This window comes from Schistosoma haematobium, chromosome 1 (genome assembly GCF_000699445.3).
Source record: "Schistosoma haematobium chromosome 1, whole genome shotgun sequence".
Taxonomy (NCBI): Eukaryota; Metazoa; Platyhelminthes; class Trematoda; order Strigeidida; family Schistosomatidae; genus Schistosoma; species Schistosoma haematobium.
The window spans coordinates 61,917,661-61,989,749 of record NC_067196.1 but is presented as its reverse complement, the minus strand read 5'-3'; the positions used below and the strand labels follow the sequence as shown (position 1 = coordinate 61,989,749).

General features: G+C 34.2%; 2 protein-coding genes across 3 annotated transcripts; both read right to left on the bottom strand.

Annotated features, from left to right (window-relative positions):
- Positions 1-13,837: 13,837 nt before the first annotated feature.
- Positions 13,838-41,626, bottom strand: MS3_00001796 (uncharacterized protein). 2 transcript variants are annotated; one of them, XM_051209288.1, is made up of 21 exons: positions 41,029-41,626; positions 39,764-40,023; positions 37,122-37,336; positions 36,315-36,402; positions 35,245-35,430; positions 34,634-34,754; positions 33,986-34,140; positions 33,218-33,331; positions 32,625-32,759; positions 31,327-31,392; positions 30,116-30,181; positions 29,341-29,513; positions 27,860-27,942; positions 27,371-27,507; positions 24,965-25,020; positions 23,517-23,747; positions 22,544-22,654; positions 20,793-20,966; positions 19,628-19,753; positions 18,473-18,548; positions 13,838-17,534 (listed from the first exon to the last, which is right to left on the bottom strand). In XM_051209288.1, the coding sequence occupies exons 1-21, from the start codon at positions 41,246-41,248 to the stop codon at positions 17,373-17,375; spliced, it is 2,955 nt and encodes a 984-aa protein (XP_051074733.1). In that variant the 5' UTR covers positions 41,249-41,626; the 3' UTR covers positions 13,838-17,372. The 2 variants fall into 2 exon arrangements, with proteins under 2 accessions (XP_051074733.1, XP_051074732.1); XM_051209287.1 differs by having other exon boundaries at positions 23,517-27,507; positions 27,860-35,430; positions 36,315-40,023.
- Positions 41,627-49,866: 8,240 nt separating this feature from the next.
- Positions 49,867-51,898, bottom strand: MS3_00001799 (uncharacterized protein). Its single transcript, XM_051209292.1, has 2 exons — positions 51,373-51,898; positions 49,867-50,497 (listed from the first exon to the last, which is right to left on the bottom strand). Exons 1-2 carry the CDS (start codon positions 51,496-51,498, stop codon positions 50,324-50,326), a joined length of 300 nt encoding a protein of 99 aa, XP_051074731.1. The 5' UTR covers positions 51,499-51,898; the 3' UTR covers positions 49,867-50,323.
- Between the last annotated feature and the right edge of the window lie 20,191 nt (positions 51,899-72,089).

Sequence of the window (72,089 nt, the reverse complement as noted above, 5' to 3'; positions counted from 1 at the left end):
TAGGTGGTGATCTGAAGCTATATCAGCACCTCTCCTGGTTCTCACATCTTCCATTGTCCTTCGGAATCTTTTGTTGATGCAGATATGATCTATTTGGTTCTCTGTAGTGTGGTCCGGTGAGATCCATGTAGCTTTGTGTATACAATTGTGTGGAAATATTGTGCCTCCTATGACCAATTTGTTGAATGAACACAGATTTGCAAATCTTTCTCCATTTTCGTTTCTTCCTCCCAGTCCATGTCGTCCCATAATATCTTCATATCCAGTGGTGTCTATTCCGACTTTGGCATTTAGATCTCCCATCAGAATAGTTAGGTCCTTCCTTTGGCATTTCTCTATGATTGACTGTAGCCGCTCGTAGAACTGATCTTTAATTTCGTCGTTGCTATCATTGATGGGTGCATAACATTGGATAATATTCATTAAGATCCCCTCCTTCTTTGTTTTGAATGATGCTTTTATGATTCTGGATCCGTGAGATTCCCATCCTACAAGTGCATTTCGTGCTACTTTGGACAGCATAAGAGCGACTACCTGAGTGTGTGGAGCATTGTCCTCTTCATGACCGGAGTATAGCAGCATCTCTCCCGTAGCTAGCCTTTTCTGTCCAGCTTGAGTCCAGTGGGTTTCGTTGATTCGCAGTACTGCTAAGTTGTATCTCCTCATTTCCATTGCTATTTGACTGGCCTTCCCGGTTTCCCACATTGTTCGAACGTTCCATGTACCTATAAAAATTGTTGCTCTGGTTGTTAGAAGGGTCATCGGCCTCGTGGCTTCCGAAGGATCTCGGCTTTCACCACGAAGCGTCATAATTCTTCTAAATGAAGACCTTCTAACTCCCAGGGCAGAGTTAAAAAAGTTTGGATTACTTTTTCTGGTAAGCGTTTTTATAGCGAGTTAGTTTTCTACGGGATGGGGACGCTAACCCCATGCCCAACCCTCCTCCTTTACCCTTGCTTGGGACCGCCAGTAACCCTATAAGAGCTACAGGCGGAGTTGCATAGCAATTGACTAGTGAATTAAAAGCCAACCATTTGTATTCATCAATTCGAAAAACAAAGACTTAATAACTACCAAGTATATTAGGTCGACCTGTATGGTAGTAATCAGTTCGGGTGGATGGGATGAAAACACCTCAATCTGTGACTTTGGTTGCTGTTGGTCCAAGATATGAAGCATATATCTTGAATGGGATCTTTGAAATGATAAATCCACCAACTAATAAACCGTCAGAAAATGTGGCTAGAATACTTCTTCCCTGGATTTGTAATATCTTATCACATCGAATAAAGTTTATATGGCTGACAGTGTCCATAATGATAATCAAAACACTACTAAATTATCAACCTTAACGAAATCACATCACTCAGCTCATCCAACTAAGCTGCAAAATTTCCACGTCATAAATATAAATTTATTCCTGTGTAAAGACATCCAAAACACCAATATATTCCGTCTATATATAAATCGGAAAATGTCATCAATCTAGAAATAACATTTGTTAAGATAGAACTATGTGATAGTCTCCAAAAGTGCACTTAAGTCTTAATGTCTAGTGATTAGTACTTAAGCCAATTGTTAATGGTTTATTGGCACCACTGAAACAATGTCAATGTTTTCAATTTCTCAATTAAACAGATTTTTGAAGGTTTATCGATGTTAACTTTCTTTTACTATTTTTTGCAGTGTACGCTATAGTAATGTACCTGCTTAAACTAGTTCAAGATTATACCGGTCTATATGTTCAACTTGGTCATATACAACAGTGATAGCTATTGATTGAGTGTTGTACAGAAAAACAACCTTCACTTCAAAACATCCAATATCATATACTTAGTGACTAAATTTATAAAATTAATAAGGATTTAAGAAAATATTGAACTAACTTCTTCTTGATCCGGTATGTTATTTAGTGTGTAATGACGTTTGGATAGTATTTTAAGGATTACAGTTAGTACACACCTGTAAAGTAAAACAAATAAACATAATTCATATCTTGATACATTTTCCATTGACTGCAGAATCACTTACCTGATGTTCTATCCATTCTGGTAACACTATCATATCCCGTTAATAGTTTAGTTGTATGTATCATAGCTTAAAGTGTTTAATAATTTGGATTTCATTAAAGAATGAACAATTCGAACAGGAGTTGACTAAACTGAATTGCCTATATTAATGGATGTTGTTTTACCAACAAAAACATAAAATGATGATTGAATGCTAGAAATGAATTCTCCTGAATCACAACCTCATACAACCTGGAAAACATTCTTGAACTAACTGGTGGTGAAATGACTAGTATTACTAACACCATAAAACTCTTCATCCGTTCATGTCAAAACTAACTATGCCAATGTATTTTCCATCTACATGGTAAATAGTCAGTTGTTCATAATGAAACTTTCAAACATGTAACTTAACAATTTGTAGTTCAGTAACTGTACACGTTGTTTGATGTAAACTGTGAATGAGGCTGAAGTATATTCATAATCACAAAAAGATAATAATTTAATTAAATATAAACAAGTACGTTTAACTGTATTATTGCTAAACGAAGATGTGGTAGACATCAAAAGAATGAATAGCAATTATGAACAATTGGAAAGGATGGCCAAGGTAAAAGTTGGATGTAGAATCCTGGTGAGTATCCTATGCTCTTCAACGAGGGATAACAAGCGATAGTAAGCAAGTAATTGCTGAATTGAAATCACACATAAACTACTTGAACAATGCAGAGGTGAATAAAATGGTTTGCTCGGGTATATATATATATATATATCATATCCAAACTATGCTTGCTTGTAAAAGCAGATGAACTCCGAAATATATATCAAAGTTATTCCACCTAATATATTTGTATTGTAGGACCAACACTACCTACCAAGATATATGTAATAGTGTGACAGAAAAGCAGTATTTGGATGATGGAAATTCGAGAATATGGCAAACCTTGTTTATTATCTTACTGACAGAATGCAGTCATTACTTAGGTTTCCTTCTGTTCCAAATAGACCATGATCTATGCTAATCATAAATACTTATTATACACCCTATGGATTCAAAACATGTCAGCGAAATGTCAATGCCCATATGCCTTTCAGTTGACATCAGAAAATATGTTATGAATTCCACGATTAAATTCACTAAGCAAAACGTCACTTTCCACTCTTCTATTTTTAACTTTATTAGGTACTTTTAGTTTACTGTGTACAGAAACAGCGATTTGAGTTAACCATGCTGTGTTTGTCTAGACTTGTGTCAGCGTGTTAACTCCATATATGTATGAAAGTAAAAACAGAATGTCGATATGGAGGAACTCCAAATTCGATTATTGCAAATCAATAACTTTTATTGTTAATTTAATGGATATAATGTTAATTACTTGCTTATTACGATTCTAATATAACGAATAATATTTATTGCCAAACTCTCATGTGACCCTCTGTAATCATTAATTTTAATGTGATATTATCTACGAAAGTAAACTGGACAGTCCAAAGATGAAACAAATGTTGATGGAAGGAATAATTTTAAGTGATTTTTGTGCCAACCAATTGTATCGTGGCGCGTACTACTTTTGTCGATGTAAGTAGTATATCACGCGAGTTAAATACGCAATGTCTGGCAGCAGAAGATTGGAGAAGATCAAGAAAGGAAGAGCGACAAATCAATGCAATTTGTAAGGAAACGCATGAAAAATTAAATGTGAGACAATGGATTGACGTTTTCAACAGGAACAGTCCAGGTTGATATGATGCAGTAATATTTTGCAAATTAACGATTTACTATATGGTTTTGCGATTTTACCAAGTAACTCTGTAATTTCGTGCTTCATGCAGTTCGGATGACCTTGCCCGTGTTCTTGGTCACAGCAGTTTCACTTACTCATTATTACGCACAGAGTTTGCTGTTTGATAATACTTGCAAATGTCATTGAGATCATCAGATGAAGCGCTGAATAAGATGAAGTAGAACAAACTAGCCTTAATTTTATTGACTATCTATATTACGTGTAATTAAATTTAAGTTTTTATTCTTTAAACAGTTAGACCCCTCTTAGTGCATTGTCACGAGTGTGTTGGTTTGATGATCAATTGGTGTTGTACAATGAAATCCCCTAAGCTGTAGGAAAGCTCCGTTCCCATACCTACAGTCTCTATGTACCTTGAAAAACAGGATAAAACAGACTCTTTGCTACACTTTAGAAAAATGAGTTGGTTTATTCGTTCACATCCTATTGCAAGTTTTATGTTCCCATAACATTTGTTGAAAGAACAAATCAAACAAAAATCACTATTCATCTAATCATGAATGAAAAGGTATCACCACCGTACATCGAGAAGTATGTTTTCTTATTTTACATTCCATTTTTTTCTCTAATATGTTAGTCATTAAGACATTTATTAAAATAAGCTTCAATGGTTATCAAATGGACAAAACATAAGTCAAACACAAAATAGAAATATTTAGTCACTAACACTTTACACTGCGTAAACAACATTTACTGAAATATGTTACTACTCTTCCATAAATAGTGATGTAAATTTCGATTCCGTTATTGAAATCGGAATGAGGTCAAACTTTAATTTATTTAATAGATTGATGCATACAATTCATTCATCTAAATGTTTCTCTACAAAACACTTTGTCTTCACAAATATAAAATTCAACCTTAATCGATTCGAAAATTGAAAAAATGTCCTCTAGAGAAAATGAAGAAGTTACCGATTGCCAGTTAAAATTTATTGCACATTAGAAAGGCTTCAGTAGAACAAAATGGATTATGAACCAACAACCGCCAAATAAAAATTTCAATTTTGCGAATTCTTATGGTTATTTCAGAAACTAAGAACAACCAACGTCTCCTATCTTCAACATCCGATTACCAACAAATTTATTCAGGAAAATTAGATTGTTATTTATCATAGAACATTAAATTGGTAATCATCCTAAAACCCTAACAACCTTCAGAGTTTAAATGTGATGTAGAGAATTATCAGATTAATGACACGTAGAAAAAGTGGTCAAGTAGGATTATTCAATATGTAATGTGAAATAATGCATGCTTTGGAAATCTGAGCCAAGAATCACGAATGAAAAACTATTGAATATACTACTTAACAATTTGGAAGTAGTCAAGTGAATACAAAGGTAATAACTGAATGAAAATTGTGGACATGCGAAGTATAACGCAATAAGAAAGCATTCTGTAACTGAGGTAAGCAATGAAACTTACGCCTTAGCACTTGGGCGAGTTGCGTTTCTCCCTCTGAAAACAATTGAAAATATTAAAGACATTTTGATTTGTCTTACATTGAAAATTTCTAAATGAGTAAATCTGAAATTTGCCATAATTATTTACTATTTCTGAGATAATAAGGTAGACCAATAATTTTAAGCTAGGTTTACCCATACATTTTCTCTTGAGAAATAACGATGTATTAGCTATAGATTACTTGGACTTTGAAAATATTCGACTAATAGGAATTAGACTTTTCACGGTCCAGACGGTGACTATCAAAATGATGAAGGCATTAAATACTTGCTTCTTGCTTATTTGGGAGTATTCAGAACTACACAGGAACAACTCTGGATAATATCTAACACAAATGTTATAGATCTCTTGGTAAACACGATACTTTCAGACTACTGAGTGTGAAGTTGTGGTCTGCAAATTAATTTCACTTCATTTTCGATATTTGGCTGAAGATCATCCAATTTCATTGGTAATATTTGCTTCACTCGTGATGTGACTGAAATTCACCGAGTACAGCTTCTCAGTAGAACGTTGCGAAACCATATCTGAGTTATTCTCTATGGGACAAATGATCTAAATCTGCAACTACATTTACTTAGTTTTATTTTGTTATAACTTGTCAATTGAATGCTACATGTAATATGTGGTCGTTGCTGACTGTTTTGTTGGAAACGCTTATCACTTATACTCGGGACGAGGGACATCCGCAATTCCCACGACGGAAAACAAAGAACACAAATACTGGTATAAGTGGAGATTTGTTGACCCCAATACACGACGACGACGACCCTAGTCGAAAATACACTCGTTTATTTATTGATTCTATACACAATTTGATCAATAATTAAGATGAAACCACACATGAAAAATTCTCGGAGTTATAACAAATCATAAACCGAACATAGTTCATGTCAATTGAATACAAGAATATTGTATACTATACAGGATAAAATATCATACGAGAAAGTAAAACAAATACTACATTGAGTATTTATTACATTGAATCAAAACGGAAGTAATGTTGAATAAAACTCATAATTAGTAAATCAATCGAAAACTGACTTTCCTTTCCAACATATCGTATATGTAACATGAAATTGTTGTAACAGTGTATAAAATTTTACATTTCATAGTGAATGTTCAATTCGGTAAAAACGTGGATTATCAAAGGCCTTATTCATGAGGACTGATCGTATTTGCACTAGAGACGCGGTTGAGAAAGAAGTAAAGCTTTTAACTGAAGCACTGATCCATGAAAGTTACTAACTTCAATTTATAAAGAGTTGGTAGAGCGAAGATATAATAATAACTACCAGGTGCTCAACATTCAAAAAGCGAGTCTATATTACTACACCATTTAGAAGTAGCTCACATGATCTTATGCAACAGATGAAAGTGCATCCAATAAATGCTGACGATCCTTTTCATTACTTTCTATGACCCATTCCAAATGTCTAAATTACAATAAAATGAAATGCAATAGTCGATTTCAACAAAAGTATTTATTTGTATTCAATTTTGAATTATTCAGATAATAGAAACCAGACAAAGTAGGTAATCGAGTATTTGATGAGTAATTCGATTAGTTAACGCCAGAACTTATGCATAACTTTATTTCATTGCCTCATGTTGAACAAAAATGACAATTCTGTTATAACGTTTCGCCTTGTGTCCTATCATAGTGCAACGAACAAATAGAGAACAGTGATGTATCAACGAGTACGAGCAAGTCCACAAGGAACTCCAATTCCTGAAGCGCTAAAAATCCCAAGCTCAGATGACTTGCTTCCAGTCTTTATAAGATTGTGACGGCTTTCTTGTTAGGGGATCGGCTGGGTTGTTTACAAAGTCTGGCAATTAGAGAGCATTCCAACATCGTGGGATGAGTCGATCGGTGTCCCTATCTTTTATAAAGCTCACATCATTTATTCAACAAACAAAGGAAGATAAGTCTTCTTCTGATAATAAATGAACGGATAAGCCTTTAGGACTGACTTTATCATACAAGAATACGTCTATTTACTTATATATTCAGTTGCATAACTATAAACCGTAAATGTGCTATCGGTGTGGATTTAGCCAAACTAAGTAGTGATTTATGAGGAACAGATAGTTTGGTGGTTTCATTTAAAAAATTCCATTGATTTCACTCTATAGTTCCACCATAGAATAAATAAATAACAAAAATTCCATGTAAATTTATATTTGTGTAGGGCGTTATAAGAACACAGAAATGAAACCAATAAAACATGACGTAAATAATAAAGAAAAGAAAATCTCATTCTTAAAATAAAATGTGTCATAGTTTTACGAAAAAATAGTAAGTGAGGTCTGTTGAGGGCGTTTGATCTCCAGAACTCACTTGGAATGTGTCCTGAGTTTGTAATGTTGTTCAAAAAATTTAAACTTTTTTCGCGCCAAGAGACGCCTAGTTGACCTACAGCTTACATTTCCCACTTGAAATCCTTGTCTGTCGTTGGTTGGCAGATATTTTTATTCCACTAGTTTAACGCTCTTCCAAGGGTGTTTCTATCATTGTATAAATAGGCTTGATTTGTGTACTTGGTGACCTCCTATTTCGTGTATGCTCGTAGAATACATTCTCTACGCCTCATCAAGACTTATTGATGCAGTTAGCGTTGCCAGAGACAACGGATTAGAATAGCCTATCGTGTCACTGTATGTCTGACCTTCGTTCCGTTCATCGAGTAAGGGGAACTCGTACTAGCATTCAAGCACATCAAGAGCCTAGTAATTTCTGTATATGCAATAGTACTGTGATTAAAATAAATTCCAGTAACATGCATCGGTCACTTCACACATACAACTTCATCAAAATCTTCAGATGAGTAGATTGCACAAAGTAAAAATGACTATTATTCAAGGGCTACCAGTAATAATCAAGTAGTAACATCAGATTTCTAGATTACTACAATTTCTATGTGCACAGAATATTCAGTTTTCTTCTGAAATATCTTACTTCATAGTTTATTCTGTGTGATATCTTATATGGATATATTTATAGTTTTGTTTGGTGGAATCTGTTTTGTTTAATTCTGTTAATAAGTCATAAAACTAGACAATGCTTTTTTCATGTTGTTACTCGATGTCATGTATAGAGCCATTTCAACTGAATGATTTGATTTGTCGCATTGGATTCACATAACTGTTGCAAAGCTCTCAAGGTTCAATCTGGTTTTGTTAAAAATGTCGGCAGTTCTGTATGATAGAATTTCTAAATGTAAAATGCAGGTGACACAAAACTAATACACATAATACCAGATTTTTGAAGACAAATTGACCGAAAACGCTTCAAGAATAATGTAATCTAAAATTCTGGATATAGAGAAAAGAATGTTTTCTATTATAACATGAATCCTCAATAACAAAATCTGTCAGTTCATACGAATATTCGTTAATATTAGAAGGAATGTTGTTACGAGAATTGATCACCGAGTATGCAGAAAACATCATACGTGGAAATTTTTGATTATCAATATCTTCATCAGAAGTTTGGATATTGAAATAAAGATCCACTATACGAATGTTGAGGTTTTCTCGCTTGCATTGACATTGGAAGAAGGTTGATAATGGACATTTTACACTGGTTGTATCAATAGTACCATTTTTTATACTTTTAGTGCATTAGTATTAAATATCCGTGGAACACATTTCAGACAATCCAAATAGCACGACACTCTCATGTAGTGCTTCAAGGTTTTCAGCGGTGGTTAAGTTTACATCGACTCAAGAATCCAACCATTCAATTTCAATATTAAGGCGCATGATATTCATCAAACAATTTCGAATAAGGCAGAAAGATTTCACGAAATTATCGATAATTAATCCATAACTTCAAGTTAGTGCTTGATCATTATTTGCAATCAGTTCACTCGTTCACTAAAGACACAAATAACAAGTCACTTGTATCAAGAATATTATCGCCAAAATGTTGAACGTACACCTTTTTAGTTCGCTAGAAAATTTATAATCTAAGGATGGACATTGTATGTATTGATTAGATTGACAGAAAGCATTATATCTACCTGTGAAAGTAAGCCCGTTTTTATTTACAAACAGCTTATTTATATAGTCCACGGTTTATACAATCAAAAATTCAGTTGATCTACAAAATGCTAACATAGGTCAGTGACAAAATGCATATTTGTTAGAATGTCCAAATACATTTTGATTAACTAACTCTAGTGAAAGCAAGATTGTCTATACAATGAAGTAGTTTTGTAGTGAATGAACACTTAAGTGGCGAATTCCAATATATTGTTAAATACAAAAATACACAGTGGGTTAGTGAAATGTGAAATTCATACATCAAAGACATCATTTGCACATCATCTTTGAATTGTCTCTTACAAGCTTCATTGTGCCTTCGTTCCCGTTGTAAACGTAATTGTTTTCAATTTTCTTCTTTCTTCTTTTCATTTCAATCTTCTCAACCTTCTGCTCGTTGACATTCCACTTCCGACTAGTGTAACATACTATTATATCTGTAAATATAAATTAAACGTGAAGTATTTGAGGATAATGTACCATATTTTTAGTTGCATATTAATGTCTCGCTTGGTTGTAATGGCAATGCGTAAAATACATTCTCAAATCAGATTTTTGATTGTAAACCAACTGACGTACACCTGTCACCCCACGTCGAGGAGGGGAATAGGCCATTCACTAGCGTTCTCCATGTAATTCTAGCCTGGGTAATTCCAGTTGTATTCACCTGCCATTCACCTTCTTATTGTCCGCTTGATCGTCTAGACTCCATGTGTACATTGGTCTTCATCGTTTCCGTTTCATTTCATGGTTCCAGTTTACTGCTTGCCTAATGATGCAGTTTGATGATTTCCACTATGTATGTCCTAAACACCGCTGAAAACATTTCCTAATTTCCTCTACATTTGGAAGCTGTTTTGTTGTCTCGTACAGTAGTCTGCTGCTGATGGTATCCGGTTAAAGAACATTAAGTATAATGCGTAGACAATTGTTCATAAACGCTTTCACCTTTTTGATAATGGTTGTATTAGGTCGTCAACTCTCGGCCCCATATTACAGAACTGTCTTCTCGTTCGCATTGCAGATTCTGAATTTGATGTCGGCTTATGGACGGTTTTTTGAATTTAATATGTACTTCAACTGTAAGAATGCGGTGTGTATGTGATAGAAAAGGGAGGTCGTGTCCACTGCCAAAGACGTCATGCCGGATTGAAGCTGCTCATTCTATTCCGTGCATTCCCTATCACAAGAAGGTCTTCATAATCCTGTCAACCAAATATAATACCGATATTAACATTTCTACAATATTGATTGTTTTCAATATCTATAAACACAAAACATTTGTACCACATTTAAATTATCAACTAACGGGTATTGCTACGTATATTACGGCGACTTATTAAAATATCTGTACACGGAATCATTATTAATTATAATCCCACTTCCTTTAGCTCAGATAATCTCCATTAAATGTCAGTTTCGAGCACGTTAATAATTAAACCAAACATTTTTAAATTACTCACATGTATTTTTCGATCGGTTAATGTCACTTTCTCCTTGATTTATCTTTAGCTGAACAATACCTGGAGGATTGTTATTATCTTTGAAAACTTCCGACAGGCGACAATTTCACTCAATTCGGTACCGAACCAACGTCACTTTGATTATAATGCGAGGGTAGTATAGAGGTGCTGAGCCCTAACCACAGAATTCCCACAGCTGAACACGAAACGTCTTGGAAAATAGATATTTAACATTGAACGCGCGGAGAACCCGACAACGGAGAAGGCGTGAATGTTAATTGAATTGATCGGATGGCATAGCTCGGCCTTTCACGAGTTCTCATTCGTACGTAACATCACTTCCATTCATAACAAATATGTTGTTCATCAGCATATGTTGATGACTGCTACAACACGACGATTCAATCTGATGTGACTTCTACGTCAGACCTTATAGATAAATCGGTTACCACATGACAAGTTTGCAGTCTTAGAACTAGGTGTATTATTAGAGCAATACTAACCACAAAGTGGACCATAATTGTAAATAGGTTTATCTATAAGTCTATTTACTACCGTTGATGTTTGGAAATCTTTAGAAAGGTGCCTAATTAAGAAGTAAATTCAGTACATAACCTGTCCGTTAGGTCTATTGAAGCGTCCAAGTCAACCAATTGAGACACGGATAAAACCAAATTTCGCAAAACAACGATTTCGTGCGTCGTCAGTGTCAGTCGTTACAAACGCTTATGGACAACTAGTAAGCAGGAGCTGCTATGTCGAGACGACGTTGAACAACCAATCTGCCTCCATTGCAGCCAAAGTCCATACCTCGCGGACTAATGGGAAGGTGCACTGTCTAATCTGTTCAGATGCCCACGAACTCTCATCCTGTCCGCAGTTACTAGTAGCGAGTCGCAATGAAAGTTATAAATTTCGAAGAAGTTTAGGTTGTGTTTTAATTGCTTGAAGCCTAATCGTCGAACAACGGACTGTCGGCAACCGATGCTGTGTGAGGTTGATGGTTGTAAACGACGACATCATAAAATTCATCATAGCACAGAGGCTGTTATTAAACATGCATACTGCAACTCTAATTATTCCATGGGAACATATTTGTGATTTGTACTAGTTAGATTACTTTATTAATCATATCCACTTTCATCCGAGCGTCATCTCAGAACGGTGAATTGAAATTGAATCTTTATATAAAATCAACCGAAGTAGGATTGCAGGTTCGTACACTATCGATAACCTACCAATTACCAAGACAGAAATCACAATAACCGACTTCCAGGAAAGAGGGAAACATTTGATAGCAATATGGTTGCCCACTATAGCCTGCGATAGAGTGGGTTCATTGAACAGAGTTGATGTTTCAGAAAATTACTGGATATTGGGAGGCCCAAACAACATAAAGCTTCATTAACTATGGTGGGATTTGCATTATTTCGACCAGCAGGTCAAATTAATAAACCCTTCGTCTTCATTAACCGATGAGAAGCAGAGGATTCCATCAAGGACGACATTCTCAAAATGTCTGAACATGAAATTTCCGAAAACCAGCATTCAGACAACATTGCTACGTCACCACGCGATAAGGTCATCGTGGAGGTAATCGACTAACAAATAATATTGTTCAACAGACACTATCGAGTGCCGATACCCTGGAAAATAGATTGGTATTCACCTCCAGGGAATAAACGTGGAATCAAAAAACGACTGATTGAAGGACGAGCATCTCCGCAAACAAACGACGTAGTGGGAGTTCTGCTTAGGTTCAGAAAGCATAAAATTGGATTATCATCAGATATTGAAGAAATGTTCCTTCGGGTACGTCTTCCTGAAAAGGATGCAAAAGCCTTTGGCTTTATATAGTATCCTGATGGTAATATTGACTCTCACCCTGATATCTATGAGTTGAATGTACATCCTTCCAGGGCTAGATGTTTACCGTATACCGCCATCTATGCCTTAAGGCGTACAGCAGTAGATCACTGAGATTTAGTCGATGAAAATACCCAAGCCAACCTGCGATAAAATGTTTACGTGTACGATTGTCTTGTCTCATAAGAGACAACCTCTGAGGCTGCCAAGTTAGCGAAAACCTTGACAAGGCTTATAGCTTTTGGGGGTTTCGGTTTACATAAATGGGTAAGTAATGTTAACGACGCTTTGAATGAGGTCCCCATGGACGATAGGCCAGAAAATCTGGTTGGCACAGTCAATCTGATTTTTTTGCATTCTGTGTGAACTTCCTTGAACATCTGACTACTAAGAGTGGTATACTATCACGTGTGTCATCTTTATATGGTCCGCTTCGATTTCTAGCACTTCTATCACTTACGCCTAAATGAACTCTGCAACAGCTATTTTTACGTAAAAACTACGGATGGGATGAGATGATTGATGAGGAGTTGCAGTCAAGTTGTGGAACTTGGTTAGAAGGAATTTCAGGTGTCAGAGCCCTAAGGACACCACTATGTTTGAATATTGAGTCGTCGGATTCAGTACAGATCTCGTTACATCTGCTTTCAGATGCTTCAGAAAACAGTTATGGAGCCGTGGCTTATATGAGATTGCAATTCACTGCAATTGTAACAATATGGAGCTTCTTCATGAGAAAATCCAGAATAACTCCTCTAAAATTTGCTAGTGTTCCACTCCTTGAGCTGCAAGCCTCAGTAATGTCAGTGAGATCGATGAGGCAAATATTGGAAGAAATAAAACTGAAAGACCTGACTGAAATCTACTTCTGCATTGATTCCACGATAGTAATCAACTACACACTTAACACAACATCACGCTTCAAGACATATGTAGCTGATAGGATTAACTTCATTCACAAATAAACCAGGTCAACACGATGGAAGTGTGTGCCATGAACAATTAACCCTGTTGATTCACCTTCTAGAGGAATGTGTAAGCATGACACTAACTGTACTGAAACTCGTCTTTAAAAACCCGAATTTCTAATAACCAAAAGGAATAAGTGGCCTGAGTATAAACGAAATGACATATTAAGGTTTCCTGTCGATCTAGAGATAAACAACGCTACAGCCTTGACCACCACGACTGTAGTTTTTCTTTTTGATAGATTTATATCGTATTTTTCGTCATGGACCAAACTCAAACAATGCTTGGCTTGGCTCACTAGATTCAAACGTTATCTCCACAAGAAAGCTATGGGTAGCGGACCTCTTTCGCCTAATGTATTAGACAATGCCGAGGACTTATTGAAATTCGTGGAAGTTAGTCACTGGATAAAGCGGCACAAACATTCAGACAGTATCACTTCCAAGAATTATGTTATTATTAAGTTACGACCATTAGTAATTGACAACCTGATTCGTGTAGGAGGACGTTTGAACAGCAGCGACCTCCCGAAGAGCAGAAGCACCCGATTATTCTTCCTAGTAAGCACCCTATAACTGAACTCGTTATCCAACATCATCAATCTGAAGGACACATGGGGGTGTACCACAAATTAGCCACCTTATATAAAAGATAGTGGATTTTAAAGAGCACTGCTGCAATCAAGAGAGTTGTACGTAGATGCGTAGGACGTCGGATTAAATCGGCCAGACCAATGTCACAACTGATGGGAGACTTATCATCCACGAGGAAAACGCCCGATTTCCATTCGCAACAATAGGGTAGATTATTTCCGCCCGACCATGATTAAAGAGGGGCGCGAATTCCGGAAGTGTTATGGTTGTTTGCTTACATGTTTCAACACCCGAACTACTCATGTAGACGTTGTCTGCGCATTATCAACCGATTACTTTCTGATGGCGTTGTCGCAATATTCAAATCACAGAGGGGGGCCGAAGAAGGCATGCAGTGATAGAGGATCTACATTCGTTGGGTTAGAGAAGGAGCTACAACTTTCATCACCAGATATATAAGATAATAGAGCAGCTAAAGAAATGACTCAACAGAACATCGAGCAGCGCAACTACACACCCTAAGCAAGCCGTCGTGGAGGAATATGGGAAAGATTAATAAGAAGCGTACGTAGAACTTTGAGCTCAGTATCTAGTGAACAAACTCTACTTTTGAGACACACCACTCATTCGACTGAAGTAGAACAAATACTTAATGGTATACGGTTGTTACCAGTTTACCGTAACCCAGAACATCTCAAAACATGGTCACCCAAGAACTTACTGTTCTTAAGAATACCTCACCTTCATCACATCGAAATAAACCTACGCGAACGTAATTCTCGACAATGGCGACAAGCAGAACCTTTGGCAACTACATTTCGGCGTCGATGGATAAAGGAAAATTTGTCACTCTTGCAGACGCGAACAAAGTGGACACAAAAAGTGCGAGATTTGTAAGCTGGCGATCTGGTCTTTCATGCAATTGGTTCCCTTTATGAATTTAAATAGAGCAAGAACAAACATTGATGCAGAATAGTATGAATTCATATTATTTCGAGGTTTCTCGTCAGCTGCTTACAAACCAAAATTGTGATAGAATTTTTACATGGAGATAGTGTGAAACAATTGACATAAATGAGTGTAAATAACTTGATTACAATAATAACTATATATATATATGCTAGAAACAGGTCAGAGGTCGAAAGAGGGGGGTTAATCCAGGGTGGGTCTTTATCATTGAAGATACGTACGTACGAAATAACTGACCTAAAGTTCTGGCGGTGTGTGCTGATCCAGGAGAAGATGGTCTCGTCAGACAAGCAAAGACCAGAACACTGAGAGGTAAAATCACTAGTGATATACGTAAAATTTGCTTATTAGAATGAGAAGACTGTTGAGTAGTAGAATGTAGAAAGTGTTAGGTCCCGAGAAACATAATGAATAGTAACTTTGGGATCCTTTTATGGACAAATACTAAACGTATATTTTTATCGTATGATTGTTAAATAACTAGACTATTCATATTCATATTCCTCTTATTATAAACTTTATTTTGACCTATAAACCATTATTTTACGTTTTGCCACTCTTGAATTAAGCCCTATATTAGTCACTGTCTCACACATTCACAGCCACATCTGACCAAATTTTGTACAAATGTCATTTTCTATTATATGCTACGTTGTGGTCTGTTTGATTGGTATATTAATTCAGTATGTTTGAAATATAATGAATTATATCACATAGGCTGAGAGTGGTGTTCTGGAATTAACTGGCTGAGATAGGCGGAAAGCAAGACCAATTGGGACTCTAGACTGCACGCACTTGCTTTACGCGTCATTGGTTCGATCGATAATTTGCTGTTTCTGATTGGCAGCTTTTAGCTATAACAGTAAGACATTGCGGAATGACTGTGGCTAAAGTAAATTGTACCATTGTCATATCTGATTGTCTCCACACTAAATATCTAGTCCGTGAGAGTAAGGGAAAACATGCTGTCTTCGATGGGTGATGTTAAGTTACTTTTACATTGTTCTTACTCGCTTCCCCTTCACTCTTTTTAGTATCGTTTTATACTACTTATTCACATTCAGAAAATAGTTGTATTCCCAGTAAAGTTTGGACTTTCCTTGTAACGCAAGTTGTCGCGTAATATTCTGAAATATTTACATACAATTATAACGCTTATTGTATTAACCAATGTATTTCTCATTACAATGACTTTACCTTAATCACTGTAGCAGTTATCTACAGTTTTGTGCATTTGTTTAAACGCAACAGTTTCCAAATTGTTTTGATCCCGTTTCGGGTTTCAAATGTTGATTAACTTACCAAATTTAGACACACCTATCAGCTGTCTTTTGTACTACCGAAGCCTTTTTATTTTATGCAGAAGGACGCGTTAAACGCCACAGACACCTCACAAGCTGAGGTTTGTAACTAAAGTTTGCGTATTATTCAATAAAGAACCGCTATTGCAGATAAATCTTTGTTTTGCGAACTTCCGTTTTACGCGTATCACAATTGAGTGACCTGGACGCTTCGATAGACCTGACACTGTCAATTCCCTAGAAGTTTGTAATGGTGAAACATTTGATTACTTTCACGGATTTAATACCGATCATTTGTATTTGCCTAAAAATATCTGGATTAATGCTGCAGCGCCATCGACATACGGGTATTAGGAAATTGAAACAACTGGTCAGGAAGCAGATGCGATTTGATATCAGATTGTAAACTTCAACATCATTTTTTAAGAACGTCATTGGATAGTTTAGTTTAGTTTCAACCTATGAATTAGTTATTAGATTTATTTTTTTAAATGGGTTAAGTGTTCATGTTTTTGAAGTGATTTGCTATGGTTGAAATATAACAAGTATTTTTTACACAGCTAGAATCACATTTTATATGCCTTAAGAGAACAATATTTATTTTTATGTGACATTCTGTATATTGAACATTTTGAATCAAAATCCACAACAAAATTATTATAACGTCAGTGTTGTATGAATGAATACAAATATCCAGTAAAAGTTACTACGAGTTACTACAGGCAATCATTCAAAGTGCTGGTGTGAATATGGAGTAACATATAAATGTCCTAAGGCTTGATAGAATAAAAAGATACTAATGCTAACAATGACGGAAGTCGAAAGAATTATCTCGTATCGTTTATGCTTGAACACTCGGTTGATCTTCATCAACGGTACTGATCTATAATGAATGGGTAACAATTGGGATATTTTTTTTCAACCACTGAATAATGGCAGAATATACTTCAGTCCATGTTCGTTTTCCGCTGGATATCTCAAATAAATATTTGAGCTTTTCTCGAAGTTCTGGGTCTATTTGATTATTAGCTTCTGTTAGGAGGATCTGTAAAGAGAAAAATGTCATTTCATGTACAATTCATATGGAGCCAGTTCATAAACTTGACAGTTTAAATTTGAGATGAAAAATAGTGGACGTCAATCAGTTATATAGCAAAATAATGAGTGTTTGGTTTATTATGAAGGATATCGTCAATTACTGAGGAATTTTTCATGTAGATTCTGCACACATTCCTTCATAATTCAGAAACGCTAAAGAGTGTTTACAGATTAAAATTTCCATTGTGATTTGGAAAGGATCCTTTCAGGGGTTTTTGACAGATCGTGGAGAAAGCATTTTAAAACAACATCTGATGTGTTTGCGGAGAACATTTGGTGGCATATTCCATGACTGAGTTTGTTTAAATGCAATGTGTATGAAAAATGAGAGGCTGCATTATTGGTGAGATGGATCTCTTAAGTTATGAAGCGAACACATGAAAATCGCATGATCGATGATCAAGATTCAATGTAGAAATGAATCAGGAAACGAGTACCGTAGAATAAAATTGCTTCATTCTCACTCTAGACTGTACATAGCAGAATTACCACTAACTCATAGCTGAATAATAAGAGGATTCTTCTTATCTATTTCTTAGGATTCATCGAGTTTTACGCAACACACTACAGTGTAGTCACTAGTCTGAGTAGCTCCATACCGTGTTGATTTTCATTTGTGTTAGAGTTTGAATCATTTAGCGATAATATCTCGGACCGCAAATTGCAGAAATGCATAGTTGATGAATTCGACTGTTTTCATTTTATTCAGTTCAACTTCATTGAAACTGTTTACGATTAATTGAGTGTGTACTACCGAACATTATCATATTTATCTAAATGATCACATTCGGAAGATTAAATCACAGAACAATAGTGTGTGTGCATATGGGACGAAACAAAGTAACACGTGTAAAGCGATGGAAAATAAACAGGCTCCCCACTAACCTTTTCATAATTCCTTCCACTAAACAATGAGTAAGGATATTTAGCTAGTGCGTTTAGTATGAATTCCGTAAAGTCTCTGTGAAACAAAATTAGAGAGCAAAATATAAAATTGGTGTTGTTGTTTTCCATCAAGTATATCCATAAATAAATGACTGAGTACTTGATAGTGCTAAAAAGACAATCATCATATTCAAATAATGAAGAGGAAAATGCTCGGCACACTCAAGGATTTTCTCTGATGCTGTCCAAATAAGCACACTTATAGGTAGGCAATTTCATAGACCAAGAAAATCAAAGCATTATTCGAAACAAAGAAGGTGGGAAATACTATGAATTTTATCCTATGTTGTGCACACACCGATGGAAGCAACGACGATAATAAAGATCAGTCCTACAGGAGGCTGCAATCGATCATGACTAAGTGCTCAGGAAAGGACCTGATCGTGCTGACAAGTGATCTAAACACGAAAGTCGGAGTGGATAACAACGGATACGAAGATATAGTGGGAAGACATGGACTAAGACGAACGAACACAAATAATGAGAGATTTGCACGTCCATGTGCATTCAACAAATTGGATATAGCGGCACAATATTCTCACACAAATGCATACACCAAATTAAATGTGCCTGAAAGGAAATGAGAAACAAGCACATGACTCGACGATGGTGACAAGAAAATATACTAAGCCAGAGAGACCAGTCAAGGATAAAGAAGGCAAGACAGTCACTGAGGTTGAAGAACAGAAGAACAGATAGGCAGAACACTTTGAGGAACGCTTGAATAGGCCAGCTCCACTGGACTCACTATATACCGAAGCACCATACACAGACCTTCCTACAGATATCACTCCACCAACTATCGAAGAAATCAGGGTGGTCATCAGATAAAACCAACGTCAAATTCAGGACCTTCGGTATGAACTTGAAGTCTGAGCTGAAACATGGAGAACTAAAACATCCATAATCTAAATGGCACAACTGTGATTGCAGACCGACATTCCAAGATGTTGGTATTCAATCTATGTCCTACATATAATGTATACTTTACGACTTCACAAGCAAAACGTGAACGTCTGAAGTCAACAAGCACCACCAACCTCATGACATTAATATGACATCGGCTCCTCACTGTCAATAGAAATTTAAACTCACTTATGTTTATCAAAATTATGTACATCACTCAGGTGGTCCCATAATAGTTGGTTACCAACTGGAGACTTCGCGAAATAGTCAAGCGTAAACCACAAGTTCTCGTTCTTTCTTACTCGCTTTAAGTACCTAATGAAAAGATGGAAGAAATGTTTAGCTGAGTAGGTGTGGTGTGCTAATTTAATCATATGAACATTTACATCTGTAGAATAAAACGATATGGGGGTCAGGAATAAAGTATGGTCGATGAGATATGTAGCTAAGATGACTGGTCTTGACGACGATTCCTTCTCTTTTCATTGTGAATTCTATCCCTTCGAAGATTTCATATTTTAAACTCGATCTTCTCGATGATGACGAATGTGTCGTGCAAATAACGAATCGATATTCTCAGTGTGATTACTGATAAATGTGAAGCTTTCAGTTATTACATCACCACTTTGTAATAAGTCTTGATATCGGTAGTCCCATTGATGTCGGTTTTGTTTGTCAGTGAACGTTGTTGTTGAATTGAGAAAAATTTGTTCAGTATTAATCGATGGGTTCTAGTTGACTATAAACATTCGTGTACTCAGAGATTTTGTGAGTGCTATATCTTGATGATAATCATGAGGTAATTGTTGATCCACATGTGAAATTCTACTGATCTCAGTATATCCACATGAAGTTAAATTTAAGTCAATTATGATATGAAAGCGAATTAACTGAAGTCAACAATGTAAACCACTAGGATTTGAATCAGTGTTTCAAATTTGTCGTGTTTACTCGATGGTACTTTATAAACCCCTTCCAAAAATGTGAGTGATCAAGTTTTATGTAGTTTCAACCATAAATTAAAAACCCGTCCAATGGCTTATTACATTTGAGAGTGAGTTGGTGTAAGCTCATGTTATAAACTTTCATTAGGCTTGATAGCGTTTGGTTGTTCAATCGTCATTCGAGGAGTAAAAACATAAATCTTTCCAATTATTCAATCGTAGTCATGGTCACACATAATTTCAGAAAATATCATGCAAATTTTGTGAAATCTTTAATTATAACAAACGGATTTAGATTATGCGACCATATTCATTTGTTGATAGTAATGGGGATTCCAAACATCTAGTCGGGTTACTGTTATCATTAACAGATATGACAGTGTAATATTGAAGGTAACAGTTTAACTTACTCTTTCATAATTTCTGTATCACGAGAACACGTTAATGCCAACATCTTGTTTTCAGTATCTTCCTCATTTACAGAATCGTTCAACGTCAGCTGACCTTCTAAAAATTTCCACTCTACATGACCACCATGACGAATAGCTGTACAATAAGTAATGAATCTCAAATCAGGTCGTATGCTGTAAAACAAAAGAAATGTGGACAAGAACATTACTTTCATTCGATTGAAATGAAATTTCTTCTCTATATTTATGTCTATATGGGAAGTGAATTTCAAAATTTCCTAAACACTATTCAAAACAGAAAACGTTTATTTTTCTTTCGTTTACAGAGTTAGTTAACTTTCTTGTTATAAGATCGTAAGATCGATTTCAATACGTATGATTATTGTGTTACGTTCATTCATACATTACGCTTCCAGATACATTTGTAAGCATAATAAGCATAATATATGCTTATCAATATAGCTAGGAAATATTAAAAACTTAAATCTCCAATCATTTCCGGGTGTAAATGTTCTTCCTAAAATCATTTTAATTTATTCTGAACGATCAAATTCGCATGTTTTAATTTGTTTAAAGGTGTACTGTGAAATAAAAACATGGTTTGCACGTTTTTCACCCTAATATGAATCACAGAACCGGAGCTCAAATATTCTGCCTATCATTCCGTACTCTTCGAACTTTTGTCAACTTAGCTCTGACCAATTATTTTCTCTGATTAATCGATCTCGTTAAGGCCATGAAACATCAAAAATCATAACTTCCATTAGATGGAATATCTCAACTTCGAGGTAAACCGACTACGTTTCTTAACGATCGGTCGTGCACATACGACATCGCGATACAATAGATCAATGTAGATTATTTATTTATTTTATTTTAACATATTGATATTGGTACATGGAGGCACCAAATACATATGCGTCACACAAATCTCATTTGATAAGTGTGAGGGCTGTGATACTGCCCAGGTGTTCAAACCAGAGCAACTAGTTAAAATGAATCCGTCATTAGGAAACAACTTTCTTGGTTAAGAAAAAGCGCTCGACATTGAAGATAGAGAAAACAATAAAAACCCTGTTCAACTGTATTGTAACTGGAAGGATTGTCAGCATCAAACGGAATCCAGACTACGGATCACAATTCAATTTCACGCATGGCAGACAGCAAATGAATGAATAGCAAGTGAAAATCGGTGTAATACAAGGCTGAGTACCTATTCTCTTGCTCTTTCTCCCGGCAGTCAACTGAAATGTGAAAACAGCCACATCTCAGGAGAAGTGCGGAATACATTGGACAGCCTTAATTCACTTGGATATTTTAGAGTTAGTAGATGACTCACTCCAAAATATCGTACATAAGTCGGAGTGCGTTGTTCAGAATGGTGTAGAAATGTCGAATCAGGAACGTTTTTGAAGATTTCCCGCAAATAAAAATCTTTTATTCATACAAGAGAGTTATTGTCGACTGACTGACAAATGCAGATAGCACACATCATCCGCCTACTTTATACATCAATTTCACAGCTGTTTCACTACGCCTACTGACTTATTTATTCTTTACACCCAGGAAATCATAACATTGACAAACTATTCATGCATTCGTGTCTGACCATAGCAACAAAAAAACTGATCAAACAATCTATTTTAAGGTCCGTTTTAAGAATTAGTTTAAACAACATTCAACACAAATATAAAGGCCTAGTATACGGTGGTCTGTTTTATCATATAACAATCATTAATTGCATGACTAACGGGTTCGTTTCGGGTTTCGACATCCATTGTCTGAAGAGATCCGAAGTTTTGTTCACACAAAGATGATGTTCAGCTATACAAGCGAGTTTGATCACAGTATAGTCAAAACGTCTAAAATCGAGTAAATGGTGGAAGGATAGTTATGTTATACGTTAGTAAATATGTACATATATAAACGTTATTTGTTTATACTGATCCGTTTATTATTAGTGTGTTATTTAGATAGTTGATAGAGATAAAATATCACGGAGATGCCTGAAGATGTTCATTGAGAACAACGGTTTATCCAATGGATTCGAGATTGCTGCGATTTTGTAGTTGAAACATAATGTCTTCACATCAAAAATGTTCCCAAATGTTGAATTGTCCTGAAACCTGTTTTGTTATCTCGTTACAAAAAATCGAATGTCATTAAACTCATCAGTTTGTACAACATAGACGAGCTGATGATTTCCGTAGTTTTTGATGAAATAAATTTTTCATCTAATTTTAACGGCGAGCGTTCACCGTTTCCATTGTGATGAAAAAGTACAACTTTGAATATCCAATTAGGACCGCTTTTACTATATGGATTTCAGATAACTATATTACAACAATACACCATTTACAGTTAATTAACGAGTTCACTCAGGCAACAACAGTGTGTTTCTAATTACAGGAGCATACAATTTGAAGTGCACACTAACCAATCACTTAACCTTAAATTCGTTTATTCATTACCGTTCCAGTTTATTAGCATGGTTCAGACATTCCAACCCCCGTTGATGAATCTCACCACTCTCAGAAACCGTAAGTTTCATCTTTTTCTCAACTATTGTTTGCTTTGATTAGCATTTCTGATAACAATACTGGCAAATTCATCATATTCTGTTGAATGTCTTACAAACAGAATGTTTCGAACAAAAAGTCTTTTGAGACTATATCAGTGACATGGCAGAGTGGAGACATATGAAATGAAAATATTACTACTCACATCTTTGGAAGATCTTGACCTTTGCCAACAAATGACCAATTCGCTGATCGAATTCGGTTATCGATAAGAGTTCGCAAGTATGCTTGGAAATCTTCATAATTCTCATTCAGAGCAAGCACCTTGTTAATGTAAAGCAGCGCTCGACTGGCTGCTATCCATACAATAAACTCATCTTCGCGGTTTAAATATTTTGTTGCGTTCAAGAAATGAGTATACGGTACGATATGTTGACTGACAAGGAGGCCAAAGCAAAACAAAATAGATAATTATGAGCTAATTGTAAAGTGAAAAATAGGCTCAAAAAGACTTGTTTGAGTAATTTGTTCACAGCCGAGTCTATAGAAGTTCAATATTTCACACTCGAACTCTGTGTACACCAGAGTCATGCTCAATGCTTTATTCTTTCATGATCTCAGCATCCCTTCGAATTTCGCAATTTGCAAGTGCTTATTAATGGCTTTTTCGTCTCCTCCTGGAATAAGTGGACCGGTATGCTTAACATTTATTTTATGGATCATTAGCTCTCATAAATTCAGAATCCATTACATAAGGTGACAACCTTTTCTGTATCACACAAAATCAATTTACTTTTTTCGACTCCCACATGAATAAGTTTGACTATGTTTGACAAATATTTGAAATCCCGCTATTTTACCGTAGAATACTACATTTAAAAATTACCTATAAATACGACTGCACAGCTTCCGAAAATGATACCGTCGGAAGAAAAATTTTCTTCATACTTTTCGTATGACTAGTTTAGATTCGTGATTGTAGAACATGAAGAAAATTTATTGAGAAGAGTATTCTTCGTTTATATGTCTGTGTAATTACTTCGCCCGACATGTTATATTTTTAATCAGTATTAAATGAGTAACCAACCGACGGTGTTGACAGATGTTTTAAACCATATAGTGTATAGTGTACTTTAACTCTTTGGGATTATACTAATCTATCGTTATATTATCGTAAGGTTTATATAAATGTCTGTGAAGCTGAGTGTGAGTACTTGGGCTTCAACTGACATTTTAGTTTATATAAACATCTCGTAAACACCAATCTGAACTTTTCAGTATTCAAAACGTCTGTGTGCACAGAGAATTCACTCCAATTCATTGTAAACATTTCTAATCCAGCTTACTATACGTTACCCCAACTGTTTTGCTTCTTTTACAAACTGTTGTGCTAGTTTGTATTTCTGAAAGAATCGGTTTCATATTATGGGTGGCATTCAATTATAATATCGAAGTTCTAAAACGTATTTCCTTTACAATCAGATGGTATGAAATGTCGAATACTCAATCTTTTTTAAATATTGACTAATTTCCATCAATTTTCCGTGTTTTCAATCGGTATTTGTAATCAAAGTTATTAACTAGCCTGGTATTTTGTAACAGATTATATATCATCCCAAAAAGGAAATTGGTTTCTTTCCACTTCACACTTACTTTGCAAGACTGAATAAATCATTCAATATTTGTGAGCGTGAGAAGACTGGAATAGCCTAGACATGAAAAATATACATAAAAATTGAAATACCTTGTAGAACATTGAATCACAATGTAAAATACAATCAGTAAAATGAATGTGATTCCAAAAAGATTATATCTTAGTTTGCGACACTAAATGTCTGACAACATTTGATCAAATGTAAATATTGCATGAATATAATATTCCCTCTCACTTCGTATTTCTACCACTCAACTTCTACACAGTTGGTAATCTCTCGAGTTAATAAAATGGGTGATATTTTGATTTCATTCTTTCACGTTCTCCACTTTATACATTGTTATTTGCGTTCTTATATTTTCATGAGAGATCTCAGCAACAATCTCCAAGTTTTACAAGATCTACTCCAAGAGAGTGAACTACTCAGGAGCATAACTAGAAGAAGAATAAAGAAGCAGTACATTCAACGGGTCAGTTGCTCAACCACAAAAATCATCAACACAAGTCATAGAACTCTACCTGGCTTTTGTTACAGCACTTTGAACAACACTGTAATAGACCAGTTCCACTAAAACAACTGGAATTCGAAGCTGCAGTGTCAGCCAGCATACCAACTGATACGTTGAATTCAGGCACAGAAATACCTGCGAACGTGCTCTAGGTTCTATTACAATGATTTCAACACAGTGTTGTTGAATCGATCATGAGACTCAGTAGACTACCAAATTCGAGACCGACATTCCGGATTTCATAGGGATCGTTTGTAAGCAAAAGAAATCGCAAAGATTGCAGATAGAAGTTGGACAATCAACTGAATGAAACTCGTCACTATACATTATACGTGATAACAAAGAGAGTGGTTGACATGGCTTCATAATACCACCCAGTTGTGGCTAAGATAAAACTGAAGACGAAGGGAAGATGGACAACTGTATAAACAGCATTGAAATATTCAATGCATTATTTCTAGTAGATGCTGACAACCAGAACGAATTAAAAATGAATCTCAATAATATATTCGAAGGTTTGAAATTCTACTCAGGCACCAGGAAACTATCATAGGGAACAGCTGAAAATGAGGCAGTAACTTTGACACGCCTGGAGTTGCTGGGCTGCAGGATACCCAGTATGGCTGTTTCTCTTCCTTCCAGCAGACAACTGAATTGTGGAAACAACCGCGTCTCAGGAGAAGCATGAAACACATTGGACAGCCTCAATTCACTTGGATATTATGGACTCAGTAGATGACTCAGCTCTTCTATATCACGCACACCAACAATCCAGGTGAAGACAGTCAGTGTAGTAGCGGCTTCTAGAGCAGTAGGCCACAACACTCACAAAAGAATAAGCAAGATCCTCAAATGAGTCATGGAGAAAACCAACCAAATCACACTTGATGGATTAGCTCCGGAAGGGGTGGAAAAATTCACATATCTGGGAAGATCCATCAATTAACTATGAGGATGTGTGGTATATGCAGAGGCAAGGATTGGCAAAGTAACAGCACTACTCCTACAGTGGAAGACATATGAGTCAAATACAGAATCTTCAGCACAAACATCGAGACGGTTATAGTGTACTGAGCTGAAAATTGCAGAACTGCCATAGTCATCATCAAAAGGTTTATGTGTTCATAGACAGTTGTCTGAACAAAACACTCTATATCAGTTAACCAGATACCATCAACAGAAACACACTGTGTCAGAAAGAAGACCAACTTTCATCTGAGTATGAAAGCACGACGAGCCGTTGGAGGTGGGTACGACAAGCGTTGTGTTAACCATCAGGCTGAATCTCGAGACAATCACTCACTTCGAATCCAGAAGGCAAGAGGTACAGAAGAAGACCAAAGAATATGTTGCGTCGAGAATTCGAGGCATATCGAAAAATTGAAAAACGATTTTCGACGATTAGAAAGGAGGCTAGGATAAAATAGTTTGGAGAATCCTAGTTGGCAGCCTAAGCTGTTCCACGTATTGTCAGGCAACAGAAATCCAGTGTGCAATTATATAAGTAAGTAGGTAAGTAAGTAGATAATCAAGTAGGTAAGTAAATATTCATATAACTAATTACGTTAGGGCGTCCTTATGTCAAATGACAAAAAGTTATTTTACATGTGGTTTCATATGTTTAGTTGGTAAATGGTCATGCCGTCTGACTTAAGAGGTGGTGTGTTTCATATGAATTCATTTTAAGACAATGATTAAAGTTGGATATTCACAATGAATGAAGATCCATTCTCACTAGTTTATATTAAAATATCCTGTATCGCTTATCACATTCTACAAACTTTATCATCATAATTATGCTTATTCATCAATTTACATGGTACTAACAAGATTATATTTAAAATATTTGATAGGATAGTTATTTATAACTGAGAGAAACACAAGTTTTGAACAAACCGTGAAATTCCTTTGCAATTGATTGATTAACAAGATCCAGTTATTGTCAGCGTAGTGAACCCGATAAAATCCGCCTTGGTTTACATTCACCAAGTACCAGTCGTCTGAGCTTATGTTCATTGTTTGATTCATTTTTTCTTGTGGAAGCGAGGAATAATCAAATAAGTCATTAATGTTATAATATTATTTATATTATTATTATGATATAATGAGTTAAAGTTGAGTTAGTGCGTGGAATTTAAGTAATTATTTTCACCTCATCAATTTCATATTGAAGGAGTGATGAACGTTTTCTTTTATGAAGGGTTAGAAACATGACTCAGTATTAATTAGTACTACACTTGTTGGATAGGACAACCGTGTTCTCATTGTCGAGGAAAGCTAGTCTAATCGACTGTCTAGCCTCAAAATGTGACGCGAAGTATGTACAGGTATGTGAAGCATAATAATCATTTATACTAATGAAAACGGCAGAATGGTATTTCTTACTGTTCACCATCCACACAATATCGACATTTGTCCAGTTCAGCGTTCTTGCTGACCCATAAGTGATTGGTATTCTCCAGGAGTATCTGAATGAAGCAAAGGGTATAATAATGAACATTTAAAGCTATCAAACTATAAATATAATAATCAAAAACAGGCAGTTTGATCGAGTACCATAACAAAACACATGTTGATAATGCTAGTTGATAGACAGAGGTCAAGTTGGATTTCGAATTCAAGTACATAGGAATATCGGTTAGTTTAATCCACTACCGAGTATCCCTTCTACAATGTACTTTTTATCGAACTCCAAAATCTTTTCTTTGATTTCCTCTTCATTCGAATGATGGTTTGTTGTTTCCCGATGTAAAGTGCTGCTGATTGTATTTGGTCAACGGACAGTGAGCATCTTGTGCAGACTATTGTTCACAAATGCTCGTACATTTTTTATGATGGTTTGGTAGTTCTCCACGTTTCCGCTCAGTACAACAGAACTGTTTCGACGTTTGTATTCAACATTCTGACTATGATGTTTGCTTGCATACAGTTGTTCGAAGTTCCATATGTACTTCAACTATAAGAACGTGGTCCTTGTTTTGCCAACCCTCGCCCACACATCTGCATCGAGTCCTCTTTCGTCATCGATTGTGTTGTCCAGGTACATGAAGGCTTCCACTAATACTGTCACTTTTCCGAAATCCCCATAGATAATGTTAATATCCATGTTACCGAATGCTTGAAAAAACGAGAAGCCAATGCATTTCCCACGACACGAATTACAAATACACGGATTGACGAAATCGATTAACCCGAAAATATTACAACGATCGTAGTCGAAAAGACATTCAGCATACATTGATCGTACGCCCATTTCGTTTGACGATTGGAATAAAATCATATAAATGAAAAACACAGAGAATTTCAACAAATCACATGCTACATTTCATGTTGAGCAGAGGTTATTTTAATTTAATACGAGTATATCGTATCTTGAATGAACACCACGCTGAAATAAATTATTGTTATGACGAATAAAATATTACACTGGAAAATTAAAACAATAATACACCTATTAAGAAACGGAAGATATGTTGGTTGAAAATCGCAATGAGTCAAACTTGATTTTGCCTTTTTATCTCGTCATGTAAGTTGGTAAATGGCAATGATTTAAGATAACCTAATGAAAATGTAGTGAGAGCAATACAGCAACTAGTTCATTCGCAAAACAGCAATCAATTGTCTCAAACTTCATTATTTCTTCATTTCCACACTAATCATTCTCTGTTCACCTTCTCCTCTCTTCGATCTTGGTAACCTTCCGCCCCCAGGCATTCACTTCCACTTGATGGTACGTCCTAATTATATCTATCGACACCAGTACCACGCAACACCATAACAAATGTTGCATACATCACAAACTCACTTTTCTTCATATATAATCTCTGAATACGGATGTTGTCTAAATTAATATATATTTCACTTACTCACGATTTGTTTGAGATGACTTGTTACCATAGTGTTGAAAGTAACGTATCTGCTCAAAACTGAACACATTTGACCCATTTCTCTTTACAATCACTAGTGGATAATTCCTTTGTTTAGTCCAAGAGTCCATAATAAATCCAATGTCCAAATGATCTACTTGAGTATTCCATTCCTGATATGCAATTGAAACGAAATTTTGATTAGGTTATTGGCCTTATACTTTTGACAAATAATTTTACAGTATCGCAAATGTTTTTGTGTTTCAATGATCTGCGGCGTGTTTCAAGAATAGTGGTGGATATAACTGAATGAAATACAGTTAAATTCACTCATTGTTTAAGACCATTCACTATAAGTTCATTTATTGGGAATGTAGTAGGTGGATAAATAATTTATTGCAGCATGCTTAAGCATGATCACGTACACAAACTGATTATTGAGGTTCTATCACTGTAATTTTAATCGATGGAATGAGTCAATGGATGAAACTCCAACTACTACTAACATGGAGTCTAGTGTTTTTTCAGAATAACAACAAAGAATAAGTCGGAACAGTGTGTGCGAACAGATAGTACATAGGAATATGAATAACGAAATTATTCATTAAATGATACCATAAATATTTGATCTATTTTGAAATATATTTCAAGGCGATAATTCTGTTCAGTAATAACAAAATGTGTTACCATCAGGAGAAATAATGAAAGGAACTCAACAACAAAATGCATTACACAAAATGTTTTTGTATTGATGTAATAATCAGCAGATGCTTACTTCAGATAATGCCTTCCATAAATCCTTTTCATCTGTGTTCTTATATTGGTTTTGAATTAAGTATCTCTTAAACAAACACAGAAAAAAGTACTATATAGAGCATTTCCGGATTACAATTTGCAAGTTATCATGAATTCAATCATAGGATTTAAGCCTAGACAGCAAACATTACAGCTCAGTGTTGTGTCTCTGCATTCTTCCAGAATACCACCCACAATCGAAATAAGTTTCACGTTGAAGTGAGGTTGATGAACATAACAGAAATATCCGAACTTTACCATCTAAAATTCACATATCAGTTATTGTTGGTGTTCTTTATCACTGGATCGGTTTTGTTGTAGTACACTAATATCCGTTTCACATGACTGTTAGACCATTAAAAACGAGAAGTTCAGCCAATGGACACTTTTCAGCAAAATGATGATCTCTCTCTCTCTCTCTCTATATATATATATATATATATATGAAATATCTAGCAGCAATTCGGCGACTATTTATGAATAGAGAATAAACACAAAGGTTTAATGTTCAAAAAGTGTCCCTCAAAATGTTACATACACTGATCTTTCTTATCATTATGAACACCAAACTTTTGAGATCATCACGATAAAAGTACATCCAAATAAATTTTGTATTTTCCAAACCGATTTTATACTCAGAAATATTCACTCACATTAGTGCAACTGATGACAGATCGTGACAGATATACTGTACATAATTAGGTGGGATACAATTTCAACCAACGATCTATCAGATATAATGGTGAGTGAAGTCTGTTTAACATAATTCGTTTGTAACGACATATACACCGACTTGATATAAAATATCTCACTAATTTAGTTATAGTGAATATGGATTATGAGTTGGTCAGACAACATTTAATTTTAAAAGCATTTTCCATTTGTTCATGACGACATACGAGTTCAAGCTTTTTATTAAGTAGAGTGCCAGATGATAAAAACGTGTTATGGCGTGTTAAAGAGTACTTGTGTTGATGACTGTGGTGATCAATCAGTACTGGGTTCTGTTAAGTTACGTAGTACTGATTAATAGCTAAGCAAATGATATGAGGACTCTCCGCATTGGAAAGTCTCGAAGAGAACTTCAAAAATACTTGGTCAGCGAAAAGAAATCAGTTCACTATTGAATGTGACCCTTGAGTCCAGATAATAGGACACTCAGTTACAACAAAAGAACCACTGTCAACGTACTTTTACACCGTTTTGGAACGCTCTACGGCCCATGAACTTCTCCATCATCCAAACCAAAGAGGCGCCCTGTTAATGCAATTTAGAATATTATTATACATGAAATACGAGATGAATGTGTAGGTAAGTTAGATTGGTCAATCAGTTTACTTGGGTCCGGCCGACGGCAGGAAACAAATGATTTTATTCCAAATGGATAACAAAGTCAAGATGCCCTTAGGAATATTATTGTTGTTGAATAGAATATGTCACATCGTCAAACACTAAACACTTTCGCATTATAATGCATTCACACAAAGTGGAACATGACCGTGTACTATTGTTTGGTTAATTCACGTAAGAACTTTGGAGAATTACAATTACGCGTGGATCGTTTCATTTACTTGGTCTAACAAATGTTATGCAATCATTCAGGTAGTGACTGTTTTCTATCGTGTAAATAAAATACTCGTTTTCGTAGTCTCAACCTAGATATTAAGCTCAAGTTTAAACATCACTGAAATTTTGTTGTGTAATCATCTTAAAACATACACAATTCTGTTAATTGCAAATATGAGAGAATGATGAACTTTATGATTTCGAATGTCAGGAGTGTACTCAAATATTCGGATACATCAATCAGTTACACAGCATTGTTTATGACTACTTAGAAATGTGTTGAAATTGTTATGAATAACGAGTTTCTCAATATCAAGATGTTTAGTTGGAATCTTAGAACCTCTACTGAAACTAGTTGTCAACAGAAATTTGTAACAGCCTTGACTCTCCCTTGGCTGAATTAGTGTTACTAAGAGATTTTACTCACTATTATATTGCATATTCATTGATCGTTTATTTTTCTCCACCTCCCTGCTCACTTATCTATCAAATATATGCCTTATTGTCCAATTATCTGATAACGTATAACTGCGTGATGTTACAGCTTTTATGAACGTTATTTCAGCATCTATATTTTTCAAGTCATTTGCCTGTTTCCAATTATGAAACATAGATACGAGATTTTCATATTCTTATCACAACTAGTGCACCTGTCATCACACCATTAATTCGTGCTCCATAATTATTATGTTTATTTGTGTAATCTACTCCACTGTTATCCCTGATTCATCGACTCCCTCGATTGGTTCAATAATTTTGTACATCCTTATAAATATTGCTGTATATTAGAGTCAAATCCGACAGGGATCTATTTGAAAGCAATAATGCTCATCCATATATGGTGTTCTCATACACAATATTTCAATTTTCAGAAAACTAAAATACAACATTTGAAAAAAATCAACAGCCAATACAGAACTGACCTTATCATAGGTTATTAAATCAAACATGCTTATGATTTGTATTGTAGTATTAGCTGGATAAATGACTGGTCTTGATAACATCAAAGTATCAATATCAAGTGCAGGCATCAATTCATTCAGTATGAATAATTCATCCTATTCATCGAAGAAAAAAATCATCTTTATCGATAACAATATTATCCACAATATAATCATAATGTGTACTAAATTTGTTCAAACATTCGCTATCATTTAGTGAAGGGTCATTAATTATCTCATCATTTGTGAATTCTTCAAGTGCCACCTGAAAACTAATTAAATTCTTCCTTCTTATTACAGAGTGAATTCAAACAATTCCCACTAATTGAATTAAAGTCAAATTACCATTTTGGACGAATGAAATAGAGTTCTAATAAATCTTAAATTTTAGGAATATATGCAATTTGCTAAACATTCTGTGTGTGTGGTGTTCAGCGATGCAAAACTTCGTCTATAAATACCCGCTTCTATGCAGCATGTACAGGTTTTATGAAAACAATTTCTGAAATGACAAGTGACACGTGCAAAATGAAACAGCGAACTGATAATATCCTCAAAGAAAACACTCAACTTACTACTTTCCAGTCAGGATGTAGTAACTGTACTCCGATGTATTCGAAAAATGTTGCGAAGCCTTCGTTCAACCACAAGTTATCCCACCATTTCATTGTCACCAAGTTTCCTAACCACTGAAAGAAAAGTGTTTAAGTTGAAAATTGATAAACGTAGCATATTTGGATTGCTCAATCGATTTCGATATTTACATAAGGTCGTACACTTATATTGTTAAAAATGATGCTTGTACATTGTGATGACATCTTATATTCCGTTCCTGAATCCTAGTTGTAAAGGAATTCTGAATGGTGTAGTGCAAATGAGTAGCTGATGGGATTCAACTACAACGTGTGAGAATTGAATACATGAGAGCAGTTATTGTGCTATATTTTTAATATAACCACATGTAAAATAGCTAAAGTAGTGACTGAGCTTGTCAGTAAACCGAATTCTGATAATAATGGCATATGAGGTGATGAATGATCAACAGAAATTTAAGAAATCTCTTGGATCATTTGAATAATTATTTCACTTAACACGTTTATCAACAATGGACAGGGACTGAATAAATTTAGAAACCTGTATTGTTAGAGTCCAACTTAATGAAGTAAACGAAACTAGCTAGCCGGAAATATCAGGTATTCTGTGTTGTAATTGCTGCAGTCGAAAACCACAATGAATCAGTTTTCGATCGTTTTCCAAGTATTGTAAATTTATTATCCGAACGACCTTTAAATTGAAGAGATATAAATTGAATTTAACATTTCGTTCTTCATTTAAAAGCATACCTGATGAGCAAGTTTATGTGAGACAGAAAACGTCACATCAATTAGGGTATTTATTGAACCGTTTTCTGCGTCCCATAACATCTTATTTTCATCATAAGTTATCAAACCCCAGTTTTCCATTGCCGTTATTGAAGAGTTAGGAATAGCAATCATATCTGAAAACATGATGGAAGATATATTGCAAATGTAAACGGTTCTAATGACATACACACGTACATACATACAAACCTACATAAATAGCTACACACATAGATACATTATTGTGCATTCCTAATAAAAAGGAATACTTATGCACATCAATATGTATGCAAATATTTACCGCAGTTAAATGGCTGAATACTTTCGTTTTGGATGTGGTTATTTGTTCTCTGAAGAAGTGACTTACATTGAGTCACGATATATCAGAAAATTTAATGTTTCTACTCATTGGGATAATACAAAGGTATTATTTATTTTTTGAATATATTTATTATGATTCAGTCCACTCCAGTTCAAAATATAATTAGCGTAATTAAAATAACATTTGATTTGGTTGATCATGCATCCCTTTCAGTTATTTGGATCTTATTGTTTGGTTGCATAGTTTACATTGTACAGTATTTAATTACACATATATTAAACGTAAACACATTTGTGTGAAATACCTACCCATTTTAGGAAGTGAATAGGGAATGTCAAAATAATCTTCAAAGTATCCCGATAATTTTATGCCAATATCAAGTGCATATTCAGCTGATCGAATTTTATCCGGTCTTGCCCAAACAGTGAACTAAATGAAAGAATTATTTTATCCAGCAATGAATCAGTCTTATGAAAAAATTAAATGAACTTTAGGTCATTATTGCTAAATTTGATAGAAGAGACTGTTTTCAATGACACGAGTGATTCAACCACTTTGATTTGATTGAAACACAGAGAACCCAGCATTGTTAAAACAATGGCTTGCAGCATCAAACAATACTTGTGCTTTTGAATACTTGTATGGAACATTCTCTATTCAGGTGTTCTGTTTTAGTTTCTATCATCACTGTGGCATTGTAAGCCTGCTCATATAACATTGAAACACCGAGGAACTGCTACTGCTTCACAGTGAATGCTGGTATGTATGTAACGTATATCTATGTATATCCCGAACCATCTCGGATGATCGGTTGCATGCAATCTCATGATGGTTCTACCTGGATATACATGATTTCAGTACATCACAAAAGTATTGCATGGAGAGTTACAAAAACTTTTGCGTAATTGATAACACTCACGTTTCGTCCTCTATTGTCTGTCCTCTGAATATTCGAAAACTGTGAAACTACAAATGCCAACAGATATGTGGACATTTTCACACTGGTGTCATATCTGTCGACATGCCAATCATCGTACAAAACTTCCGTACTTTCCAAATTCATGTTTGAAAGCGAATGGAAATTTTTGTGGCGTACAATATTGACCTGAAAGACACAAACGTGAGAAATTTGTTCTCGAATAATAAGTGGAATGTTTACCTAATTAAAACAATTCAAGATTCTTATCGTGCTTATTTAGCAATATATCACATAACCAACTGGAAATCCTTAACTCATGTGGAAACTAATTTTCTAACTGACGTGAAAGATTACTCATTAGACAATCGTGGACTTGTTATCTGACTGAAACATGTTGCATACTGAATAGGCTATATGTTCATATGATCTTGAGTGCCATCTGCGAATGGCTGATATTCACCTGAAGTTTTCGTCGCACATAAGTAGTCAAACAAATAGAAATATTCTCCCATTTAAGACTTATCAACACTGGTTACCTAATCATGGTTTATGGAGAGCTTTGTGGTAATATGTAGATGATAGGGAGTGTTGTAACTCAATTCTGTACATTGATTTAGTGCAAGAAATGTATTGCTGTCATTATATACGCTAACGTTCCAGAAGAGAATACGTTGTTTTAGATTGTCACTGTTTGTATTCGACTAGATTAATTCCAGTAAATTCTCATAAGAACATTGTACATCGGTTTTAGCATATGTGCCTTTTAACAGATAACCAGTTGCCTTTAAACAATATGATATACATCGTCAAATTTTGAAGTGTGTTGGTAAAACGAGGTCATGAACCGATTTAATAAATTCAACTAATAATGTATTTCATAAGATGACTGAAGTGAGCTAAGCTCATCACTATCATCAATCACGTGTTCGCATATCACACACACAGCATTTCAATCACGAAGCATCACTTGGTTCAATAGTTTTGCATTTTAATAAACCGACCGGATTCATAGCAGATCACAAATCATATGGAAAATTATGAAAATGAAATAAAGGTCAAATATATCATACCTTGAAATTTGCTTTAAATTCCGGCTCATCCCAACATGGAAATACATTCCTTGCATAAATTGACTCCATGTAAGTGCTTGCCAAATATCTGAAATATATATAACGGTGAACATTTTTTTACAAGTACATATCTCATATCCTATAGTTGTTGCTTAAAAATGTGCTTTCGAACATAGAGAAATGTCTCGAAAGAAATATCTTGCCCAACATGTCACCTGTGACTTCTGACGAGTTGCCGTTCATATATTCCACTTATTTCGGAAAGTCATTGTGTCATCCACTGTGTTGCTCAGTACATCTAAACAATCATATTTTCGTTGACGTGAAAAGTTTTGACTCATCTTCGATGACTTGTGAATTTGTTATCATCACGTTTATACGCTATTTGGAATAATCCACATTTATTATTTTATATTGATAAGACAGCAAAAATTCACCAGTCTTTCTAAACCTTCCACGAACTATTACTTATCGGTACCTATGTCTCTATGGAAAACCAAATGGAATTGTAAACCATGTAATAATACTGATCATAGTTACGATATGATGACTAGTGGACATGTCACACATTAGTAGACATATATTGTGTTCCCAGAGAAGAATTTTCATTGTCAAGTTAGTAGTGAATAAATGCATTTCTTAACTAAAACACAGTGAGCAAATAAACGTGTATTCTGAAGTGATTGTTAAGCGTTGATCATCACTGTTCAAGCATGTATGCAAATGATTGTGTTATTTGCGGTCACCATTGAGTTGGTACCCGACACCAAATAAACCTGTACATATATGTCTTGAATCGAGACTCACTTGTAAATCCCATTCTCCAAATATCTGCTAGTATACAGTCCATCAGAATCATAGTCCATATCAGAACGAAACTGTCCAAATGTCAGGTTGTAATAAGTATATGGTTGCAAAGGCGTTTTGAGTTTAATTCGATAACACTCAGCACCTTTAAAGTAACTAACGTCTTCTATTTCAATGATAGAACTTGTTTGATTTTTTTCATGAAGAGGAGACATCTGTTTTCAAAAAGCAGAGACGGTAAATATTGTAAAGTGACAATATTTATATTTGATCACAAAGAAAATTCACATTTTGAATAGATGGTAATTTATTTCCGTTTATGTAGAAAGTCGGATTATCTAATGTGAAAGAAGAAGAATAATACGAACAAAAATCTCTTATGTCTGTAGCTCTTTTAGGGTTACTCCTCGTTGCGAACCCGGATAAATGAGGAGTGTGAGTTATAACGTTAGCCACCACGTGCCACAGAAAACAACCTTGGTAAAACATGACTACACATAATCATCATTTGAACCATTTAAACTCTGGCCTCCCAGTTTAGGGATATTTAACTAGAAGAGTTAGGATGCCTCATGGTTAAAACCGGGATTCCTCAGAAGGCACGAGGCCTATTCACCTTCCTGCAACCAGAGCAACTATTAGTATAGTTACATGGAATGTATGGACAATAGGGGAGTCCGGGAGAACTGGCTAAATAGCTACGGAAATGAGGAGTGATACTCGGACTCAGTGAAACGCATTGAACCAACCTGTACAGAACATCAAAACAGTCCTATCGTACTGAGCTGAAAATTGCATAACTACCACAGCCATCATCAAACGAGTACAAACTTTTATAAACAATTATCTTTAAAAGGTACTCAATATTGTTTGTCCAGATAAAATGAAAAGAAGCCTACTGAGGAAGACGACAAACTAGTTTCCAGGTGGACAAGAAATTAGGAAAAGACGTTGGAATTGGATAAGAAATATATTGTGGAAATCATCAAACTGCATCACGAGGCAAGTACCAATTTGGCATCGTGAATGGAAACGGAAGAAATGAAGATCAAACAGTACACTGAATCAAGTATTACAAGAAAACACTGACTGGACGAATAGGGAGTGGAAAGAACTAGAAAGGATTGTTTATGACACAGTAGGATGAGGAATGCTGATGGACAGTACATCCAGCTGACGAGTCCGGAATAGGACAAACGTGCGTCCGGGATTTCACTGCTAGCCACTATCCATCCTTACTTATAATGCTTGTGAATTCGTACAATATCCAGACAATGCTCACAGTATGTACATGTGCATATAAGAAAATGATCAATTGCAGTTCTAAACATCAATGGGAACATTTAAGTAAACAATACCAAGTGGATTTAGTCTTAAATGTGCTTCTTAGTTGTACTACTAAAAAGCGGTGATTTTGGTATTTTCAAGGGATCCGTTTTGGATCATAAATTTCGAATGCTATGCTAAATAAGAACTTTCGTCTAAATATGAGCGAATAGTTTCCCAATATTTGGGCGCCGAGTTAATGTGAGTCATTAAAGAATCTTATGCTATTTGATAAAATCAGTTGGTTGACCCGCTGAATAAATTCAAATTTCTTAGGTTAGTGTCGCTTAATTTGTTTAAAAATGAGTTTTTTTCCTGTATATGATATTGTTTGTTTTAGTAAAATAACCTTCAGTTAACATTTTACGTTTAAGTAGTTGCCACTCTTGTTTCCTTTCGTACAACTTTACTTGCAAGTTGTATCAGACAATATTGTTTTCAAATAATTTGAGAAATACAATGATGTAATTGTGTTCTGACTTGGATCATTTTGTGGTGTGTTCTACTTATGTTGACAAGAGCAGTATATGATGATAATCAGGAACAGAATGTCTGGTAGCAGAGAGACAGGTGGATCGAACAGTAAATAATGGAAACAGAATGCAATTTGTTTGAAAATGCAAGAACAACGAGGTCTGAGTCATTTTGGGACAATTGATGGTCATTTTGCAAATTTAATAACAGGTTCTGTGATTTCCTGGCTAAAACATTCGATTGTCCCCACTGGTGTTTTTGTTCACTACGATATAATTGGAGATTAATTAGAAGCGAGTTTCTACTTGAACTTCAGTCTGGTCAAAATTCTGTTTGAATCACTGTCAAATAAAACATTATAACGATGATTCTGAAAACACATTTTGTTGAATAAACTTTATCTAAGTTCTGACTTTCAGTTAATGATGAATAATAATTTTTAACAGTCATATTATTATCACATACGTGGTAGACATTTGGTCGATCATGTAAAATTCGGTTGACAGAGACAACAATATTATTAATTCATTCACACGATGTTATCGACTTCCAAGTTTACTTGGTTAAGACATTTGAATGTCCACTTACAACTTATCAAAATGTCAATTTATTTAGTTCAGCGAGATATTCCGATTAGGAACCAGTTTTTATTGAAAAACAGTCAAATTAAAAATGTTCATGAAATAAAGGATACTTTCCACACAAACGATGACATAAATGTGGGTGAATGTTTCGTTTTTATTGGGTACCCTTGCATTATATGAGTTCGTCAGTTGACTTTATCTTCATTTCAAAGAACGGATTATTTTCCAATAAACGTCAGTTTGAAAACTATAGCTTACATGGATTTGATCCAAGCTCACATTCAGATTATCGGATGCATGTACGAAGAACTCGGTTGTTGACACATTACAGAAAACTTTTATTGTCACAGATCCATTGAAGAAAAATGCTTGTGACTTGTTATCATGCAAATGGACTTGAATTGACAAATCGTAGAGATGTGGAAACAATGTACGTGGTAATCTAAAATCCTCTGATGAATGAATCGACACATTATTGTCATCGCCGATATTTTCAGTTGCACTAGTAGTTAACATATCTAAAACAAACGTTTGAAGGAGAATGAGTATTGCTCATGAATCGGTAATAATCAATGAGTGAACACTGTTCACACAACATTGTTCATTACACCCAGGAGCTTGTCAACTCAGTTCACGGTTAGATCGTACTATAATCCAAATGAAAATGAAGCACCTTCCTCTACCAAGTTTAATTATAACATACACCTTCAGTAAAACCAGTCATTTGAGCTTTCTCAAATTTATTTTGGTGTACCTTGTGCCGAAAACAACTGAAACTAATATGTGATTGATGTATTTGTAATTTCAGTTGTTGTTAATCGCTCACGAACTATTTTGCATAATACAAAATACGCTACATGAAACGGTTATCATTTCGTGTGTTTCAGGTAATTTCACAATGATAAACGTTGTATCAATATGGTGCATTTCGTATGATAATAAAAGCAGCACAAGCGTTTAGATTATAATTCAATAAATTTCATTTGACACCACAAGGTTTAGGATAGTAAATGTTGTTGAATTTCATTGAAGTAATTAACTGATCAATGTTAGACCACTATTGAAGACACAAGATCAGTGAACCGTCGTTTCCTCGTAGGATGAGCATTTCAGGATTTTACATCCACAACCCTATCCACGAGAATCGAACTGAGGAAATTCAGTCATGCTCTCGAACGAATGATCTATAGGCCACTGGACCCGAATCGAACGGTGATTTAGACCCACCTCATCCCATCCACGATATTGGGCGACCATCTTCCGTTGTTTACAGTGAGTACGTGACATAACATAAGAATCGTTAATTTGTGAATCATATGGATAAAAGATTAGATCGCAGATCTCCATTCAACGAGGCTGCGAATAATTAAAGAGCAATCTATCTATAATACTACTAGTCACACGATAAAATATTTACGTCGTTTCAATGGTTAAGCTACTGCATCGTAATAATAATGACACTGGTAATAAATCTTCAGTCATTAGGTCAAAAACACAATAAAAATTAATTGAAATATACATACTTGTATACTGCGAATCAAATTCAAAAAAATTAGACCTGCTCAATGCTGAAGCATCATCGACTAACATAAACGAAAGAATCAACACTATCAACATGATGAATGATTTCTTTGACCGTATTAAATTTGGGATTGCTAACGTTTCGGCATCTATTGTGTGGAGAGATTGACAGTGATGTGTGGAATCAAGATGTCTTCCATCGACATTATCCACAACCAACATGTTCACAGGGTTCTTGAGTTTAGATGATTGTCAATCAAGGACAATATCATGTACAAGTATCACACAGTGGTTAGCACAGTTCTCTTTTATAGATATTTTGCTAACGAATAACAAATGAGATCACAGAAAAAACGAAATTTCTTTAAATGCGTTTGACAATTCGGAACAGTTTCACGCTTACAGACCGTGGTCTAAACTTATAAGAATAAGGTCAACGAAATGAATCTTGTCTAGTGAACTGTTGACCTTCAAACAGTGTTAAGTTACATGACAGTGGTCATATGCAATGTTTGACATGATTGCTTGACTTTTATTGTTTCTTTTCAAAGCATTTGTGAATGCTGGTCATTGTTCTCCTAAACACTATACATTTCCTCTTTCGGTTTACGACCGTTTTATAGCACGAGGACTATGAGGCCCATTTCGTGATTATTCGTCTATTTTCTTTGATTTTTCATAAAGTTTTGTTACTGTGAAAGTATCATTATATGGTGTTTGAATGAACTAATGATATCTTTGTACTTCTTGCATGCTCGGTTTCGAATTCTGAATACAGTATATCCGTTTGTGGTTATCTAGTACTTCTTGATCCGACTACGTTATTGCTGGGATTCTTAGTTCACACTATAATTCAAATACTTCTAATTATCATATTGGCGTCGCGATAAAGCCTGCGATAGAACAGTTAGGTATTCATTCAACTTCTGAAGCTTTTGAGGATTATTTGAAAAGGTTTGAAATCCGGAGCATGACTAAGAAAGATGTTGAATGTGATAAAATTGTGGCACATTTCCTGACATTCATCGGAAGAGAAGCGTACAGCTTATTAAAAATTTTGGCACATCCAGAAAAACCTATCTCACTTCCTTATGCAACTCTCAAGGAGCTATCGTTAAATCATGTAAAGTGCACTAGGTTTGAATGCCGTGAGAGGGCGAAATTTCATAAGATGATTCGTAGAATTGAACAAAAGGTTAGGGAATTCATCCTTGAATTGCAGAAACAAGCTGTCAAATGTAATTTCCGTGATCAACTACATGTGTAACTGAGATCGATTAATTGTAGGAATTAACATAGCGGGTTTGGAAAGAGAACTGTTAAGAATTCCGAACTGTTCCTTTCAAGATGCTAGAACTTTTTGTATTAACTACGAGGCAGTGAGTGAACTTGATATCCAGTAGATGAAGATTTCTAATACTTTGTTTAGTCGTCACAATAAACTACAACCTCAGTGTCAATCAAACTTGCGTTCGTTTAACAGTGATTCCTATTCGCGTGTAAATATGAAAGGTGTTTCAACAAGGAATTATATAGCAAGCCACAATGGTGAGATCAAGTTTGGTAAGTGTTGATCATGTGGAAAGTTTCATTCTCGTAATTCATGTGCATTTCTTAATGCTAAATTTTTTATATTTGGTAGGATAGGACACGTTCAGTCAGTATGCAGAGTTACTGTCCATTTTACATCAAGTAGTACTAAATCTTGTAATTGAAACCTCAACAATTCGGATGTTTCTACCGATCATTTATATTTTTCTACCATTTCGAAAGGTAATGCTCATATTCAAAAGCGATTATATACATCGCTTGGTTCAGTTAATGAATTTATTGTGGACACAGGCAGTATAGAGTTCAATATTTCATTCAAGAACTTGGAATCTTTTGATCCTTACGTTATGGCACGACCCACTGAAGTATCAGTTTTGGGGATTAATGAACATGGACTGCCCATACGAGGATGTTGTGAATCGCTGATAAGAGATGATAATTCTTCATACATACCTTGTGAAGGTTAAGTTAGCGAAACAGGAATGTCAATACTGGGCTTAAGGAATTTGAAAAGGCCCTGAGTGGAGTTGTCTTTCCTAGTTTCTAAATAATATTCTGATGCTCTACTTAAAGATTTGATAGCTATGTGTGCTAAGTGCAGTCGAAGTATGAAAATTCAGCCTATAAAACTTCAAATACAGAGTGATCCAGTCTTTCTTAAAAGACGAATAATTCTTCATGGTCTTCGAGAAGCAGTGCATAAGACTTTAAAGGATTTGTGTGCGAAAGGCATAATTGAACCGATTCAGTCTTCAGCATGTGGTGCTCCTATTGTTACGCCACTGAAGTCGTACGGCAAGACACTTAGAATATGTGGTGACTATAGATTAACATTGAACTCCCGTTTGTTGTGGCAGACGTGTACGACAGTAGAGGCTGAAGATATTCTAAATCGACTTCATGGTCCTAAAGTGTTCTCGAATGTTGACCTAAAAGATGCTTATCTTCAAGTCCCTTTATATCAATCGACCATTTGGTCTAAGTTGTTGTGCTGCCATATTTCAGGAATTTATGGATAAAGTAGTTAGTGATCTTGAAGGTGTTGAAATTTATCAAGATGATTTGATTGTTTATGGTCCTGATAAGGTAGTTCATGACGAGAGACTTATTGCTTTATTACGTCGTTCAACTGAGAAGAATATTACAGTGAATCCAAATAAGTGTTCATTTTGTGTATCCAGTTTTGAATGTCTTGGGTACCTAGTTGATGGTAATGGATTTAGACCAGAATTGAAACGACTAGCTCCACTGACAAATGCACCGTCTCCAAAAAATCTTACAGAACCACGTTCACTAGAGGATGCTCTTTATTACTACTCCCGTTTTGTTCCTAATTTTTCTTGTCGTGCAAATTGTTTATTTAATATTTTGACATCCAATTCAGTCAAATGGGGTGAGGAGCAGGAGTTGTGCTTACGAAGTCTACTAAAGTTTCTTCAAAGTGATGCTGTACTTCTAACTTACTCCCCTAGTGTACATTCTGTGCATTTCACTGGTGCATCACATGTGGGTATTGTCGCAATTTTTAGAACAGGAAAGCAGATCAGTTATTTGCATTTCACGCAAACTTACTGTTACTGAACAAGGTTATTCACAGACTCAGCGAGAAGCATTAGCTGTGTTTTGGGCTGTTAAAAGACTTCATAAATATTTATTCGGAAAGAAATTCACTATTGTTACTGATCACGAAGCTTTAAAGTTTATTTATTATCCTGAAAAAATCCTTAGCACGTTTCTCAGCTACTATGGTTCAACGATGGAGCATTTCTTTGAGTGCATATGACTATACGGTTCAGCACAGAAGTGCCAAACAAATTCAACACGTTGACTACATTTCTCGACAGTCATTACACGATAGACCTATTAATACTTCGGACTGTTTGTTAGTGCAACCTTTACCTGTGAGACGTCCAGACCTCATTAGAGAAACTCATAGACATTTTGGATGTATACTCAGTGCTATACGGAAAGGCTGGAGTGCTAATTTGAAACGTAGATTTCCTATCTATTTTTCAAAGCGATATGAGCTATCTACTACTCCTGATGGTATTTTATGTTCAAATGATCGTGTTGTCATTCCTCCTTCATTGCGTAAATCTGTTCTTGAAGACCTTCATAGTGGTCACTTAGGTGTTGAGAAAATGAAGTCTTTGGCAAGGCTCACATGTTGGTGGCCAGAGATAAACGCAGATATATGTCGTACGGCAAACAATTGTGAAAAATATCATCACGCTGACTATTGTGGTCATTTTCCTGGCAAACGCTATGCACTAGTAATTGTTGATTCTTTTTCAAAGTGGCCTGATATTTTTTCACTACCTCACCAAATTCTGCTTTCACAATGCAAGCATTAGGAAAGGTGTTTAGTCGAGAAGGGGTTCCTATGGTGTTAGTGACCAATAATGGCTCTCATAGGGTGCAAACATCTGTTTGCTGCTCCCGAACATCCTTGTTCTAATGGTGAGGCAGAAACTTTTGTCAGGACATTGAAAAATGCTAATGATTCTATTGCCGCTTCAACGTATAATGAGCAGGAGAGGGGAGTAGATGCCTTTCTACTGCAATATAGAAATGCCAGACATTTGGTGACGAAGGAGACTCCATCGAAGCTGTTTAAAGAAAGAGTTCTTTGGTTGAATATGAGATGTTTGGTGTCTGCAGAAGTTACATATTATCGAGGAAATGATCGTCCACCATATACGGGGATTATTCTGAAGAATGTCGTGAAATCGGTGGTGCGAACTCTAGATATCAATGACTTAAGTACACACAATCGAAGTGTTGATCAAATGCAATATCAGGAACCAAGTTAGTCAGTTTTAATTTGGGTTGTTAATTCTAATGCTAATGATAACACAGAATCCTTATCCAATACACCGTCCGACAGACACAGGATGAACTTGAGAAGAAGACGTACAATTGAATACAGACACACTGAATAGAATTTGAGCTGTTGCGGATGCGGTTTTCGAATGAACTAATGATACATTTGTACTAGTTTCATGTTTGATTTCGAATTCTAAATGCAGTACATACGTTTGTGGTTACCTAGTATTTCTTGATCCTACTAAGTTATTGCTATGATTCTTAGTTCATTCTATAATTCAAATACCAATAAACACTACACAATATAAAAACATATTGAAAATATTTTCGTGTGTGCTCAATTTGACAAATAAGTTGCATCGAACTTCGTTACCACTTTGACAAGAAACACTTGTTCTGTGGTTACACAGATATAAATGTCTGATGATTAATGTTTGCTGTTTTCATTTGCTCCATAGAATTGTTCAGAGTAACATTATGAGAGTGTAAATGCATCATTCGTTGATCACGTTTGACATAATCAGTGAGTTTATCATGCTTATTCTTCTGAATGATGCAGGTTTAACATGTGATCGAGGCTTTTGTGAACAACAACTAGTGTTCAAGATTTGACTACGTCCAAAATACCAGCTTATACATCTCTTGAAGCATTCGGGTACCCCTATTGCAATTCGGATGACTTAGTATGAAGTCCGATTCAATGCTGAAATGATGGTGTGACGGAAAATGGAGGAGACTGTTGTTTGACTAAGTGGTTCGAAAGGTGTGTAGAATTTCAGGAAACTGTAAAACTGAATTCATGGTCATTCCGACAATTTTACTATAGCTATTCGAAACACTTTACAACAGATCCGACTTCAAATAGGCGGACGGCAGTCGGTTGAGCACATGTAGGATTCTTAATTTTTCAGTTTTTATTTGTTGGTTGATTGCTGTCACCTTTCACAGTTAAAATCTGAAGCTCTCATGAATGTCGTACGGTGTTGTATATCTTATGTGCTTGAACTAGTCATGTCTGGAGATCATATACATGGAAACAACCAAACTGTGTGGGTTCCTGTAAACCTCTGTATGGGTTGGTATCGGCGAATTTCAGACTATTCAAAACAGTCTATTCTGATTCACATACGATTTGGCATAATAGTGGACATGTCATTACTTCACTTCACAAATGCTGCTGAGATACAGTTATTAGTACACTTTTTCAGTTATATGAATTTCTGTCATTTTTGTGCATGTGCATCTACCTGAAACAATCGCCTCACTCAACCTAAATCAAAATTTATTGTTCTTCTCAATTAGGGATACGGCTTCCAGTGTCAGATGTGACATTCGATTTAAAGATTTCAGTAAATATAAAGACAGAATACCTTGTGACATTGTGTTTGTTTGTTAGAAATGTTGATACTAATTTAGAATCTATTACATCGAAACTCCAGCATTGAAAACTTATTTGAAACTAGTAACCTAAGTAAGACATATATTTGTGCTAAACGTTTATGGAGAATAGATATTTTCTGTATGAAACTAAGGCTATTTTGAATGTAAACTTCCTCAGTTTTTAAGTGAATGTCAATTCTATCTACAATTCAAAGTTATTCATCAATACATAATCTGCCCGACATTAAATGATATGCAATGAACATCGAAAACATTTATAACCGATTATCGGTATCCCTTTTCAGTATTTTATGGTGTTGAATTGTACTTCAAGTGATACCTGCTAGTGATGAAAGTCCTCAATCACATAAATATTAAACGATTCTAATACCATATGCATTATTTATAACTTCTGTTAATATTCAGTGAGTCACCGTTGATGTGATGTTTGTGCCCTGGTACGTCCGAGAGTGGAGAGAGTCCGTCCTCCCTCTCGAAATACTCTCACATGGCCACACGTATATAGCCTCTGCTAGAGAAGTCCTACTCACTACCTTCTCGTAGCGAGGAGGTTTAGGAAATTAAGAGAACGTAAAGCAAAACTCTGGTGCTTTAGCTGGGTTGGTGGATATGGAGGACCCACCTGGGGCAGTTGGAAAACCCTGATTCCAATTCAACGGTGCACAAGGGCACCAGTATCCTGAGGTAACAAATAGCGTACGAACCAATCGTTGGTCACCGGCTACCATGTGACTGCATCTCCACCGCCTTGTGGATGACATGTCCACTATTATGCCAAATCGTATGTGAATCAGAATAGACTGTTTTGAATAGTCTGAAATTCGCCGATACCAACCCATACAGAGGTTTACAGGAACCCACACAGTTTGGTTGTTTCCATGTATATGATCTCCAGACATGACTAGTTCAAGCACATAAGATATACAACACCGTACGACATTCATGAGAGCTTCAGATTTTAACTGTGAAAGGTGACAGCAATCAACCAACAAATAAAAACTGAAAAATTAAGAATCCTACATGTGCTCAACCGACTGCCGTCCGCCTATTTGAAGTCGGATCTGTTGTAAAGTGTTTCGAATAGCTATAGTAAAATTGTCGGAATGACCATGAATTCAGTTTTACAGTTTCCTGAAATTCTACACACCTTTCGAACCACTTAGTCAAACAACAGTCTCCTCCATTTTCCGTCACACCATCATTTCAGCATTGAATCGGACTTCATACTAAGTCATCCGAATTGCAATAGGGGTACCCGAATGCTTCAAGAGATGTATAAGCTGGTATTTTGGACGTAGTCAAATCTTGAACACTAGTTGTTGTTCACAAAAGCCTCGATCACATGTTAAACCTGCATCATTCAGAAGAATAAGCATGATAAACTCACTGATTATGTCAAACGTGATCAACGAATGATGCATTTACACTCTCATAATGTTACTCTGAACAATTCTATGGAGCAAATGAAAACAGCAAACATTAATCATCAGACATTTATATCTGTGTAACCACAGAACAAGTGTTTCTTGTCAAAGTGGTAACGAAGTTCGATGCAACTTATTTATCAATTTGAACATTCACATTTGTTCACTTTGTGTTGATATTGATATTTTCACAGTATCAAAACTTTATGAAAAATCAAAGAAAATAGACGAATAATCACGAAATGGGCCTCATAGTCCTCGTGCTATAAAACGGTCGTAAACCGAAAGAGGAAATGTATAGTGTTTAGGAGAACAATGACCAGCATTCACAAATGCTTTGAAAAGAAACAATAAAAGTCAAGCAATCATGTCAAACATTGCATATGACCACTGTCATGTAACTTAACACTGTTTGAAGGTCAACAGTTCACTAGACAAGATTCATTTCGTTGACCTTATTCTTATAAGTTTAGATCACGGTCTGTAAGCGTGAAACTGTTCCGAATTGTCAAACGCATTTAAAGAAATTTCGTTTTTCCTGTGATCTCAAAACACACTTTCTTTCGACAAACCGACAAGCCAAACAAATTCAAGTTAACTCCCAACAACAGGTTCTAAGCCTAAAAGGATCCACTGAAATTAGAAAAACTATGATGGAGGACAATTAGAAAGGGATCAAGCAAGTATCAACTTCAACGTGTCAGGATGTCTATTGAAACGCTAGACAAGATTCAAGGAAATAATAATAAGACAGCAGTTAACAGCAGCCGAACGAGAACCGATAAGGTCAAGGCACAAGCTGATGCACACGAGCTGGCAAGCAGGTGAAGAGGAGCATTAGATCTGTCAAGCAGAAATATGTGGAGGACCTGGCAAAAACAGCGGAAAAATCTGCAAGTGAAGGACATATGGAACAGCTGTTACGCGACGAATAAACGATAAGAGATTCGAGGAGTCCAGGCAAGGATACAGAAGGCAGGACAATCACTTTGGTTCGCGTATAAAGTAACAGATGTGTGGAACACTTTGAAGAACTCTTGAATGAGGCACTCCATTGAATCCACGAGACATCGAAGCACCAGCTACAGAACTTTATATAGATGTCACTCCACCAACGATTGAAGAAATCAGGATAATCATCAGACAGATCAAGAGTGGGAAATTAATAGGACCTGACAGTATACCAGTTGAAGCATCGAAGTCAAACACAGATGTAACTGCTTCGATACTACAGAGAGTATGTTAGTAAGAACAAACATTAAATTAAAGTCTACGGACGTCGGATTCACAGATTGTTGGGTAGAGCAAATCGCAGTTGTATATGCCATAATTGAAATTTCTCGGTCATTTGCCGCTAAAACTCCAAAGAATTTCTCAAACTAAGAGGATGTAAATTACATTACTTAATGTATATATAAGTTTCAAAATCTTGATGAACAAACACTTGAAAACACAAACAATCTTATCACTTTTATGGAGTATAAGTACTAATTACACCCAAGATCAACTTTTCAAAATGTTATCAGATCAAAAAAATTCAACCAATATACCTTTACAGATAAGCATGCATTCTGGTTAATAGCTATCATAATTAATAGTATTAATAATAATAATAATAATAATAATAATAATAATGTTACCAATACTAATAAGGATATTAGGGACAATAATAGCAATTATTCATAAAGTAACTGAGCTTGTATATCCATTTTTATATCATCTTTGCACTACAAAACATATTCTCGTCCATCTGTAATAAAGAAAAATGTGTATTGCCAATAATAGTAGAATGAATATATGTACGATCGAATCATTGTACACATACATATACGTTTCAGTGACAAATGGATATTAGAACATTCAAAATAATAATAATATTAATAATAAGACCACATGAAAACCGAAATATGAATACGCAACATTGAATAAGATAGAAACAAGAAAAATGAGTAGTTTGTTACAAAGACACAAGTACGGATGAATTGATTGATAGATCGATTGATAGATCTGTTAATTGACAAACCAGTAATCAATTAATTCAACAGAATAAAACTGTCTAATAGTGAAATTGTTGATTAGTCTGAAAGAAATGCATTCAAAGTAATGTGATTGTATTGGGAACATTTTTATTTAACCAATTACTGATGACATCACGATGAGTTTTTGTCCATTTCATGTTTTCCTTCGACCTTTTAAACAAATCATTTAATCCACGTTTCAGAACATGATTTTCAAGTAGTTTTTGTCCAGAATTTTGCATAGCAAGTACCTAGTGAATTAAAAGTCAACCATTTGTATTCATTAATTCAAAAAACAAAAACTTCATAACTACCAAATAAATTAGGTCGACCTGTATGGTAGTAATCAGTTCGGGTGGATGGGATGAAAACAACTCAATCTGTGAATTGGATTGCTGTTGGTCCAAGATATGAAGCATATATCTTGAATGGGATCTTTGAAATGATAAATCCACCAACTAATAAACCGTCAGAAAATGTGGCTAGAATACTTCTTCCCTGGATTTGTAATATCTTATCACATCGAATAAAGTTTATATGGCTGACAGTGTCCATAATGATAATCAAAACACTACTAAATTATCAACCTTAACGAAATCACATCACTCAGCTCATCCAACTAAGCTGCAAAATTTCCACGTCATAAATATAAATTTATTCCTGTGTAAAGACATCCAAAACACCAATATATTCCGTCTATATATAAATCGGAAAATGTCATCAATCTAGAAATAACATTTGTTAAGATAGAACTATGTGATAGTCTCCAAAAGTGCACTTAAGTCTTAATGTCTAGTGATTAGTACTTAAGCCAATTGTTAATGGTTTATTGGCACCACTGAAACAATGTCAATGTTTTCAATTTCTCAATTAAACAGATTTTTGAAGGTTTATCGATGTTAACTTTCTTTTACTATTTTTTGCAGTGTACGCTATAGTAATGTACCTGCTTAAACTAGTTCAAGATTATACCGGTCTATATGTTCAACTTGGTCATATACAACAGTGATAGCTATTGATTGAGTGTTGTACAGAAAAACAACCTTCACTTCAAAACATCCAATATCATATACTTAGTGACTAAATTTATAAAATTAATAAGGATTTAAGAAAATATTGAACTAACTTCTTCTTGATCCGGTATGTTATTTAGTGTGTAATGACGTTTGGATAGTATTTTAAGAATTACAGTTAGTACACACCTGTAAAATAGAACAAATAAACATAATTCATATCTTGATACATTTTCCATTGACTGCAGAATCACTTACCTGATGTTCTGTCCATTCTGGTAACACTATCATATCCCGTTAATAGTATAGTTGTATGTATCATAGCTTAAAGTGTTTAATAATTTGGATTTCATTAAAGAATGAACAATTCGAACAGGAGTTGACTAAACTGAATTGCCTATATTAATGGATGTTGTTTTACCAACAAAAACATAAAAAGATGATTGAATGCTAGAAATGAATTCTCCTGAATCACAACCTCATACAACCTGGAAAACATTCTTGAACTAACTGGTGGTGAAATGACTAGTATTACTAACACCATAAAACTCTTCATCCGTTGATGTCAAAACAAACCATGTCAATGTATTTTCCATCTACATGGTAAATAGTCAGTTGTTCATAATGAAACTTTCAAACATGTAACTTAACAATTTGTAGTTCAGTAACTGTACACGTTGTTTGATGTAAACTGTGAATGAGGCTGAAGTATATTCATAATCACAAAAAGATAATAATTTAATTAAATATAAACAAGTACGTTTAACTGTATTATTGCTAAACGAAGATGTGGTAGACATCAAAAGAATGAATAGCAATTATGAACAATTGGAAAGGATGGCCAAGGTAAAAGTTGGATGTAGAATCCTGGTGAGTATCCTATGCTCTTCAACGAGGGATAACAAGCGATAGTAAGCAAGTAATTGCTGAATTGAAATCACACATAAACTACTTGAACAATGCAGAGGTGAATAAAATGGTTTGCTCGGGTATATATATATATATATCATATCCAAACTATGCTTGCTTGTAAAAGCAGATGAACTCCGAAATATATATCAAAGTTATTCCACCTAATATATTTGTATTGTAGGACCAACACTACCTACCAAGATATATGTAATAGTGTGACAGAAAAGCAGTATTTGGATGATGGAAATTCGAGAATATGGCAAACCTTGTTTATTATCTTACTGACAGAATGCAGTCATTACTTAGGTTTCCTTCTGTTCCAAATAGACCATGATCTATGCTAATCATAAATACTTATTATACACCCTATGGATTCAAAACGTGTCAGCGAAATCCTAATGCCTATATGCCTTTCAGATTGAGTATCAGTTCTTCGTTGACATTAGAAAATATATTACGAATTCGACGGTTAAATTCAATAAGCAAAATGTCATTTTTCACTCTTCTATTTTTAACTTTATTAGGTACTTTTAGTTTACTGTGTACAGAAACAGCGATTTGAGTTAACCATGCTGTGTTTATCTATATTTGTGTCAGCGTGTTAACTCCATACATTTATGAAAGTGAAAACAGAATACCAATATGAAGGAACTCCAGATTCGATTATTGCAAATCAATAACTTTTATTGTTAATTTAATGGATATAATGTTAATTACTTGCTTATTACGATTCTAATATAACGAATAATATTTATTGCCAAATTCTCATGTGACCCTCTGTAATCATTAATTTTAATGTGATATTATCTACGAAGGTAAACTGGACAGTCCAAATATGAAACAAATGTTGATGGAAGGAATAATTTTAAGTGTTTTTGTGCAAACCAATTGTATTACTTACTCATTATGACGCCCAAAGTTTGCGGTTTGGTGATACTTGCAAATGTCATTGAGATCATCAGATGAAGCGCTAAATAAGATGGAGTAGTACAAACTAGTCTTAATTTTATTGACTATCTATATTACGTGTAATTAAATTTAGGTTTCTATTCCACAAACGGTAAGACCCATTTAGTTCATTGTCAGTAACTTGAAATCGAATGTGATTTTGTAAAAATTGTTAGGAAGTCAACCTCTAGTCTGTTTCGTCTAATGGGGAAATAAGAGTCTGTCTTAAAAATCAATATTTATCACTTAAATGAAAGTAATGAAAATGCTGAGCATTATTTTAAACATTTCAGACAACATAGAAGATGTGGGGTGTGCCGACTCCACATATTTCTAGGTTATTAATGCTTATTGTTTAGTATGGAAAAAATGTGAAGTAGAACAGCTAGCGAATTTAACGTTATGCTTAGGAAAATCAAAATGTCAACACTTGACGACATGACAATCTGATTAATTCTCCACATCTTAACTGACATGAACCAAAATCTTTCTTTTCTAAATGTAGAGACGGTATGGTAAGTTGGCCTAACGAAATCAGATGTTAGTAGACGTTCAGATAGATCAAGTGCTGTTACGTGGCCACATGGTAAGAAAAAGATATAATTATGCGTTTACTGTAGTTGATTTTTGAGTTATGCGTCTGGTATAAATTACCACCGTAATATTAAATGATGACTATATGCATCCAGTCTGATAATATCGATTTAGTTTCGTCACACATCTTCGCAAGCATCTCAATTATGTTTGGGGTGAATGCAAATACTAACTTTAAAAGAACCAATCTTATTTTATGTCACAATGCAATATAGTGGGCATATAGAGAATTTATTGACCGTGCCTGGTTCAGTCAAGTGTGACGAGATTCTGCGATACATTGTGTGACACCGAAGTAAAACTTATACTAAATCGATGATCACAGAAACATAAGTATAGTAAAACATAAGTGAAACACAGAATAGAAATATTTAGTCACTAACACTTTACACTGCGTAAACAACATTTACTGAAATATGTTACTACTCTTCCATAAATAGTGATGTAAATTTCGATTCCGTTATTGAAATCGGAATGAGGTCAAACTTTAATTTATTTAATAGATTGATGCATACAATTCATTCATCTAAATGTTTCTCTACAAAACACTTTGTCTTCACAAATATAAAATTCAACCTTAATCGATTCGAAAATTGAAAAAATGTCCTCTAGAGAAAATGAAGAAGTTACCGATTGCCAGTTAAAATTTATTGCACATTAGAAAGGCTTCAGTAGAACAAAATGGATTATGAACCAACAACCGCCAAATAAAAATTTCAATTTTGCGAATTCTTATGGTTATTTCAGAAACTAAGAACAACCAACGTCTCCTATCTTCAACATCCGATTACCAACAAATTTATTCAGGAAAATTAGATTGTTATTTATCATAGAACATTAAATTGGTAATCATCCTAAAACCCTAACAACCTTCAGAGTTTAAATGTGATGTAGAGAATTATCAGATTAATGACACGTAGAAAAAGTGGTCAAGTAGGATTATTCAATATGTAATGTGAAATAATGCATGCTTTGGAAATCTGAGCCAAGAATCACGAATGAAAAACTATTGAATATACTACTTAACAATTTGGAAGTAGTCAAGTGAATACAAAGGTAATAACTGAATGAAAATTGTGGACATGCGAAGTATAACGCAATAAGAAAGCATTCTGTAACTGAGGTAAGCAATGAAACTTACGCCTTAGCACTTGGGCGAGTTGCGTTTCTCCCTCTGAAAACAATTGAAAATATTAAAGACATTTTGATTTGTCTTACATTGAAAATTTCTAAATGAGTAAATCTGAAATTTGCCATAATTATTCACTATTTCTGAGATAATAAGGTAGACCAATAATTTTAAGCTAGGTTTAACTATACATTTTCTCTTGAGAAATAACGATGCATTAGCTATAGATTACTTGGACTTTGAAAATATTCGACTAATAGGAATTAGACTTTTCACGGTCCAGACGGTGACTATCAAAATGATGAAGGCATTAAACACTTGCTTCTTGCTTATTTGGGATTATTCAGAACTACACAGGAACAACTCTGGATAATATCTAACACAAATGTTTTAGATCTCTTGGTAAACACGATACTTTCAGACTACTGAGTGTGAAGTTGTGGTCTGCAAATTAATTTCACTTCATTTTCGATATTTGGCTGAAGATCATCCAATTTCATTGGTAATATTTGCTTCACTCGTGATGTGACTGAAATCCACCGAGTACAGCTTCTCAGTAGAACGTTGCGAAACCATATCTGAGTTATTCTCTATGGGACAAATGATCTAAACCCGCAGTTACATTGTATTAACTGTATATAGAATCTAACTTTTTATAATCAATGTTCAATCCAGTACAAACGTGGATTCAGAAGGATCTATCGAATTTGCACTAACGATGCAGTTGAGAGAGACAAGTAAAGGTCTTTACTGAAGCACTGATGAATGATAGTTACTAACTTGAGTTTATAAAGCGTTGGTAGAGCAAAGATGTAATAAGAACTACTAAGTTCTCGGCATCCAAGAAGCGAGTCTATATTACTACACCATTAAGAGGTAACTCATATGGTCTTATGGTAGGACTCATCAACATCAAAAATTCTAGGTCTATGTTTCATAAAATACTCAAAAAGCATGTGACTAATTGTACCACAACTCATTCCATCTATCAGTTTGTATGTATGTGCTGAAACACATAAATACGAGAAATAATCTCGATCTGCTGGTAAAGGTTGATGTATACAACTAATTGGCTATGAAATCGAATGAATCACAAGCATCAGACAAGATCACAGAAGTGACAAATATCCTCCTCCACTGGGAACCGTTTTATTGATACTTATCATACGTTCAATATCAAGTCAGCGTTTGTAGTGTTGTCCAGAAGTATTCAAGAGAATATACTAAGGTTTATCGCTGTGATAACTATACGAAAACTGAAGCCACCGTTTTGTGCTCAAAATGTGTTGTGCAAATATATCACATAATTCTGAGAACGTTCATCATCTTATCGCAGTATTCAAGCTTAAAGAACAGTTAAACTAATACTGTTATTACTAATGAAGTAGGTGAAATGATTTTCATTTAAAATATTAAAGAACATTCATTAATCTACACTAATTCTTACTCATTCATTATAAATCTCCACGCTTCACGAATATGTTCCCATAGAAGTGTCTGCCCGATAGGATACAATGCCACAGATGAAAGTGCATCCAATAAATCTTGAGGATCCTTTTGATTATTTTTTATGACCCATTCCAAATGTCTAAATTATCGATAACATGAAAAGTATTAGTCGATTTCAACAAAAGTATTTATTTGTATTTAATTTTGAATTATTCAGGTAATAGGAAGTAAACGAAGTAGGTAATCGAATATTTGAAAGAGATACATATATTTTATTATTATTTAAGCAAAATGGTGATTCAAATTTTTTTAATTTTGAACATGAACTGATCAATATTAAACAACCATTGAAAGCTTCGACGAACTGGACAGTGAACTGATGAGGAGTTACAAACTTGGACGAAACAGACGTCCAGTACTTCCATGTATTCAACGGTGGCCTAACATTGATCAGTTCATGATGTCAATTAAACAAAACTCAACAATCTCCACAATCCTATACTGGTATTCAAATTTTGTTCGGTTTGTCGATAAATGTCGTGTCAGATTGAAATCACACACAGTTTATAAATCATTTTTTGTCATTTTCTCTTTTTATTTGAACTGCAAACTTTGTTAGGCTAAATGAAAGGACATATCTCATAACTAGTGGTTATTGTTACGGCGTTGCTATTTCAATATGATCATACACTAAACATTCTTTAAATATTAGTTTGCTTCATTACATGTAATTTTAACCCATAATACCCCATATCGGTGACATATATAAATTTTAATATTATAAGCAAACTCGTTAGCTGGATTATTGAATGCTGACTAAGTGGTCTGATGACAGAAAGCTAACATTAATCAATTGATTACTCATAGAACACTAAACCTCATATAATGAAAGCGTCATCCTACGAACTATCAAAGCACCTGAAAAAACAGCGATTACTAAAACCGATGAATTAAATTACATAAACACAAAACTATGAATGATCAAACGATATTGAGAGATATATATGGTGAAAATTACTGATAGTTTAATGATCATATAAATACAACAGCACGAAATATGTATTAGACAGTCAATATATCACGAAACAATCCATGTATTTTATTGACTCATATATGTTTACATACATTGTACTAGAACAGGAACCATTTATTTAATTTATTAGAAGCTGACAATCGAAAGCAACAACAAATGAAATGTAATATAACTCACAGTCTTACTATCCACATATCACGAGAACAAGACAATGCCTGTAAAATACTATTTTTCTCATCCTCTTTAATATCCACTTCTAATAAACGTTGTTTTAGGAACTCCCATTCTTTTTGTCCACCGATTCTAATTGCTGTGCAATAAACAGCTGGCCTCAAACTTGGTGGAATCCTTAAACATAAAACGGATGAAAAATTAGAGGATAATGGATAGTACTACATGTAGAGTAAATAATATCACAAATTTTATTATAAAAAGAACTTTATTCGTTCAACACGGAAATAAAACTGAACAAAATAATTAAGTTATTTGAAGCAGTCCACAAGTTAACAACTGATATACAAATTCCATAGATATGGACCAGTCATTACAAGTGAATGATATACAACTTGTTGGTCGCCAATACCTTGCATTTAATAGATCCAAAGCAGGACATGTCTAAGAATGTAATTTTTCTAAATTTCACTCAGTAATTATTTCAAAATCATAACAGTTCAACAGGTAACTTACAAATTTTGTGAAGGATTAAGCATCCAATTTCTGTAATATTCTGTAGCCATTTTAACGCATGAATGATGTTCAGCTTGACATGCTAGACGAGTTAATGTCAGGCGCAACATACTTAAATAAAAAACAAGCACAACTGGTGAAATAAATAAAGTTTCAACAATAGTTACATTCAATTGTTCTAATCAGTTGTCTAATCTGAATATAATAAACAATTAACTGGAATAATAAAACTAACATAAACACTCATCCCTTTATTTTGTTTAGTTATCTTCATTTTATGAATGATGTGACATTGGATTCATATAGTATAAGAAAATTGTATGTTTTCTCAAATTTCACCGATCAGAGGCGGTAAATATTGAGTGAAATTTCCTCTCACACCATTTACGAATACACACAATGTGTTATCTTGACACACTTTTCATCTCACATCACATGTCTCTTACACACTAACGCGAATACCTACTCATAAGGTTGTATAAGGTTTATTGGATGACCTAATTAGTATACAGTTAATCAGAGATCCAAATATACAATTGGTATGACCATGTTCGATAATTTTGATGTCAGATTATATTTCCTTGAAAAGCTTGTACGAGACTGCCATAGAATTAAATTTACAATATAGGCTGTCTACCTTCAGAATGAGCTGAATATTTTATCTCAACTATTTTTATTGGGTCAGGCTTGTACAACTGATAATGAACAAGCTAAGATTGCAAACCTGACAAGTTTCTTTAAAATCCTCTTTTCCAAATATATCGTAAGATATTTAGCCCTAAAGAAATACTTCATTCATTGAGAGACAAATAAGTAAACTTACATTGCTTTGTTCATGAGACAGATCAAATCATAAAACCAGTATCATCACACAGAATAGTGTTGAAATACAAATGGGAAAGTATACAGGCAAGTATAAATATGATTACATATCGATATAAAAACACCCCGTACGTTAGTGAAGGTAACTCCATGTCAGAATTATGAACGGTGAACAAATATGTTTAATATGATAATAGTGATAACATGGTTATTTGTCCGGCGAGACTATAATATATGGATGAACCAGATTTAAGATAACACATGTTAGATTTTGGCACGAAATTCATTCACTCATTTGGCTTCGTACGAGTTTGGTATTATAGCTCATGTCGGTTAGTGATAAAAGATTAAGTCGAACTCCTAACGAGAACATCTAAATGTAAATCCTAATCCTAATTCCTCACACTAATGTATAAGCTTTATTTAACCCAAGTAAGTAAGTAGACATTCCAAGGTCATTTTAGAGTCGTTACATGGCTGTCCATAAAATCTAGTCTCACCAACATCTCTCATTCTATGGATTCTGTATCCAACATACTCTACTAAATCAGAATAAATAATATTCGTTTGCATTAGGCAACATATTTTCATAGGCTCTAGGTGGTTATCATCTAATGAAATGGATACAGAACACAGTTTAAAAACATTTACGTAACCTACTGCTTCATATGATCTTTATCTTCTTTCATTGTTGTCCAGTCCACTGATTTAAGAGGATCATCTACAAGCGTACGCAAATATGCTTGAAAAGCTCCATAACTCTCGTCCATGGCAAGCATACGGTCTAAATAAGATAGTGCTCGTCGAGTCGTTTCCCATACAACATACTGATCTTCTTTTTCAAATATTTTGTCAGATTTAAGTAGACATCGTATGAAACAGTAGCACGACTTTAAATATTTAATAATGAGAAAAGGTAGATTTTAGAAAAATCGTATACATGGTAAATTCACATAATTAAAGTATAATTTTGTACTGATGATACACTTGCAAACGAAATAGGTAATATAAATCTTTGTTAGGTCATTCATCAACGAAACCCTACGGTAGAAAACTCTTGCAACCACGAATTATATTCTTGTCGATCAATTTATTAATTCTAACTAGTTTTCCTGTTTAGGTCAACTCAATGCAGTTTAATTATGCCATACAATTTAACATGTATAGAAGTAAATTTTACACATGTGGATTGTAATTACTAACCGGATGGTTCCAACGAATTTCCATTGGTCTCTATTTTATTAGCGATTAACTCTGATTGAAAGGAGTCGTTACATTTTTGTTATGAAATTATTGTTTACTATTTACCGCTTACCAAGAAAAATAAACACAAGTTTACTCCTTATATACGACTATAACCTGGTTAGTTTGACTTATTATTGTAGTAATTTAACAGGTATCATACTGAACCATAAGTAACTTAAACAAAACAAAAACAATTTTAACAGAACTGTTAATGAACTTCTAACTTTTACAGAACCTGTTAACAATATAAAATCTTCATTTAAAAACATTAAAAAGTATTTTTACATTATTGAATCAGAAGAAACATCCAACGTTGATAAGTGTCAGCTGTTAGTTTTATGATGAAAATTGTGGTTTGTAACAAGGTTGTACAAGGTAGCAACAATCTGATTCACAGTGGATAAATTGTACGATAGTGATAAATAAACAAAAGAATTGTTTTCTGTCACTATATTGAAAACACAAACGGTCAGTGGACATTTGTAAATGATGTGCAAGTCGGTCAACAATGCACAAATAGAATTTAGTAAATTTACTTAACCTTGTTATCATTATACTCATAATAGTTCAACAAATACAGCCTTCATCACTTCTCATTCATTAGACAGTAAACATCATAAAGCATTATGCATTTAAAATCAAGTTACTAATAGTTTATCTAAGAAGAGACGATTAAGCCTTTTATAGGCAACAGTATTTGAAGATGAGAATAAATTCAAAGAAATCTTCCTTGTAAGTCCGAAAACAGTCACCCTTTCACACTTCTTATTTTTGGGGTACTTTTCTCGCCGTAAAAATATCCCTAATCTAAACTCTTTGGTTCACTTGAGTGATACGAACTCATTATTTTATATTAATCCTAGCTGTTCCTTCTGATGAAAAATTTTAATTTAACATTATACAATTATTGTTATTATCAAAACAGCTCCGATAGACTTTTTCCATTTTTGTATCATCATCATACTGTTTTAATCATCACCTTATAGAATTTCTCTGAAATATTATTATGGAAAGTGATCTTGTAGGGATTCGTGTTAGATATCTATTGTTTTCAATGTATCATATCAATTCAGTTGAAACTTATTGTACGGTTAATAACGACAAGTGCAATACAATATTTGGTTACAGAGAAGGTTGCTGAAAATATATTCTCAAACATTCCTTATGTTAGTATTATCTGTTATTTATATTTCACACCTTTTCAATTCGGAAACTACTTAACTTATCCACGCATATATTCAATTCAATTATACCTTTAATGTATTTAATATGAAGTTCCTGGCCAACACAATAAAACTTTTCATAGATTTATATCTTCAAAGATCGTGTAACAAGAAGCTGTTCATTTAAATATGTAAATAATAAAATTTTAATTTCAATCGAATGCATACCATATGATGTTATGTCAAACAATAATTATAGGTAAGTACACTTACTTTGCTAAGTTGAACAAGTCATCCAAAATTTGTGTTCGTGAATGAAGTGGAATAGCCTAATCATAGAAAACATCGAATCAATTAATTTTTTATTTAGTAAATACAAAGTGATTATCAGTAAAGTTGTGGAGATTGTTAAGTTTTTATTGTGACCATGAATCGGTCGATGTTACTGTGAATTGGTTCAAGTCAGATACTAACATCGTTGGATGCCACCTTAGTAGTCTAGAGGTTAAGCATTCCCTCGAGAACGAAGATTCTGGGTTCGGGTCTCACGTGCGGGATCGTACATGTGGACTACTAAGGTGTTCAATAATATTAGAAAACGGTAGTCTAGTGCTTTCAGGTTTTCAATAATGGTCTAACTTTGGTTGATTCACGATCTCAATAAGAATAAAAATGATTGTTCACTATGTGGCTAAAACGATTTCAAATATTACTTTGCTACAAATAAAATGTTATTAAGTCTAAATCATTATAATTATTGTGACGTCTATACGAGTTCAATTGGATAAACTGTTAACAGATAATTCACAATCATACGCTAGTTTATCAAAGTAATTATCTTTGTATAGACTTTGAAAGTGGTTAATCTTAAGAATTTTTCAAAAAACGGTTACTACTTACACGGTGGTCTTTATACAACTGTTCCGTCAATAGTTCCCAGTTATTGTCGGCATAATGAACACGATAAAATCCAGCTTGTTTAATGTTGAATAAATACCAAGAATTTTCTGCAACATCTAGTGTTTGGGTCATTGTCTCTGTTGAAATTAAAGTAAATATTTGTGGAAATGCTATGAAATTACTGAATGTATATATTCATAAGTGAACATCATCGCATAAGATGGGAAAAAAGGTTAATGTATTATCATCAGTGTATGGAAATCCAAATAAATAATTTAACATGATCCAAATCTACGAAGGTTTAACGTTCAATTATATATACTAAACTAAATCACCATAATCTGAGAGACATTTCAAACAACAGAGGACTTCATGGATATTTTATCCTAGTTCCAAACTTCTCAGCACTTAGTGCCCATGACGCTATATGATAGAAAGCCGAGAACTTTTACATCTCAGCCTCATTAAGAAATCCGTAGACCATTGAGGTGAAATCCATCAGTCACATTTTCACTTTCAACCAATCAAAAATACTATATGCCTGCTATTCAACTGCATGAGATATATATGTTTCACTATTAAATTCGATGGATTTCACTAAGTAAATGCTCTCGCTATGAAACCTTAGGATCCTGGGTTCCATGGTATTTTGCGAACATGCTGACAAAATTCAGACTCTTCTGACCACCGTAAGCAAAATGCAAGCATGTTCGGGATGCGATTCTCCCACTCGAAATGCAAAATGTTGCTTCATGATTGGGTTGCATCGGCACTTGAACTAATGATAGGGAGAGAAGTAGTTGAGCGTGTCGACTGCTTCACTTATCTTGGGAGTCTTATCAGTCTTTGTGGTCTGGTGTGTGACAAAATCTCAGCACGGATACAGAAGGCTCGACTAGCTTTTGCCAACTTGCGTCATTTATGGAGTAGGCGAGATATCCGTTTACCAACCAAAGGACGTGTTTACTGCTCAGCAGTTCGTTCCGTCCTACTTTATGGCAGTGAAACATGGCCGGTAAGAGTAGAGGATATTCGTAGTTTACTAGTATTCGACCATAGGTGTCTTCGAAACATTGGTCGTATATCCTGGGACCATCGAGTAAGTAATGTAGTTGTTAGGAAACTGGTACTAGGTGAGGATGGCAAATCAATTGATGACGTAGTGAAACTTCATCAGTTGCGATGGCTGGGACATGTGTTACGTATGCCCAACGACCGACTGCCTCGACGTGCGGTGTTCAGTGGCATACGAGTAGGTTGGAAGAAAGCTAGGGGCGGCCAGACCAAAACATGGCACAAATCCATGAAGCCACTGACAACTGGACTGAGTCATGTTGGTATGCGTAGACTACCTGGGAACCTGAATCCTCACAATGATAAAGATAATAATAATAAGTTTGGGACATAAAATGAACATTATTCAAATTACGTCACCACATTATAAAATTGATTATCAGCCAGCTGATAACCTTTTTGAGATATTTATTCAGCATCCACCCCTATCTACTATATCTGACTTAATACATATTATTCTACATATTACACAATTTCTGATTCCTATTCCGTTAGTTTCTCTCGCTCTCTCACCCCATGTTGACCATATTTATTCTGATCATTTACCCCATAATTTCATTTCGCTTATAAACTGATTAAAGTTAACACTTCATATTAAACATCCCCAAGATTAACGATCTGAATTGATTTGATATGACAAACAATTCTTGATTCACATGTTACAATTTTAAATGATGTACACTGCCCTAAACTTGGCCAATTTTATGGATTATTAATTTGGATTCATTATTGTAGAACCTGATGGGAAATTATTGAAAAGAATATTCTTCGTTCATACAATTGTGTTTCCAACCAATAATGTTCGCTTATTACAAAAAATTTACCCGAAATTCGATTTTCAATATCTAATCCCCATATTACAATAGAATCTATAATGACAGTATATGTAAAATATATAATAAAAATTTATATTTCATCGAATGTCTATGCCTCCAATATAAAGATTTAGATTATTAATTCCTGAATAAAGCAAAGAAAAATCACCAATCTTACTGGACATAAAAAGTTGCTACTATACTCAAAAAATCTTTTAACTGATGTAGTTCAATCATAATATCTAGTTAAGAGATCTTACTTAGTTATCACTATTGATTGGTTTGAGTAAATACTTTTCTTTATGTTAAAAAAAATTGGCAACATCACTCACATTAACAATATATTTAACTAGTTTAGAAATGATACAATTTTACTATTTATTTATTCTCTGAAGAAGTGACTTACACTGAGACACGAAACGTCGAAAAATCTATTTTAGTTCTACTCATTGGGATACTACAAACATTATTTTTATTTACAATTCTACTATAGTTAAATAAACGTTATAAAGAATAACTTTGTATTACATGATATTAACTAAATCCACTTAACGTTCATTTATGGCTTAAATTAATTTAATATTCAGTGTCAATTTGACCACTTATGTACATAGCTTCCGTGAACTAACTATTTTTCATAGTTATGATTTATGATCAAGATTCTAGAAACATTCATTATATTACTATGATTGATATTTACAATCATCTAATCTACAATACTTAACTTCCTAGGTTATTCCACCTACCCATATTTAATTCATTAGTATATATTACTACAGTACAATTATCAATTAGTACTTATAATAAGTAAATATATACAAAAACGAGATAAAGAAAACAATGACTTGCTGTTCATCATCCAAATGACATCTGTTTCATCCCAGTTAATAGTCTTTGCTGATCCATAAGTCAATGGTATTTTCCAAGTAAAGCTAAAAGTAAAAGGATCAATTAATTTAACTTAATTTTACATAAGTATTTTTTCTAAATCATTACTATGAGTGCTTAATAGTTGTATAGATACATGGATTAAACTGTGGTGTATACTATTTATGTATATAAGTAGCATGTAGCACCAATCAGAAGTGGAATGCATGCCAGCAGAACACTGGGGAGATTCAATTGAAGAAAACAGTAAGGGAAAAAGAAAATAATTATTATAACAACGGAATTGAAATATTCATAAAGCATGTAAAGGACAACTGATGGAAGATGTGTAAATCATGTATTTGATGCATGGATTTCCTGTTTTACCAAGATACTTTGTAATTTTGTATTGAATTATAAATTGATCTTTCTCACCTGGGCCTTTGATCACTAAAAAACCACTAAAGTAAACGATAGAAATGTTTTGTATTCATGATAAGTTTTACTCCGAAAGTTACTCAATTAATCACTTGCAGGCTATTAAATCAGGTTAATAGTACTGAATATTAAAGTATATTGACTATAAACATGACTTCAGACTTCGTATCAGGCATTCGATAGTCTTTAGATCACTACGTGTAATTTATTTCATGATACTCGTGTACGTACATACGTATACTATCCATATATCATTAGTAAAGGTTTGAATTATCCCGAGTATAAATTTTTATTCATCTTTGCTAACATATGTGCATCGTGTAAAATATTCGTTGATATAGCCATTATGTCACAAGTTACTTAAAATGAATAGATTAGGCTAGAAATGGAATCTAGCTGATGAATCCCAAATAGGACGAAGGTTGCATGCTAGATTTCACTTTTAGCCACAATCCATCGATTCTAAACATACAATATAATTTAAATTAGAACAGTATAAGAAATGATTTAATACTTTTAAATCATTCTAATGAAGAAATACAATAAAACTAGTTCACAACATAATCATATGACATATTATTGTACTTCATTTGTTTCGATAGGTAACATGTATTGCTTGTTTGAATTAGGAAAGCTTTGTTTGAAGCTTTCTATATATGAGCAGATTCATTAATTATATCAAAGTAAACATAAAACAAATGATCCCTGTGTTCTTGTGATCTTTAGAAGTGTTACTACTTATTGTGCAATAAAACCATATGTAATTTTAAACAAATTTAATTGTTCTACTATTAAAGGGTCTCCTGTACACCTGATACGATTATCAGAATTGAAAAATACCATTCACTTACTGAAACTACTACAGAGATATAATATGTCTATGAACAATTGAAATTTAACACTCCTTAATCATATACAACATACGAGTTTTCTATGAATGTACTTATGTTCAGCAATATGTATATATCTATATCAATATATATAAACGAATAAGCTTAAAGCACTGTTTTGCGTCTTATGTCACATGTTCAGACAAATATTGTAATACCAAATCTTCAAGTTCCTAACATCATTTTAAACGACACTGTAGGCTATCCTTCCTTAGTACGTGCATAAACAAACTTTAATGAAACTAAACAGTCATTTAATACCTTAATCAGCTAAACGGGTCTAACAAGCTGAAAGTCTGTTAGTTCAACTTCTTCTTTCTCTAAAACTTTTAATATTGCTTTTAGTAGACTTCAATATGGATTAAGCGAATGAATTAGCTGAAACTATTTTCTACTGAATGTTATTGGTTTTATCAAACTTCAGAATAAACAGTGTATGTATTAGGGATATATGTTCAATAGAACAAAATTATGTTGACTTTTTTCAATGTCTAATAAAACTTTACTTAGTTTTTAAATGTTAGATTGAATAATAGTAGTAAAGAATGGTTGGTAACACATAACATAAGTGGAAAATCCAAGTTAAACATTGATATATTAGAGAAAGATAGTGAACACTAACTCTAACATTAACAATACTACTCTCCCAACTTAATACTAGTAAAAATATTACATCTAAAACAACTTTCTGTTTCACTATTATTATTACTATTATTATTATTATAGTTGTTGATGTAATAACAAGTCAGCGTAAATTGGGTAACACTTGGAAACATACAATTACATTCTAATCGTTTGCTATCGATTGAAATAGAAAACTGGGGATTTATTACTCATTATAACACTTGTAATACTAAGAAAATGCCTTGTGGTTAACATAACTAATGATCTAATAAACATAATGTACATAATAAAAATGACTAATAGTATAAATCATATTATCTCGTAAAATTGTAAACCATTTAGATAAACGAACTAAGCAACTAATGAATCACAAATGATTGTTTCTTTAAATACAAACTAATCTGATTCGGAGAAGTAAAAACCTTTACAAAATATCTTAAGATAAACGAATATGGCAATAAATAATGATAAATGCAGGCTTATGAAATTTGGTTCGTTCTATTTCATCGAGTCGTGTGGTTTAGCAATGTTTTGCCTGGCAACAAAACTTACTAATGAATCATGTCATAAAATAATATTAGGGTGGCCAGTGTGACTAGTGGTAGTTATACAGGATTAACAGCATTCAAACACTAATCAATCTGTAAAACACTAGTTTCACAAAGTTGAATACTGTCCATCGGGTTATTGATTGTTTTAAATACAATTCTGGGCAATGATTCACTGGCGGGTAAAATATAACAGAATAGTTCAAATAGGGTTAATAGGAATAAGTCTTCCCACTACTTTTACTCCTTAAAGACACAAATATCCTTTAGTTGGTAAAACAATAGTTAGAATACATGATATTATTCAACCTACTTGTATGGTGAGGGATTTTTTGGCGATTTAGCATCCTGTGGCTCTAAGTAATGTTTTTGTACAAATTGAAATTGGCCATCAGCATTTCTTTGAATGATTACTAATGGGTAATTCATCTGTTTCATCCACGTATCCATTACGGCTTTAACATTCACATCTTTACCTGCACGTTTTGCTGCCTGAAATGGAAATAAATATTTCAGTAATATTTTAGAATAAATATTCAATGAAAATAACACTGACAGTGGTAGAATACTTCTGCATTGTTATAATACAATATCTTTGATGGCGGACGTAGATTGTATTTATTCTCCAAATTTTGACTACTAATAACATATAAGTATGCATTCATTCTTTTACACATTGTTCACATTTTATCGACTCATACTTTTCCAATTTAAAAAAATGAATACGTTTTCAATATAGATCTAATTATTAAAGATTATAAATCCTTTGATAATTCTAACTTTATTGGTTGAGATCATGATTCATTTGAAGTCAGACATTGATGGAAAACCTGGAAGCACTCCAAGATAGTTTTGTCCTAGCATGGGACTCCTCGGCATTGCACACCAACGATCCAACCTCGCGAGACTGTAACCCAGAATCTACCGGTCTTGCGCATGGATGCCTAACCTCTAGACCATTGGGCCGGCATCCAATCGTGTTAATGTCTAACTTCAACTAATCCACGAAATTTAGCGACACATTCACTATTGTCTTCAGTGAGTTACTATCTCACAACAGATCTGGTTGAACTCCACTGGTCACTGCTTCTCACTGGAACTCCAGGAATGCGCACTTCTGAGAAGTCCCACAATAGGACAAAACGGCCCTTCAGTGCTCCCAGGTATCCCATGGCGGTCTAGCTTCAACTGACTCATGATCTCAACTATTGAAATTTTAATTTTGTTTATTACCCTAAAGAATTTCAGATAACAATGCTGAACGAAACAATGGAATTGTTTGAATTTCAACTCCTAAGATTACCTGAAATATAATTTGTCCAAGTGATATACTAGATACTTCAATTCTAGTATAAACACGTATTTATTCCAAACCCCGAATAATAACTGTACTACCTAGTGTAGCTTCAATATTCAACAAAATTCAAGTTACCTACATAATGAATATTGATCAGCAGTTGGAATTATTTCTGAACATGCAAACCATTCACCATGAAACATATAAACTGTTTCATTTAATACTTTAAATATTGAACTGATCATTCCCGTGTTTCACTAAACCATAATAGTCAGAAAAACACAGATAATTAGATAGTTCTGTTGATCTGACAATTAATTTCTCAACAATTACTTACTTACGCCTGTTACTCCTAATGGAGCATAAGCCGCCAACCAACATTCTCCAACCAACTCTGTCCTCGGTCTTCCTTCCCAGTCCTATCCGATTTTCGTTCATTCTTCTCATGTCGGTCTCCATTTCTCGACGTAATGTGGTCTTTGGTCTTCTTATCATCCTTTCGCCTTCAGGATTCCAGGTGACGGCTTACCTTGTGACGCAGTTTGGTGCTTTCCTCAATGTGTGTCCTATCCACATCCAGCGCTTCCTCTTGATTTCTTCCTCCACTGCGATCTGCTTTGCTCTCTCCCATATTAGGTTGTTGCTGAAAGAGTCTGGCCAACGGATCCAAAGTATTTTGCGTAGACAACTGTTAACAAACACTTGTATCTTCTGTATGATGGTTGTGGTAGTTCTCCAGGTTTCCGCCCTAAACAGGAGAACTGTCTTGACATTTGTATTGAGAATTCTGAATTTGGTGTTGGTTGACAGTTGTTTTGAGTTCCAGAAGTTCTTCAGTCGTAAATATGCTACTCGAATTTCGTAACAATCCATGCTTATAAATTCTTCTTGGTTTTAGAAGTCAGACTATCAATCCTCATCGCTCATTCAAATGATCAGCATTTTCTAATTACGCTTAATTTCCAATATGCTTTCACATACCCACTCATTACCTCTCTGGAAAATTCCATAATCGTTTAACCTCCATAAGAAAGTTATTCAAGAACTATGGCTTACCATTACATATTCACACGTACATTAAATATTTAAATAAACCACATTCTCCAGCTTTACTCATTTTCAATGATCTCAATTGTGATTCTGCTTAGCTACCACCTTTTTTTAAACCTCGGTTTTTAAACGATTAACTACAATAAGATGTAAATTTAATTATCACCAATTATTTATCAGAACCGTCAACGGTATAAATAATAAGTGTGAATGATAATTTGCATGAATCAAATTAACAAGGTGGAGGTGTTAACCCTAATAGAAATCAGTTAGTATCTAAATGAAATATAACATACACCCGATTGATAGTAAACTATATTATCGCATCCAATCTAATTTCCGTATACGTGACACAGAAGATATTATCATCATCATCATCATAAAACTGGTATATGTGACTTAATTTAAGCTGAATAAGAATAACGACACTTAGAAAACATACTTCTTTTTATTATTCGGTAATATACTACAAGAAAATAAAGTATATTGTTATATGAAAAGTTTGCCATATTGTATGAAAATCATTAACACAACTTTTACATATAGTAGATTGTAAAGCAACTTGACAAGAAATATCAAATTTCAGTCGGTATAGATAAATGACATAAGTGATCCAACGAGATCAAAATTTATCAATCATATTATTATTACGTCAAAGAATAAATTCCATAGTGAATAAAATCACTGACATACCTCAGTGAGCGCCCTCCACAAATCTTCATGAACAGTATTTTTATATTTGTTTTGATATAGATAATTCTGTAACAAAAATAATGTTATAGAAACAATCATCATAAATATGCTATATATATATCAGAAGTGGGTTGTGGAGATTTTAGAAATTTCACAGATTGAAATCATGAGTCAATTGAAGCTAGACCACCATGCGAAACCTGGAAGCACTGGACGGCCGTTTTGTCCTAGTATGGGACTCCTCCAGGTTTTCTATGTTGGTCTAGCTTCAATTTACTCATGACTTCAACCTGTGAAATATATGTATATATATTCAGAAATTCCACTCATTTTTCATGTATTTCTCATCTAAATATAGGATCAACAAATACAGTCATGATCTCTTATTATTTCACAATTCCATACAAACTTCATTTTAATTTCTGTCGAACAACTAAGGTCTGAGTAATAACTGATGAGTTGATCATCATCATCAACATCGGCAGGAGCAGCAGTATAGTTTTTTAATTCACGTTGACTGGATCACATATATCTGGTAACTGGTTTTAACGATTTCTGTCAAAAATATTTCTGATAAGATATCTGATTTTTCGTTAAATACTTTTCTATTTTATTTTACAGTTTGTATGGAATTGTGAAATAACAAGAGATCAAGACTGAATTTTTGATTCTATATTTAGATGAGAAATACATGAAAAATGTGTGGAATTTCTGAATATATTTTTATTATCAAAACGGAATAATCAAAAATTTGATAAGGACTTTTCAGTGTTGGTGTTTAAACATAATAAGGAATTTTATCAATGAAATTATAACTGTTTATGATGTATTATAAAGCAATAAAACAGATTAAAATGTATTCGAAACTCTTATATAGTCTGAAACGTTTGTGATCATTTGCGACAGTTTTGTTATGACAGTCTGATTCGACTATGGAAATATTGAATTTTTGTCTCTGTATACCTCACTGTCAGATATATTTCATATGATCTGTGTTTTTCAACTATGTATTCCATTTATCCTTGAAAACAGAATGCATAAGTCATTGACAAAATCAATGTATTTCAAAGAGTATGTGTATCATGTTTGGTCGTTGTTTTTTTCAGTAAATTCTACGTAAGTTAGTACAAACTTCTCGATTTCTGTGACGTGACTTTTATGTAGTTGGAAACTACTACTTTTGAATTTTACATGATACCAGTTATAGATGATAAACTGATTTCTTCTTCATGTGAGAATATGGATTCTAAACTTTTGTAAGTATATATATATATATATATATATATATATATATATATACCTGATTCAAAACATTTTCACTATGGCTAGACTTTGTACCATTTTTCAATTGTACTGAATATTTGGATGTGAAACTGATGACCTTTGTAGTGAACGTCTATATTTCATAACAGTCTATTGTTTACTTATTTAATTCTGCCTAGGATGGTCTGACGGAAAGTATATTGGGTATTTAATTGTTATTAAATAAGCATTAGTGAGAGTTTAGTGTAAACTTACTTTCTATTCCTTTTTTGTTCAATCGAAACGTGTTCTTGCTAAATACACGATTTATTCCCTTATCCTGTTTAAAGTTAGTTCATTTAAGTTAGTTTACCTCTGAAGAAGTGATTTGTTCCAAGTTGCAAAGCATT

Coding starts and splice junctions, on each gene's coding strand:
- MS3_00001799 (XM_051209292.1), bottom strand. CDS start 51,498: ATGGAAAATGTATCAAGATATGAATTATGTTTATTTGTTCTATTTTAC. Junction 50,498..51,372: donor ACATACCGGATCAAGAAGAA/GTTAGTTCAATA, acceptor TTAATTCACTAG/GTACTTGCTATGCAAAATTC.
- MS3_00001796 (XM_051209288.1), bottom strand. CDS start 41,248: ATGTTGGTTGTGGATAATGTCGATGGAAGACATCTTGATTCCACACAT. Junction 34,755..35,244: donor CAGACAATAGAGGACGAAAC/GTGAGTGTTATC, acceptor TCTTTCATTTAG/TTCACTGTTTGGGCAAGACC. Junction 30,182..31,326: donor CGTTCCAAAACGGTGTAAAA/GTACGTTGACAG, acceptor TGTTTGTTTAAG/AGATACTTAATTCAAAACCA.